Source organism: Lolium perenne, chromosome 5, assembly GCF_019359855.2.
Source record: "Lolium perenne isolate Kyuss_39 chromosome 5, Kyuss_2.0, whole genome shotgun sequence".
NCBI classification, from domain to species: Eukaryota; Viridiplantae; Streptophyta; class Magnoliopsida; order Poales; family Poaceae; genus Lolium; species Lolium perenne.
The window spans coordinates 263333126-263404769 of record NC_067248.2 but is presented as its reverse complement, the minus strand read 5'-3'; the positions used below and the strand labels follow the sequence as shown (position 1 = coordinate 263404769).

General features: G+C 46.5%; 4 protein-coding genes, 1 long non-coding RNA gene and 1 pseudogene across 6 annotated transcripts; 5 read left to right on the top strand and 1 right to left on the bottom strand.

Annotated features, from left to right (window-relative positions):
* The first annotated feature begins 7993 nt into the window (after window positions 1-7993).
* On the top strand, window positions 7994-9867 carry LOC127298410 (uncharacterized). Its single transcript, XM_051328270.2, has 4 exons — window positions 7994-8664; window positions 8792-8884; window positions 9338-9405; window positions 9487-9867. Exons 1-4 carry the CDS (start codon window positions 8029-8031, stop codon window positions 9608-9610), a joined length of 921 nt encoding a protein of 306 aa, XP_051184230.1. The 5' UTR covers window positions 7994-8028; the 3' UTR covers window positions 9611-9867.
* A 7462-nt stretch (window positions 9868-17329) lies between these two features.
* Window positions 17330-19162, top strand: LOC127302940 (benzyl alcohol O-benzoyltransferase). The gene is made up of 2 exons (XM_051333678.1): window positions 17330-17845; window positions 18017-19162. Exons 1-2 carry the CDS (start codon window positions 17408-17410, stop codon window positions 18965-18967), a joined length of 1389 nt encoding a protein of 462 aa, XP_051189638.1. The 5' UTR covers window positions 17330-17407; the 3' UTR covers window positions 18968-19162.
* A 6923-nt stretch (window positions 19163-26085) lies between these two features.
* LOC127302939 (uncharacterized) lies at window positions 26086-33029 on the top strand. 2 transcript variants are annotated; one of them, XR_007853190.2, is made up of 5 exons: window positions 26086-26415; window positions 26536-28147; window positions 28436-28570; window positions 28670-28803; window positions 32859-33029. It is a non-coding gene; the product is annotated as an uncharacterized lncRNA (long non-coding RNA). The 2 variants fall into 2 exon arrangements; XR_007853189.2 differs by having other exon boundaries at window positions 26086-28147.
* On the bottom strand, window positions 28805-31228 carry LOC127302938 (uncharacterized; annotated as a pseudogene).
* A 5167-nt stretch (window positions 33030-38196) lies between the features above and the next one.
* On the top strand, window positions 38197-41295 carry LOC127298409 (uncharacterized). Its single transcript, XM_051328269.2, has 2 exons — window positions 38197-38470; window positions 39917-41295. Exons 1-2 carry the CDS (start codon window positions 38254-38256, stop codon window positions 41080-41082), a joined length of 1383 nt encoding a protein of 460 aa, XP_051184229.2. The 5' UTR covers window positions 38197-38253; the 3' UTR covers window positions 41083-41295.
* On the top strand, window positions 39109-39846 carry LOC139831176 (uncharacterized; the record flags this gene model as incomplete). The annotated part of the gene is made up of 1 exon (XM_071820535.1): window positions 39109-39846. A coding segment is annotated over exon 1 (735 nt), but the record flags the coding sequence as incomplete, so codon positions are not given.
* Window positions 41296-71644: the final 30349 nt, after the last annotated feature.

Below are 71644 nucleotides of genomic sequence, written 5' to 3'. Positions count from 1 at the left end.
ATAAAAATATAGTTTCAAGAGAAGGAACCTGATAATTTGTCGATGAAGAAGGGGATGCCTTGGGCATCCCCAAGCTTAGACGCTTGAGTCTTCTTAATATATGCAGGGGTGAACCACCGGGGCATCCCCAAGCTTAGAGCTTTCACTCTTCTTGATCATAGTATATCATCCTCCTCTCTTGACCCTTGAAAACTTCCTCCACACCAAACTCGAAACAACTCATTAGAGGGTTAGTGCACAATAAAAATTAACATATTCAGAGGTGACACAATCATTCTTAACACTTCTGGACATTGCATAATGCTACTGGACATTAGTGGATCAAAGAAATTCATCCAACATAGCAAAAGAGGCAATGCGAAATAAAAGGCAGAATCTGTCAAAGCAGAACAGTTCGTATTGACGAATTTTAAAATGGCACCAGACTTGCTCAAATGAAAATGCTCAAATTGAATGAAAGTTGCGTACATATCTGAGGATCATGCACGTAAATTGGCTTAATTTTCTGAGCTACCTACAGGGAGGTGGACTCAGATTCGTGACAGCAAAGAAATCTGGAACTGTGCAGTAATCCAAATCTAGTACTTACTTTACTATCAAAGACTTTACTTGGCACAACAAAACACAAAACTAAGATAAGGAGAGGTTGCTTCAGTAGTAAACAACTTCCAAGACACAAATAAAAACAAATTACTGTAGCAAAATAACACATGGGTTATCTCCCAAGAAGTTCTTTTCTTTATAGCCATTAAGATGGGCTCAGCAGTTTTAATGATGCACTCGCAAGAAATAGTATTTGAAGCAAAAGAGAGCATCCAGAGGCAAATACAAAACACATTTAAGTCTAACATGCTTCCTATGCATAGGAATCTTGTAAATAAACAAGTTCATGAAGAGCAAAGTAACAAGCATAGGAAGATAAAACAAGTGTAGCTTGAAAAATTTCAGCACATAGAGAGGTATTTTAGTAACATGAAAATTTCTACAACCATATTTTCCTCTCTCATAATAATTTTCAGTAGCAACATGAGCAAACTCAACAATATAACTATCACATAAAGCATTCTTATCATGAGTCTCATGCATAAAATTATTACTCTCCACATAAGCATAATCAATTTTATTAGTTGTAGTGGGAGCAAATTCAACAAAGTAGCTATCATTATTATTCTCATCAAGTGTAGGAGGCATAGTATAATCACAACAAAATTTACTCTCCATAGTAGGCGGCACTAAAAGACCAGTATCATTATCATCATAAATAGGAGGCAAAGTATCATCAAAGAAAATTTTCTCCTCAATGCTTGGGGGACTAAAAATATCATGAAAACCAGCTTCCCCAAGCTTAGAACTTTCTATATTATTGTCAACAATGGTGTTCAAAGCGTTCATACTAATATTACTACCAGCATGCAAAGAAGATTTCATAGGTTTTTTAATTTTCGCATCAAACAATCCATGTTTTAAATCAGGAAATAGAACAAGAAGCTCATTGTTGTCCATTATGCCAAACTAGTGTAAACAAGAAACAAAAAGATGCAATTGCAGGATCTAAAGGAAATAGCTTCGAGCACACACACGACGGCGCCAGAAAAATACTTTACCTGGGACCGTAGTATGAGAGCCTTTTACCTTTCCTCCCCGGCAACGGCGCCAGAAAAGTGCTTGATGTCTACGTTCCCCCTCCTTTCCTGTAGACAGTGTTGGGCCTCCAAGAGCAGAGGTTTGTAGAACAGCAGCAAGTTTTCCCTTAAGTGGATACCCAAGGTTTATCGAACTCAGGGAGGAAGAGGTCAAAGATATCCCTCTCATGCAACCCTGCAACCACAAAGCAAGAAGTCTCTTGTGTCCCCAACACACCAAATAGGTGCACTAGTTCGGCGAAGAGATAGTGAAATACAGGTGGTATGAATATATATAAGCAAAGAGTAACGGTGCCGTAAAAATAGCTTGCGGGCGTGTAGTTGATGGTGGTGGTATTGCAGCAGTAGTAACACAGTAAAACAGTAAACAAGCAGTAGTAACGCAGCAGTATTTAGGAACAAGGCCTAGGGATTACACTTTCACTAGTGGACACTCTCAACATTGATCACATAACAGAACAGATAAATGCATACTCTACACTTTTGTTGGATGATGAACACATTGCGTAGGATTACACGAACCCTCAATGCCGGAGTTAACAAGCTCCACAATAATGCTCATGTTTAAGTAACCTTTAGTGTAAGATAGATCAACGCTACTAAACCAAGTACTAGCATAGCATGCACACTGTCACCTTCATGCATATGTAGGAGGAATAGATCACATCAATATTATCATAGCAATAGTTAACTTCGCAATCTACAAGAGATCATGATCACAGCATAAACCAAGTACTAACACGGTGCACACACTGTCACCTTTACACACGTGCAGGAGGAATAGAACTACTTTAATAACACATCACTAGAGTAGCACATAGATGAATTGTGATACAAAACTCAGATGAATCTCAATCATGTAAAGCAGCTCATGAGATCATTGTATTGAAGTACATAGTAGAGAGATTAACCACATAGCTACCGGTACAGCCCCGAGCCTCGATGGAGAACTACTCCCTCCTCATGGGAGCAGCAGCGGTGATGAAGATGGCGGTGGAGATGGCAGCGGTGTCGATGGAGAAGCCTTCCGGGCACTTCCCCGCTCCGGCAGGGTGCCGGAACAGAGATCCTGTCCCCCAGATCTTGGCTTCGCGATGGCGGCGGCTCTGGAAGGTTTTCGTGGGTTTCGTCAATCGGTGTAGGGTTTTCTGATCCAGGGGCTTTTTATAGGCGGAGAGGCGGCGCAGGAAGGTCGAAGGGGGGCCCACACCCTAGGGGGGCGCGCCCCCCCCCCTAGGCCGCGCCGGGGTGTGGTGTGGTGGCCCTGCCTTCCTTCTCTGGCGGTTCTCGTGTGTTCTGGATGCTTCCGGGTAAAATAGGAACCTGGGCGTTGATTTCGTCCGATTCCGAGAATATTTCGTTACTAGGATTTCTGAAACCAAAAACAGCAGAAAACAGGAACTGGCACTTCGGCATCTTGTTAATAGGTTAGTTCCAGAAAATGCACGAATATGACATAAAGTGTGCATAAAACATGTAGATAACATCAATAATGTGGCATGGAACATAAGAAATTATCGATACGTCGGAGACGTATCAGTAGTCATTGGCTGTATCTCTGGAGGAGCTCGTATGCAAGACATCGCATTGCAGCAGTGCACTTCTGAATTGAGGTGAAGCCCCACAAACCCGTGCAATCTTTCTTGGCCATGAAGTAGTTTTCGTACTCCCTGACGCCGTGGACAATCTTCAAGAACAACTCCTTGTTCATCCTAAACCGGCGCCGAAATTCCTTCGGCGAATGAGTCGCATCGTTGTTGAAGTACTCGGCGTCAAACAGCATTGCGCCGACTTCACGATGCCGGTTGATGTTCCTCCTCTTTCATGGCTTTGAGCGGCCGCGCCGAGGCACGGCGTAGAAAGGCTGGCGAACGCGCAACATGTTCGTCAGAATCAGCTGTTGTTGTTGCCGCCGAACAACCTGAGCGTCCTGCTCCTCCGTGAACAGCTGCACCATCATCTCGTCGTCGCTGCCCATCGCGGCAATTGAACGAACACCTTGCGGGCGGGGCGATACTATCGCGGTGGCGGCGAGCTCTGTTCTGGGCGAAACAGCGGTTGCCGATCGAGGGGGTGGTGGCCATGTCGATGGACGGCGGTTCCTAGACAGTCGGCGGTGTCTATTGCAAGCAGGGGCGCGGCGGTGACGACGACGGTGGCGATCTAGACGGGTGGGAGTCGGCTCGGGCGTGTGTAAGAGGTGGAAAATCGGTGTGTCTGGCTGCCAGGCGGAGCCCACGCTCGTTTTCAGACGTGTCGCGAGGTGCCGGCGCGCCCGATTTGCTCCCTTGGCGAAAGGGCCGGCACGGGGTTGCGGACGATTCTATTGGGCTCCAAAATTGGCCGGCGCCGTTTGGGGCGCACCGGTGCGAGCCCATTTTCGCTGCCGGCCCCAAAAATGCTATCGAGGCCGCTATCGGCGACGCCGGTGGAGATGCTCTAACATCACATTTTTCAAGGCAATATGAGTCTAGAACATAATAAATATTACTTTGCATGACAGTACACATATGTTACTCTCCACTATGAAGGTAGTAACATAGAGCATGTTACTACTCTATCTTACTTTCCTACTTTAACTAGTCTTATGAAAAATGATTGCAATTGTGGTTTTGTGCGCTAAAATAGGGGCATTTATAGCTAAAATGTCAGAAAACACCCAAAAATGTGAACAAATTATGCTACAAAAAATTTCCTCGTGAAAACGCATGATCTATTCACCAAGAATTAATTAAATCAAACAATACCAACATAAAATTGCCATTTTCATTTAGAAAGTGTTTTCACTCGAAACTCTACTTAATTTGAGTTGATTATTCGCAACAACTTATCCAGGTTTGGGTCACACGCTCACACCCACAAATGGTCCACACACAACGAGTTGGTCAGCTCGGTACACGAGTAGCTACTTGAAGCATGTAATACGTCTCCCCTGTGGGTTGGGTTACTTTTCTTTGCGAAACACAGTATAAAGACATAGACCATCACAAATATTTGGTGGTGTTGCGATCTCGGCTTTTCACCGTGATCTTTTTAACATGGTGCTGTAAAGCTAAAAATCACGTTTCAATTCTGAAAAATAAATGAATATGATTTTAAATATGAATTTTTTTTTCTGAAGTAAAATATGAAAAATTCTTAATTTAATGCGACGTTTTTTTTTGCGAGAAATCCACCGATCTATTAATAATCATCAACAGTAGTACAAATAATCCAAAAAGTAAATAAAATTACAAATTGGTATTCGGACCACCTAGCGACGACTACAAACACTAGCACGAGCCGAAGACGCGCCGCTGTCCTCGCCCCTCCATCGCTGGAGTCAGGCAAACAACCAAAAAGTTGCACCGTACGTACGTTCTCACGTGCATGACGCTTTCCCCTTCGACCAATCGCAACCTTGCTAGTTACATGTGTCCGTCTATATTACTCGACACTGAAATGTGCAGTTGACGATCACATCGATCTGGCCCTTGCTCCACACAATGGTGCCCTGAAACGTGGACTGGGAAAAAGGAGGCTGCATTTATTGGATATTTACTGTCTTAAAAATATATTCCAACGTGTTCAATCCAATTGCATAATTGATGTCCGTTAACATACATGCATGGTATGTGTCTTGAAAATGCACCAACATTCCTGGAATATAACGTGGAACCAATAGTCGAAGTCTGACATGTTCAACTTAAACATTTTTCCAGGTCATCAGCCAGTAAATTCCTGGAATATAACGCGGAACCAATAGTCGAAGTCTGACATGTTCAACTTAAACATTTTTCCAAGTCATCATCCAGTAAAACCCGGAGTGCGTATTTTGAAGAAAACTTGTGTTACGTTCAACTCAACAAGGAAATAACACCATCGAAGACTTTGGATCCGACTAAAAGTTATATCGATCATAGCCGGTTGATTTTGTGGCCAGATCCGTAATTTCCATATGTCTAATTTTCTCCAAGCCTTTGTTAAAGAAACTTAACAAATAAATCCTGGCCAAACTGGACTAAACTCGTAAGGTTTGAAGATTCGCCTAACCGACCAACCCCAATAAGTGAGAACAAGATTTCTCTGATGTCTAGGGCATCAAGCTTAAAGCAGTCGTAAGGCACTAAAAAAATATTAAAACTAATTACTGCATTTTCAACATTTAGGTCAATTGTTCCATTTTTTGGTAGTAGAATTAACAATAATTTTCCAATATATCTTTTCTCTCGAATATAAAATTTCTCTTTTTCTATGAAGCATACAAAAACATCTAAATATAGTGCTTTATAGTATTTTGGACTCTTCTCGACGGAAGTCCAGAAGGAATGTGATTGCAATCATATGATTTTCAGTTTCGGCATGTTTGGACTCTCATGTTCAAAGAGGCACCTTTTCCTTAAAATTGGAAAAAAGTAAGTAGAATTGTATTCAACAAAAAAGGGGTATATATATGGTTTTATCATCTATTATTTCTTTTTCTCAAGTTTACCAAAAGATTTTTGGTGGATCTTCCACTTGAAGAAACAGAACTAATTTTTTCGATAATGGCGCTTTGTTACTTTAACAAGCTATTACACCCGGGTTCTGCATAACTAAGATGCCCATAGATGTCCAAGTATCTCAAAAGTCTCAAAGTGAAAACGAAAAGGCGAATTACATATCAATCATGAGTAATTGCAAAACGCCTAGGATGAAAGAGATGGTCCAATCCGAAATTATGCTGCCACTCATGTAGGGAAAAATATCCCTCGCCGTATCCTCCAACCGTGTACAGACCTCCGTAAAGAGGTTGCGGTCCTCCACTCTCTGCAACGCAGACCACGAACGGAGAAATAGCGGTATATCTGTATATAACCTGCAACCGAGAATAATTCTTATCGTTAAAAACTTTGTCCTTTCTGCATAGCCATAGCGACCATTTAATGGCAAGCGCTCCCACCCTAAGAAGCATTCTAAACCTGTGATCAATACCATGAAACCAATTATCAAAGATATTGGCTACACTAGTCGGGGGATACAGATCTGAACCTATTTGGATGCATGACCATATAGATCTAGCAAAGCGGCACTGGAAGAACAAGTGTTTAATCGTCTCATTGTGATGACAAAAAACACACTGACTACTCTCAAGCCAATTACGTTTCACAAGGTTATCTTTGGTTAGGATTACTCCACGATGTAAATACCAGCCAAAATCTTGATTTTTAACGGTATTTCCATCTTCCAAATCTTCCTGTTCTTATCAACTGGTATATCAGGTTGGATAACTGCACTGTACAATGAACTTACTGTGAACTTTCCACAGGAGTGTAAGTTCCAACGAAATTCACCCACCTCGACAATTGAATGGATTCCAAAAAGAAGATAACCATTCCATGCATGAAGCCTTGGGCCATATAAATCTCGACTAAACTTCAGTGACGGAAGTGAGATCGCTATTATTAAAGCAATGGTGTCACATTTGCGACGAACAATGTTGTATAACGTAGGATATTGTTAAGAAAGAGGCCTATATTCTCTAACCAGGAATACTCTCAGAATCGTATCTGTGATCCGTCCTTAATGAGAAAGTACCATATTTGAAGAAAAACTTCTTCGTAGCCATTAGGCCACAACCTAGAAATGCGAGTCCTTAGATTTCCAAAGGATTTAGGATAATGCTTCCTCGCCAATGTAGTTTCTTTTAATCAGGGTCTACCACACATACAAAGAAACGGAACTAATGCATTAAAAAAGAAACAACCTTAATAGACATGTCCTTAGCTTCTTCGTTTCAGAGCATTTCTTGTTTAGAAAAGCACTTGCCCTTCATCTCTATGCTTCCCAGGGAATCGTGGGAATTTAATAGTATAAGAGATGAGCCGTACCAAACATGTAATAATGCAGGCGCTTTTTGGGGTGTGGTAATTTTGCCGCCTAAAGCACATGCTCGTGATGAACAATACAAACGCTAAAAATGTTTTAAAATTACACAATACTCTATTTATCTTAAAAACAAGCATGATTTTGTATTTCTTGTGTACGGAAGTTTCACTGAGAAAAGAAAATTAGGTGGCTAATTTTTTTTGGAGTACCACTTTTACCTTTTTATAACACAGAGGAAAAAAATTAATAGCCACAAAACTTGTGAAAAAAGGTCATGTGCATGTGCAAAATACTCTAATTAAGAATTGTTAGACATTGATAATAAAAACTTTTTACCCACATTACCAACATAAACTCTAAGAATTTTGTGTCAGGTCACTGACTAGGCGGGCCAACCCGGCCCATTCCCATCCTATTATATATTTCACGTATAAATTATTTCCTATCGTTGCCTACATATATAAAGTAAGCAGCCACCCGCCATAACCAAACCAACACAGAAACACATTACTGATTTAACAAACAAAAGCAAACTAGGATGGTGAACTTCGTACAAGTGCTAAGGGATCACTTTGTTGACCGTCTAGGCAAGAGCGCGGGCCTCCGGCAACACGCCATGACCGTCGACGAAGCAGGAACTATCATGAACTTCTGGGTGCCCAAGCACAGAAAGGCACCTGAGGAGGAGAAGAAGAAGCACGCCGTGGTGCTGGTGCACGGCTTCGCCGGCGACGGCATGATGACGTGGGGGTTCCAGGTCGGCGCCCTCGCCAAGCACGGCTACGACGTCTACGTCCCTGACCTGGTGCACTTCGGTGGCTCCACATCGCCGTCGCCCGACCGCTCCATTGCCTTCCAGGCTCGGTGCATCACGGCGGGGCTGGGGAAGCTCGGCGTGGGGGACCGGTGCACTGTCGTAGGGTTCAGCTACGGCGGGCTGGTGGCGTTCGAGATGGCGGCGGCATTTCCCGGTCTTGTCCACTCCGTCGTCGTTTCCGGCGCAGCCGTGTCCTACACGGCAGCCATGAACGACGCCCTGTTGGTTAGGTTCGGCGTCGCCTCCATCAGGGAGCTCATGCTACCAGAAACTCTCAGCGGTGTCACGCGGCTCCTCACAACAGCCTTCTACAAGAAACCGTGGCTTCCGTGTCGCCTTGCCAAGGATTTCCTCAAGGTAAGTAGTTGTGTGCTCATTTGATCCGCAAGAGGACATCGAAAATACATCCCTTCATTCAAACGAGACCAGAATGTTTTTAATCAAAATATTTTGCATCCATGTTAATTATGTGTGATGCGCGCAGGTGATGTGTAGCTACCGAGAGGAGAGAGCCGAGATGCTGGAAGATATGATAATCAGGGGCAAAGCAGCACTTCCAGCCCCTGTTTTTCAGCAGGTTACACAGATCCTTTGTAAATTGTACCAACAAATATTGAGAGAAGAGGAACAAACAAGAATCCCATATTTTTTTTCATTTTTTTGTACCCTATATAGCGCGCGTAGGATTTTCTTTTTATCAGAGTCACACATTGCATGTTGCGGAAAAATATTTCTGAAATAAATAAATTTCGAGATCCACCGAAATTCTCGGAATTTAGGAAAGGATTTCGGAATTTTTTTGTTCAACATTTGTCAAATTAAACAAAATTCATAAGTTTGAATTTAGTATGAACTTGAACCAAATATAGTCAGAAACTTTTGGTAAACTTTTCATTTCCGTACCCACCTATAATTGACCGAATGTTTGGAAATTTCGTTAACATCTTGTACCCTTGATTTTGTTTTGGAAGTTGCACTGCACCTACCTTTTATTTCTAGTCTCACGATTAATCAACTTGCATGCTTGCAGAACATACTTCTATTGTGGGCAGAGAATGACAACTTTTTTCCTATAGAGATTGGGAAGAGACTAAAAGAGTAAGAAAATGGCCGGTTACCTAGCTAGCTCTATGTTCTCTATATACAACTGATTGATGATAGAAAATCATATAAATGCAGGGAGCTTGGAGAGAAGGCGACGCTTCGAACCATTAGGAAAGCAGGGCATCTGACCAACCTGGAGAGGCCATGCGTTTACAACCGCTGCCTCAAAAAGTTCCTGGATCACGTTACCCTCTCCTAATTAATCATCTGGCAATGCATGCCTGAATCGATCGTCTCTACCTACGGTTTGCTGGTTGTTGCTTCTCGTCAATTAATTTGAAACGGTGAAAGTATTAGATTTGTTTTGCTAAGGAGAATGAACAAAGGGTATGTTTGGCTTGCCGCAACACTTCAGAAAATATCTTGTACACTACCTTTGGTATTCATGTATCTCGGTCGATGTTTGTTAAGAGAGCCTCTTATTTGGCGCATATAGCGGGAAAAGATGTACCACAGAGGATAAGATAAACAAAATGATCTATTCTATATCTCACATGTCTCAATATTTTTCCTGTATATGACGTCAAAGAATATAGTGGACGAGTGCAGATGATAATGGACCGAAGCCTATCAGACTATGAATACGCGCGAACATAGCTTTGTCATGGATATTTTATTGGAAGACGACTCCAAAGTATATATCCACAGAAGACACCGAAAGTCTCATTGGCTCCCGAACTCTCTATTTTCTATAAATTAAAATCATACTTTTCACGTTTTAATACATTATGAAAATAATTTTGGATGTAGTTAATGATATATGCTACAAGAAACTAAAATCGCAATACAATCTTTTTGTGTTGCTGGCTCACCAAAATGAAAATGTGATCAAAGTTAGTGATCTGAAATATGCATTGTTTACCACTAGTACATGCCAGACATTTTAGATCATATGGCATATACCACGGCTGTCCATAAAAGAACAGCGAAAGTTTGTCTAAATTTAGATGTATCTAGAATTCTTTTAGTGTATAAATATGTTTTAATTTGAATAAATCTCCAACATCATTTCATAAACAGAGGAAGTACGAGTTTTTATCCGTGTGCACTGCGAAAGATAGCTTAAACCCCATTGAAAAAACAATCTGAAGGTGCTCCACACCCAAGCAGGGTTAGGAGAACACGAACACATATTGCAACCCACGACCGTGTGAGACATGATAACTTTCATATAACCATATGTGCATCGTGTTTCATATATGCAACCATTTCTCCTCAACAAATTGTGTAGGACGTCCTCACCTGAAAGTTTTTTCCATACACGGGTAGAAAACAGGAATTTCATCCCGGTTGGTAAAGGTTTCAACTGGGATTAAAGGCTTCCCTTTTAGTCTCGGTTATGTTGCAAACCGGAACTAAAGGGGACTCCACATGGCTGTCCTCGAGGGCTCGGGCTGGAGGACCTTTAGTCTTGGTTTGTAACACCAACCGTGACTAAAGGCATCCACTAGAATTTTTTATTCTATTTTTTTATTTTTTCTCAATCTTTTTTTATAGAATTTTTAGTATTTGAGTTATTAACCAGTTTAGTCTCTAACTACACTTATCTCTAGTCAAATTACTTACTCGTGTTTAAACTTCCGATCGGTTACCCATTCTCAACTGCTCCAGCACTAGCACACTTAACGTCCAAGTTCCTTCCGTCCCGCTTCCAAGTATTTTGCCCGCATGTTATTGATATTAGTGTCATATCAAACCTTTTAACCTCTTGGTTATAATCTCACACTTCTTTATTGTTTCAATTCCAAATAATTACTTTAATAAAAAAAGTAATGAAGTAATAATAATTTTGAGTAAATATATAATAATAATAATTACTTTTTATATTTTTTTTGCGAAACCTAAAACCTGAAAATTTTCATATTTCCCTTTGGTAGTTTGAGAATCTAAAAATTGTCAAATCGGTAGATAGATTTTATATAGTAAACATTTTTTTCGAGTTCGTATGCAAAATATATTGCCATTTTACCGAAAATACATTTTTTTGTAAAATAAGTCAAAATTCATGCTTGTTATTTTTAATAATAACCAGATCAACTAACCTACCTATAACTTAAAGGATTTTTTATTTTGAATTTTTGAAAGACTTTCGCACCAGAGGCAACCTGCCGCAACTCCTTTATTCTCGGTTGGTGTCTCCAACCGGGACTAAAGGTTCCGTTTGAACCGGGACTAAAACCGTGCGAGCATTTTAGCCGTTCGAAACCGGGACTAATTGTCACATTAATCCGGGATCCAAATATGACCGGCACTAATGCTCCGGACAGCTCCAAACGAAAGACTCTTTTCTACTAGTGATATAGTTTGCAACGCTTTTCGTGACACTAACAGCTGGTTTATATATTGTTCGTCCGCCAAACCTCTGCCGCCCATCTCATTCATACCATGTCCCACTTCCCCTCGTCGTGCCGAGCGAGACATGCACTACTAGAGAATTGATTGTCGCTCAGGGGGGCTTAACTCCATGTTTTCAGAATGACTTGTCTGAAATGACTTTTCCACACCTACAGGTGGCTGCTTGTCGGCTATGACTTCTCTCTCTTAGACTACTCATAGTGGGAGTAACTTCACTAGTAACTAAGTGGCTAAGTCGGAAATTTGCTTATGTGGCAGTGAGTTAATGAGAAGAGAGGGGGATAGAGTAACATAGCTAGTTACTGTAACATCACACTTCTCAAGATATAATGAGTCTACAAGCTAATTAATGAAGACATATATGATACTACTTTGATGTTACTAACCACTATGAAGGTAGTAACATAGAGTAGTAACATGTGCATGTAACTACTCTATGTTACTTCCCACTATGACTAGTCTCATTCCAGTTTATGGGGTGTTACGTATTTCGAGAGTAAACTTAACCATTAATTTGTTCAGTAAAACATTAAATATATGTCACGAAAATTATACCATTGAATCCATATTCAAATGGTTATATTATTTAACAAGTTCTACAAGACAATTGATCAACAGATACTTAGAAGTAACAACTAACCAAGTATGTATTGTTTATTCGTTGATGATGGTTTTTTACTTGGGGGTCCACCTATTTTTGTGATCTATAAGGCTTCATTCAATGGTTGAGATGTTGCTTAGAATTTCATTTTATTCGTACTGCAGAATATGTATCAAAAATCGCTTACATTAGTAAATCACCCAATATATGCAATATCCAACACTGTTATAAAAATATAATGTGCAAAGTGTATACAAATGAGCATGGTGTAAATACTCTACTGGAAAATGTAGCTCTCCATAGTCCCATAAATGCATGAAATTAAAAACCAAATAACCGTGAGCACTACGTGTATAAAATGTTACATTGTGTGTAGAATGAACCAGTTAAGACTGTAATGCATTGAGAAGATTCATACACGTATCATGAGTTTGTCGGAACAATGGTTACTTTACATCCCCATTTATAGTACGTGTCATCCTTTGATGCAAGGTTTCCAAACTGGATGTCGTACAACCATATTACTGCAATTAACATTTTATGTTGAGCCATCTTTAATACTTCCTCCGGTTCAAAATAATTGCCACATACATTTTTGAACAATTACTTTTAACCAGAGGGACTATGTTCCTTATTTATCTCTTATTTATAAAATTGACATGCAACACATGGTGAGCCAACGGCTTGCGAGAGGTAGGTTAGCGGAGGATGAACTGTCGGACATGGCGAGAGAACAACCCATCGGAGGGGTCCGCCCTCCACCGCCAGAGGCGGTTGCTGGCCGGACGTAGCAGCACGGCCACACCAGGCTCTGTTCGGGCCCGGCCAGGACCAGATGGGGTACGTGAAGTTCCCGCCACCACAATGCTGCACCAGGGCCGCCCTGCCCGCCCACCAACCGCCGCCTCCACTAGAAGTTGTGCCGCAATGCCACCCTACCACCACCTTCGCTAGAAGCACCGCCATGTACTGCATCACCGTCACATGGCTCGAGCTCGCGCCGCCCACACACCGCCCACCAAGCCGACGCAGCAGCAACTGCCTTGGATGCGCAGCCACGCCAGCAGAGGGTCCACCACGCCACTCAGAGCCCCTGCCCTGCAGACCTAAGGAGAACCGCGCCAGCCAATGGAACCCAGATCTAGGTCGAGCCAAATCAGCCGCCGCCATCAGCCACTACCGTGCAGCCCTCCACGTCGTAGCTCAACGTCCATGGCATCTTCGTCGACGCTGCCAGCGCGCCCCACGCTAGCATGCCACCAACACTCGCCATGGCCAGCCCGTGCTATCCACCATCGAGCAAAGGGAGGGAGGTCCCCACCGGCGACTGGGCTTTGCACGTCAGCGCGCCCCAGCGGCGGCGAGGAGAGGAGAGGGAGGGGCGGCGGAGTTCGCCCGGTGGCTAAGGTTTTTCCCCTAGTCGCTCGCTGGAGCGACGTAGGATGGTGAGGGGTGTTTTTTCTTCGTTTTACTAACCACTCGCTGGCCTGGTTTAGATACATTTGATAGTTTAAGATTGTAATCTGGATCTATCTGGAGGTGGCAATTTGGCTCATAGGAGCAAATGCTCTCATTATATAAAATAATTATTTTTTTAAAAAAAAATGTTAAAAAATTCTGATATAAATTTGTTGGTGTACATCGTGACATTCTATGTTAGTGTACAAATTTTCGTGGAGAAACAACATTTTATATAGCGTGTACAAAAAAGACAAAAAAATATCCTGTACGTAGTCGTGTTATAGCATCAAAATTTGTCTTTTTTACAGGAGCCATAATTGTTTTTAGTTTTTTTTGAAAACTTGTGTACCAACATAAAATGTCTAGATGTACATGTAAAAGTTTAGTTTAGAATTTTTTGACACTTTGAAATGTTGATTCACATAATAGGAGCATATGCTCCTACGAGCCAAAGTGCATTTCCCGGATCTATCTCTACTAGGTTGCTTAGCTTCCAAGTCCCCTCTACTATATAAACAACCTAAAGGCACACGATGTATAATCATATTCCACAAGCTAGTCCAGTCACACACGGTTCTAAGAACCATGTGCTTTGTTTAGGCGTATCGTCCACCCTTACATAGTGACGGTTATCTTTATTGTATGCAGCAGCCCAGTGGCTGCCACGTTGAGAGCAGTGTGGTCAATTGACCACGCAGCTTTTTGCCAAATTCTCTATATGTTGGTATTAATCTTGCAAAAAATATTTAAAATTAGTATAAAGTATATGTATTTAACATCACAGATTTAAGTTCTGCCTCCACCACTACAGCAGCCTAATTTGAGCTGTGTGCAACAGCTCGATCTATACAAGTGCCATGAACCGGTAGTTGAAAAGTACCACTAAACCGACAACCGGGAAAACGTCTTGGCCAACCGCAAAGAACCACTGCTTCCTCTATTATTTCCAACAAGGTACAGTGACTACATGGTACCTACAGGATGTAAGCCGGGAGGAAATTCAACGCTAAAATGCTATTCTTATTTTGGTGGTTCCATGTCCTTGACAGTGTAGCTACCAGCTTTAGCGTGAAAAAGACATACACCAACAAACATGTGGCTTTCAACTAGTCCCATTTTTTCGTAGCCCGATATCCAAATCCAATGATGTGTGGTAACCTATAGGTAATTTGTAATTGATGAGTAATACTTTACCATGTGATTAACTTTCTAAATTTCATCATTGTCAGCTCAACCCAATCCTATGGTGCTATGTCCCTTGATTTTTTTTGGAGCGTGCACTTCAATAAACCATCAAGATAATAAAACTAAGACCCACCCTCTATAAAAACACGATGTAAAAAAAGACACAAAGAATGCAAATTACCAAACTACAAAATAAATGCATGGTACATTAGGACATTGAATAATCATTATCCGAGTCCCTCTACTCCCCCGACTCCTCCTCCCGCGTCGCCCCCGTGTGGCGACCGGGGGAGAAACCCTAGATCGTAGCGCCGCCGCCGCCTCCTCCTCTCCTCCCCCCTTCCTCGCCGCTGCCAAAGGGCACGGCCGGGCAAAGCCCGGTCGGTGCCGGCGCCGGCGGGGCTCTCTCGTCCTCTAGCTCGGATTGGTGGACGTGGGGAAGCTCGTCTGAGCCAGGGCGCGTCGTTCCCGTCGGGCGCCACGGCATGACGGTGCTCGGGCTGGTCCTGTAGCGGCGGTGTGACGGGCGACGAGGTGGTGGTGTCGTGCCTGGAGCAGTCAGCGGCGTCGGCTGGGGCGGGCGGCGAGGGCTTTGGGCGGCGCGGGCTGCGGTCGGCCATCTCTGCAGTGGTTGGTGGAGGCGGCGCCGTGGTGGTGGTGGCTATGCCTTCTCTCTGTGGAGGGAGGCGGGGGAGGTCTTGGCGGCGGGCTGGGCAGCTTGGAGGCCGGCGGCTTCATCGCTGCTGGGGCTCGCGGAGGGCTGGATCTAGGCCAGGCGGGCCCAGATCTGCCTGAGGCGGCGCACCGGTGATCTCCATGCAGCGCTGGCCAAGGACGGACGGCGATGGTGGCTTCGAGATGGCGACACAAGCTGGTGGGCGGCGCGTTGGGTGGTGGTGAGGTCCCTGCGTGTGGGTGCGACGGTTCGGGGCGGCCGTTCGACGACGAGGCAGGGGTGGCGGCTGCCACGAGCTTGCGGACCGGTTCTGGGCCAGGCGGGCCTGGATCTGGCGGTGATTTATGGGCCTGTTGGGCCCGAGCTTTGCGGGCCGCTGTGCTTCTATCATGTCCATCGATGTGCGGCTTCCGTGTCCTGCTACCTCCGCTCATGGACCTCTCAAGGCTTCTAAGCCATGGATCTTTGGGGGGTTTGCGGGTGTAGGGTTCGGGAGAAATCCTTGTCTGGTTTGTCCGGAATCGACGCGATGGCGCCTGCGGGGGTCGCCACTCCTTCTTGAAGGGCGTCGTGGATTCCCTATCCCCATTCCCCTCCAAGTACCGGGGGAAACCCTAGGTCCAGTTCGTTGGTCCGGGCAGCAGCGTCGTGTCTACGTCGCATCCCTTCTTGAAGGTGTTGCCTTGGCACTCGATGATCCAGTGTGCTTGTAGCGTGGTGGGACAACGACGGAGGGTGTTGCGGTTGAGGGGTGCCATTGTTTTGTCGATCTGCCGTTGGCCTCCTTTGTATCTTTTCCCTTTTTTGTTGGGCATGTTTTTGCTGTTGCCCCAGCAGTTTCTCGGTTTCGGATTGTTGTATGCTATGGTTGCTTTATTTATAAAGCGGGGTGAAAGCCTATTTCGAGGAGGAGTCCCTCTACTCAAAAACATTCGGATGTCGATAATGGTCCGCAATGGGATATATCCTCAGAAAGGGCACAACGTTTATACCTCTCAGCCAAGAGTTGCTAAATGGTGCACACAGAAAAAAAAAACCTGGAGGAAGCAATCAACGCAAATTTGACAAGTTTCAACCAAAACATGTGTTTCTCCGTTACAATCAACAGCATCGACACTACCTCTCAGCTTTAGCAAGAAAAAGGCATACACCAACAAACATAAAGCTTTCAACTAGCTAGTTGGATGGACCTCTCAACAAAATCTAACAAAAGGACAAATCCGTCCTCGAATTTCTGTATATACAGATCTAATGTTCAATTTGAACTCACGTTACTTTGTACAGAAGAAATGTGTCGTTTGTGGCATTTCAATTATTGCCACCATGTAACTAAATTTTGATTTCCAATATATATATAACCCCATCGATGGTGATTTAAAAAAAGGTCAGCATACGTGCTCCATTCCCATTTACCTTTGGATGCTTCTATATATGTGTTACAGTAGATGCCATCTTTTTTTGTGTATTTTAATCTAATTATGCCCTAATTTCCAATAAGACTTTTCTTGTAATTTTGAAGGTTAGTTAGCTTGTTATCAAATGGTTAGCATGACCATCATAATAATTGCTTTGGATTTGATACGTACCGTGCTAGCTATATAAAGCTACCAGAGTGACACAAGATCGAATCGTCAGGAACACTAGCTTCTCGTCCAGCACTACCGAGTTGCCGCGACACACACTGCACATACTCACATACATCGCACGACTGCATCGGCATGGCGGGCTCCACGATGGCGTTGAGATCGTTCTCGGTGCGGAGGCAGCCGGCGGAGCTTGTGGCGCCAGCGTCGCCGACGCCTCGTGAGCTGAAGCTGCTCTCGGACATCGACGACCAGGAGGCGCTGCGGTTCCACGTCCCCGTCATTCATTTCTTCCAGCAGGGCGGCGACCTCGCCGCGGTGGTGCTCCGGGACGCCATCGCCAGGGCGCTCGTGCACTACTACCCGTTGGCCGGCCGTCTGAGGGAGCTCGACGGCCGCAAGCTCGCCGTGGACTGCACCGGCGAGGGCGTGCTGTTCGTGGAAGCCGAAGCCGACGTCCGCCTTGAAAATTTCGGTGACCCCGTCCAGCCTCCCTTCCCAGGCCTCGACCAGCTCATGTATGACGTCCCCGGCTCCAGCGCCCTCTTGGACACCCCGCTCTTCCTCTTTCAGGTACACTGCTATACGTACTAAGTCTATAACTTTGTTATTTTCACGGAAAACCATCCAATCGATCTACTAGCTGCCAAGATTTGTGAAAATGAAAATATATAATGCTAGCTACTTGTGACTTACTGTGTGGACGTATATATGCATGCACCGCCATTAATGGTGGACGTGCAGGTGACACGGCTGGCATGTGGAGGCTCCGTGTTCGGGGTGCGGGTGCAGCACACCATGGCGGACGGGGCGGGGATGGTGCAGTTCCTGGCCGCCGTGGCAGATCTGGCTCGGGGAGCGGCGACGCCGACAGTGCGGCCGGTGTGGGCACGCGAGATCCTGATGGCGCCGCACGATGACCAATCGCCACTGACTCGCTTCGCGCACCACGAGTACGATGACGTGCCGGACACCGAGCTCGACGGCACCATCGTCTTGCCCCTCATCGACGACATGACGCACCGCTCCTTGTTCTTCGGTCCTAGGGAGCTCGCCGCCGTCCGCTCCCACCTGCCACCCTCCCTCCGTCACAGCACCACCACCTTCGAGATCCTCACCGGGTGCCTGTGGAAGTGCCGCACAAAGGCATTGGCCCCGGCCGCCGACGAGAAGATGCGGATGATCTGCATTGTAAACCTGCGCGGCCGTGGACTAGACAGCAACATCCCGCGTGGCTACTATGGTAACGCGCTCGCTTTCCCGGTGGCCATCTCCACGGCCGGTGAGCTCTGCGCGAACCCCGTCGGCTATGCCGTGGAGCTGGTGATGAAGGCCAAGAGGGCAGTGGACTTGGAATACATGCGCTCGGTGGCCCGGCTCATGGTGCATCGGGGACGGCCGCACTTCGCGGTGGCGAACGGGTACCTGGTGTCAGACGTGTCCAAGGTTGGGATCCGTGAACTTGACTATGGCTGGGGGAAGTCGGTGTACGCCGGGCCGGCCAAGGGCGGCGTCGGCGTCATCCCCGGTGTGGCCAGCTTCCTCATCGCCGTCAGGAACGCCATGGGTGAGGACGGCATTGCCGTGCCCGTGTGTCTGCCCAGGCCAGCCATGGAAGAGTTCATGGAGGAGATGAGCAAGCTGATGCAACCGGCCGTCGCCGACATTACTCCCAGGATCATATCCGCGATGTAATCACTTGCGCAGTTGCGCATCGTCAGGCTATGCCGGTCTGCGTCGATTACCCGATCGGGATGTTTACTTGTACTCGTTGCCAAACCTCTATATTTACTGGTTCCCTTGAAATTTTTATTTGTTCAAGAAAATATGTTCGTAAATACTACTCCAGAGATATTTTTTTCCGATAAATGGCAGTTACCTTACTTAAAATGTTTAACTATTACACCCGGCTTCTGCACATGTAAGATGAACACAGCTTCAAAACAATCCGAGAAAAATAAACGTTCATTAAAAAGAACCAACTTAACTCATCACATATAGCTAAGAGACGAATGACCAATTAATCATGAGATTATGCTGCCACTCATGTTGGAACTCTGGTCGTGTCCTTCAACTGTGTAGATACCTCCGTAAAGAGATCGCGATCCTCCATACATAGGAGCAACGATCATGAACACTGGTGCACCGGTAGATAACCTGCATGAGAGAGAATCGTTTGTCATTTCTACATAGCCAAAGCGACCAAATAACGGTGAGCGCTCCCATCCTAATAAGTATTTTAAACCTATGATCCACCATGTTAAGCCGATTGCCAAAAATATTGGCGATGCTACGTGGTGGGTATAAGGTAGATGATTAACCATATAAATTTTGCCAAATGGCGTTGAAATAATAAGTCTTTAATTATCTCATCTTGATGAAAAAAAATAAACACCTTTTACTCACTTGCCAGTTGCATTTAGCAAGGTTGTCCTTAGTAAGGATAACTCCTCGACGAAGATACCATGCAAACACGTTTGTTTTTTTATGGTATCTTCATCTTTTAAATAAGTTCATTATTAACTACCGGCTCAACAGGTTGAACTAAAGCTCTCTATACACGGAGTCCACCAAGAATTTACCATTTTCATTTGGATTCCAAGGGAACTCATCTGACCCTTCCGATAGATGAACAAAATCTTCCAAGATGCAAACCTAGGCCCAATAAGATCCCTTCGGAATGTCCCAGTTAGTGGAGAAGACTCCATCACCTTGGCCAAGGTATCCCCTTTGTGACGCACAATGTTGTATAAAGTTGGATATTATTCTCAGACAGTGGTGTTCCCAACCCACCTGTTCCCCTAGAACCTAATCTGAACCCATCTCTAATAGAGAAAGAACCAAATGGGAAGAACATCTTTTTCGCCAAAAGTCTAGACCAAAACTGTGAGTCCCCGGGTTTCCAATAGACCTAGGATATCGATTGTGAGCTAATATAATTCCTCTGCAGAATTGTTTGTCAGACCCCATCTTCAGTGAATACTTTAGCCATCCATTTACCGAGCAGAGCCATGTTGTTAACCTCGAGGTCATGAACACCAAGCCCTCCTTGGTCCTTAGGCTGACACACAGTACTCCACTTAGTGAGCAAGTATTTCTTCTTTTCACTATCTCCTTACCAAAAGAATGTTGACCGTAGATAATCCAAACGATGCAAGATACCTTTAGGTAACTGAAAAAATGATATCATGTACAGTACCATATTGGTTAGTAATGAATTTATGAGAACTAGTCTTTCACCTAAGGATAGTAATTTGCCTCTCCAGCGCCTGAAACATTTTTGTAGGCTCTCCTCGACATGTCTCCATTCAGCCAAAGTAAGCCTCTGAAAATGAATCGGTATGCCTAAGTAGCTAATTGGGAACTAGCCGAATCCACAACCAAAAATCTCTACATATAGGTTTGCCTCGTATTGGGCCTCACCGAAACAGAACAATTAACTCTTATGGAAATTTATCTGCATACCTGATAGTTGTTCGAATGCTGATAATATCAATTTCAGATTTCTTGCCTTTTCATTGTCATTTTCCATAAATAGAATTGTATCATTGGCGTATTGAAGAATAGACATCCCACCATCAACAAGGTGGACTACTACTCCTTCAATTTTACCATCAACCTTAGCGTACTCAATTAGTATAGCAAGTATATCCGCCACTATGTGGAATATCATGGGAGATAATGGATCATTTGCATCAAACTTTTTTTCATCTGAAAGTATCAACCAACGTCATCATTGACCTTGATAGCTACACTTCCTTCGAAAACAAAGTTATGAAGGAGCACGCCACTCATCAGAGAAACCTTTCACTATGAGAAGTTGTGGAATGAATGACCATTTAACTTTGTTAGAAGCCTTTTCAAAGTCGATCTTTAAAATAAAGCCAATCATCTTTTTACGATGTTACTCGCGAACTGTTTCATGCAAGGTAACAACTCCATCTAGAATATAACTTTCTTGCATGAAAGCGGTCTGAATAGAGCGAACCACATGATCGTTTATAGAATTAAGCCTACAAGTAGCAACTTACGTGAAAATTTTAAAACAAACGTTTAGAAGACATATTGGTCAATATTGTTGGATCCTTTCCACCTCATTAACATTTGGTAATAAAATGATCTCGCCGAAATTGGTTCGTCAAATCTCAAGCAAACCGTCATGAAGAGCACCAAAAAGATCCATCAAATTCGACGTAATTGTCTCCGAGAGTTCTGGTAGAACTCGGCAGGGAAACCATCCGGACCTAGCGCTTTGTTGTGCTCCATCTGGTAAACCACCTTCTTCACTTCCTCCTCAGAGTAGGGAGACATAATGAAGTCATTTTGTTTGACGGATACCTGGGACTCACATTCCTCTGGCTCTCCGAAGAATCCTTTATAACTGCTAGAAATATGCCCTAGAGATAATGATAATATAGTTGTTATCATATTTCCTTGTTCATGATAAATGTATATACTCCATGCTAGAATTGTATTAAGTGAAAACATTAATACTTGTGTGGTTTGTAAACAACACCGTGTCCCTAGTAAGCCTCTACTAGACTAGTTTCTTGGTTGATGATGGTTAAGGTTTCCTAACCATAGACATGTGTTGTCAATTAACAACCTGGTCCTGTCATTAGGAGAATGACATGATGGACAAGACCTACCTAAGCAAAGCAATACGAAACGTTTCAATGTTAATTGTCGTAGCTTTCCAAATGTTAAATATACCAATCCTTAGACCATGAGATTAAGCTACTCCCTAGTACCGGAAGAATACTTTGAGGGGATCAAACGTCACTTCGTAATTGGGTGATCATAAAAGTGTTTTTTGGTATCTCAGAAAGTACTTGTTGGGTGGTATGTATCAAGAGTGAGATTTGTCCATCCGTGTGATGGATAGATATACTCAGGGTCCGCTTAGGTAACGGACATTCTATATCACTTGCAAGCACGTGACTGAGCCATAAGTGTATGATGTGTTACATTATGAGTCCTAGGAACTAGAATACTGAACTAGGTATGGTGATACCGACGATCGAATCTCTGGCAAGTAAAATATCGCGAGACAAAGAGAATGGAATATGGGGATTGTTTGAATCCTTGACATTGTGGTTCAACCGATAAAGATCTTCGTTGAATGTGTGGGAATCATTATGAACATCTAGGTCCTGATATTGATTATTGATCGCAAAGGTGTCTCGATCATGTCTACATATTCTCAAACCCGTAAGATCACACACTTAACGCTTGATGACTCTACAGTAGAAACAACATATTCATGGTGGGGAAACCGAAGGTTTGCTCGGAGTCTCGGATGGGATCCATGACATCACCAGGAGCTTCGGAATGGTCTGGAGATAAGAAAAACATATATGAAAGTATTTTCAGCGTTACCAGAAAAGTTTAGGATTTTTCGGTATTGTACCGGAGGTTCTAGAACTTTCCAGAGGGTACGCCAATATATTGCTTGTTATCGGACCATCACTTGGCCGTAGGATTGGAAGTAGTGTGGCCGCTGGATTTTCGACCTGGCCCCACGTAGCTTTTTCCATGATTTGAGGAATCTTCCGTTCAAACTGAGGATCAGGCCCGCGCATTCCATTCTATTATTTCAGGAATAAAATTTGCATGTTTCCGTTTGCACAGCTCCAGTAATAATTCAAGACTCATCTATCCCTTAATTTTCATAAACAATCGGGAAAACTATGAGTTGTTTCCAACCAATAAAATACAGAAAGTTAATAATTCATTCTTTCCGGTCACGGAAACATATTTTAGTTCCGCGGAAGCATTGTTTTCTATCAGTGGAAGCCTTCTTTCTTTCGGGAAATATCCTTGCTAGTGCAACTTAATTTTGCTTCGTATATTTTATTTCTGCAGTTGGCCAGCTAGATTGTTGGAGACAAAATGAAACATGTATTCGTTTGTATCAACATTGCTTCCAAAAGAGAATATAATTTCCTTAAAAATTAAATATTGTTTGCTTCCAATGGATGAAACCATGATTGATTCTTACATGCTTCCAAAGAAAATAACATCTGCTTCGAATGACACCATGATTGGTTCTTACATGGGATGTAATTTGCTTCCAAATAAAATAGCTTTCGCTTATATTAATATCATAGCTTGTGTGTATATACACAACATAAGAATCGGTCAAATGGTTTTTGCATGTCTAGCACAGTGCCTTCGGTCCACCTCTCATGGCAATATCGCATGCCCATTGACGAGGAACATTAGTGTCATGTGGATGACCTTCAACAATGACCTCATGCCACAGTTGGTAACCTTTCCTGCCTCCTGTAATGCCTACACCTGCTAGTGGAGGGCTCCAAGGTACTTCCGATGGCGTGAATTCATTTGTCCCAGCAATGGTGCATCAAATAGGAGACACAACATAATATCGACCTCGATGGGCCCATTGTCAATGGCATTGTAGCTGACTAATATCACTCATTGGAAAAAAAAGGTAATCTGCAATGTGTTAGACTTGAATGATGAGCAACATATATGAGAAAAATGTAAAACTTTTTAGTAGTATTACATTTTTCTCATATATTACATGTATGATAAATGTTTTTAGTGCTACTACAATTATCAATAACAAATGGAAAAAGGTACAAAAGCATGTTTCTATTTATGTAAACTTTCAGGATGAAAACACATACATACTTTGGAAGCATCAATTTTATGCTATATGAATTTCATGTAGAAGTTTCGAAGCCTGAAACTAGTAGCATGAGGGAAATATACAAAATTAAAAATGGCACTGAAAATAATAGTATTAAAAATCAAAAAGGAAGGAGCTTGGTTATATGCAGCAAACTTTCTGGAGCAAAGAAAAATATATAATGCATTATGAAGCATGGATATTTTCAAGCAACGCGATTAGTGCCAAACATAAATCATCTTTATAAAAGCATAGAAATTTCATACGCTCTTTGCATGTGCAGTACATAGCAAGAGGTTAGTGCTATTTCAACAAAAATCATCTATAGGAAGCATAGAAAATTCATCATCATCGCTGTTTAATTCTTGGGCAGCATGGTCATCACGAAGCATGAATATCCCTCTCACACAAGGTAATAACAGTACATGTACAGGAAAAAAAATCTTGCTGCAATCGGTTATAACAGATCTATAAACAAACCTAACAGATGCAAGATATGATCACATATCGGTTGTATGCATGGGCTTCGAAATTTGATTTCACAAATCCAAATGGCAGAGGAAGACATGGCCGGATTTGATATTCAGAAGATTTAGAATTAGGCACGCATTGGGAACGAGGGGGAATAATTGAAGAACGCACCTTGACCAAAAGATGAACCCAAATTTGTGCAGCTGTCAGGTATTATTGGTTTGGATATATGTCACACTTCGATGGTATTATTAGGGTTTAGATTGGATGAGGACCAACTTGTAGGCCGGGTTTGACTACACCGTCAACGTTGTGCAGAAATGTAAGTAGATGCTGCTTTCATGGCTGCGCCTTCACTCGTGGCCGGCTCCATGCATGCCTCCATTATATGATTTCACTGTCACGGATGGCCTGTATCTTCTTTAATTTTGTCCAATCAAGCATTCCTTTTGCAGGTCCGGCCATTCCTCCGTTTCGGCAGACGAGAAGGGTCAAAACACATAGACTGACTATCACATCCCACAACCAGCGCATGGAGTGTCAATTCTAGGAGGACAACAGTAGGAGTCGATCAACGACCAGATACATGCACACCTTTGGAGTGAAACGAATGGCGGCCACCTATTCTTTGCGGTTGCAGATCACCATCAGAGATAACTGCACATATGTGCATCGGCTGAGGTGCAGGGTGGTGTGGTCACGAAATCGTATGTATGTGTGTTAAACCTCATCAAAAAGGAAACAGAGATGCGTGGGGAGATAGACTTGTTCAAGGAAAATTATGGTAGCTAGCTAACCACTGTGCTCGTCGCTTGCAATTTGCAAATGCACTGACCAGTTTGGTTGGCTGGGCTTATGTACAGTACGTGCTGCTTTTAGGATGTCCTACATTTAAATTACTTGCATTTTTACCTAATTTGTAGAAAAAATATAGTACCAATATTTAGAATAGCAGAACTGTTAAATTGAGACTATACGAGGGCTCCGGCTCTAAATACAAAATGATGCACATTTTAAATAAAATTAGTATTATTCTATTATAAATAAAAGACTAATCATATTTATGTATAGGCCTATAGTACATGTACTCGAAGTCGACGTCCCTATCGTCGGAGGAGCTGTCGTCGTCGCTCGCTGGGCGCGGCTCCAACCTACGAGGCGGCGGTGGTGGTTGCATCCGCAGAGGCTATGGCGGCGCACGCGGCGGGGACTGGCCGCAGCGGCTGCAACCTAGGCCGTCGTCGTCACGTCGTGCATGGTAGGCCTGCTCCTCATTCACCCACCAGGATCATGGGTGAGATGTGCGAGAGAGAAATCTGTAGAACTAGGGTCAGATGTAGCCCTTCCACAACTTCCCGCCTTCATATAGCGGCGATAATGGCGGGAAGCGGTGGAAAGGGCTAGAAAATGTAGAAAGGTGGCAAATCTTGCTATAAAGGCTGGCCCACGGTGATTTTCCGGCCGTCCGGCGCCTCGGCTAGCCTTCCTTTCTACTAGGTTCAAGTGAGCTTTGCCTTTTTTTTTGTTTGTTTTTAGCAAGTGAGTGAGCTTTGCCTAGTCAGGCTAGGATATCCATCCCCGGCCAACGTTCGTTCAGCCCACAACCCAATAAAGTTAGCCCGCTACGAGAGGCCTTGAGCCCACTAGAGCCCAATAGCCCACGTCCCTCAACCCATTCCATCCTTCCTCCGATGCGATGGCCATGTCAGTCGGTCCATCACCGGAGACCGGGACGTTCGTCGTTCCTCGTCGACGCTGCCGTGCACCGGCCGCGGAGGAGTGGCCGTCGTCAGGGACGACGACAAACCTACACAGAGGGGTGCCAGGCGCTGCCACGCCAGCCGGTGGGCGCGAGGCGGCGGTGCGGCGAGGAAATGCGTGGTTGGAGTCATGGAGTTGGAGATGGCCCTCGTCATCGTCCGGCCGCGTGCCGGGTCGCTTCGTTTGTCTGCGGCATTTCCGACGCCACCTCCACTCGTCCCGTCCAGTGGAAGCCTCGGCTGGGCTGCCTCGCCAGGTGAGCTCTCGCTCGCCTGCCCTGCCCACCAGGTGCTTGTGTTTATTCCCGCCCGCCTCCTAGCTTGAGCATTGAGCTAGTGACTACTCACGGACTCCTCAAAAAATAATGTTCCCATAGGATTGATGCACCGGCTGGTTGCCCATCATCTACCAGAATTACATGGTTGGTTCTTGGACATGTCAAAGGTTGGTGGAGGGAACACATAGTAGATGCTGTTAGTTATAGGATGTTCAACGATCACAGGGGCCAATGGACTATTCAGCATAAAGGATGCGACCACGACCTGGAAACATGCCGTTGACCAGAGTATCCTTCTATGGCACATCGCAGCAGACCTATGTTTTTACCAAAAGGGCATCCCATCAGTTAGTTATGAAATAGCCACAGGATGCAGATACATCTACTGTTCACCAATCTTGATATTCTATTGTCTGGCACTAGACGAAATCTGTTCCTAATCGCTAATCCCATACTAGAGAAAATTCTCAAGGATGAAAAACTATTGCTCAAGAAAATCATTCAGGGCAATAACCCATCACTCATGGAGATCTTCAAGTGCAATGAGCCATTCCTCCAGTACCTCAAGGGGAAAAAAACACCATCGCTACAGGAGATCGAAAGATGACTTACAGACAGAATAATCAGTAAGTTGCAGGTCACATAATACAGAGAAGCAGTTGAACACGCATAATCACCACTGTATGGAGATATGCCTAGAAGATTCCTGCAGTACCTCAAGTGCAATGAGCCATTCCTCCAGTACCTCAAAAAGGTTTTATTATCTAAGATGCCTGGAAGATTTGTAAAGCGTTGTTGGCTTTAGGTGATGAGAAGATGTCGGAGGTAATTTAAGGTTGGTGGGTGGAGATGCTCTGCTTTTCTGCCAGTAGGTGCCCAGGGTACCTACATGCCAAGAGCATGGGCTCTGCCATGGAATTACTCACTTATGTCTGGTGTTCCTGCTGTCACGCATGGGTATGGAGAACTTGCCTGAGAGGCTGCTGATGACAAAGCGTCCAAGCTGAGGGGGAAACACCAAGGTCGATCCAGCGCAGCCACTAGGGAAGAAGCATTGTTTAACCTAAGATGCTTACGAAAACCATTTGTACCCTGCATTTCGATATTAGTTGCTTTTTTTTTTTGCTTTCCTGTGGAGTACTTGTCTTAGTTGTTCATCGTGAGTACATGTTAAACATGGAAAAATGGAACAAGAGGGGGCGAGCAGGGTTTTTAATTTTTAGTTACAGAAGCTGTTTATCGGCTCTCTGATGTTCCTTCAGTTGAATTAAGAGCCACATAATGTATGTATAGATTTTGTATTACAGCCTTATCAGTCTACCTGATCCATGTCTGTAGGAGTTTTGATTTCGTGTGAGAAGTTCATTTGAATATTTCATTACCATGTTGATATATTGTATTCCAATGCAATGTCTGCATTAACCATCTAGTGTTTGATTCTTTCATTTTTTTAAATTACGGAGTACTACAGTTTGATGCTATCAGTATCTGTTGGTATGCTGTTAGAACTTACCAGGCTCCCTCTCATTTCTACATTGAGCGTTTCTGTGGCACGGATGGCCCATGTTAAATTCTATGATAAACGATCCACGCAGTCTTCAGCTACATATCAGTTCTTGGCGACAACCCACAGAGCGTATGCCACCTGTAAAATTCGCCGATCAGTTCCTTCAGTTGAGGAGGAAAAGAATCAACATGGACCATTTCTGAGGTATGATCTGATGTTATATTTATCAGGGTAGATTGATTTTACATTTATTATATATGCCATAAGTTGCCTTTTTTACATGTAAAGAACGCCACTGGACACTGGGTAAAACAGTAAGTAGACACCAGACAAGCATGCATGGTTAAATTAACATCAGAAGATTAGCATAAAAATTATAACACATAGAAAGACAAATACATAAATCCGTAAAAAATCATTTCCATTCTATGCTACTCTGTTGTTTGCTTCTGCTGCCGCTGAATTTCTATCGAGTAACTGGTTACCTTGCAGGGGTGCGAGCCATCTCCGCGTCAGCGCGAGGCAGGAATAAATTCCATGCGGTGGCGAAGGAGCGATGGATCACCTTGTCAGACAGCTGACTGTGTGGCACTATGTTGGCCGATAGTCGCTCCTCTGCGCCACCAGGTCAGCTTGTGTTTATTTGATCTGTTCAACTGAACGCGAGATTCCCCTAACACTTGCTTGGCTCCCACTTATTTGATTTGTGGCCGCTCTTTTGTGCAGCTTTAATGCGTGCCCCACTCCAGTTTGTTGGAAGCGAACCATGGATGAATCCTCACTGGTTGGTACCGGTGGTAGGCCACCCATCAAGTGCCCTCAGGCCTTAGGGAAAAGGATCAACATCGAGCATCTCGGAGGTATGAGTTGATGTTATATTTTTATTGCTATATACTGATTTTACATAAATTATACATGCCATAAGTTCCCTTTTTACATATAGCGAACTCCATCGGGTAAAACATTAAATACACACCAGGCAAGCATACACGATAAGATTAATATTACAAGATTAGCATAACAAACCATAATGCGTATTAAGATAGATACATGAGACAAGATGAGACTGCAGTTACGAAGGTTTAGGGCCTAGATTCAGCCCTTGTTCATCAACTCCAACGCCGACTCGACGAGGGTGTGGATGCTGACAGCGTGGTGGCCGAGCCCGACGCTGCCGGAGAAGACGTAGAAGCACTCAAGCATGGAGGTGGTTGCAGCCACGTGCCTCAGCTCGCCCTCAAGCCCAAGCTCCTCGAAGAGGGCCACATAACGCACATCTGACCGCATCATGGTGACGGCAAGCTCGATGGTGTACCGGCGGACCCGAGGCATGTCCATGGACGGGCAGCTATACTCCTGCAGGCCTGCAGCACCTGCACCAGCGTCCTTGCCAGCACCGCGTCTACCACACCTGCCATGGTGAGGCTTGCACGAAGCTCCCCTGGCTCCATGAACCTAATCATCTGCGCAGCAAGCCCGAGAAAGATGTTAAGCGTTTTCTCCTTCTCCACCATGATGGTCCTCAGCACCTTGGTGGCGCCGGCAGTGACCCCTTCCAGTGGGAGTTGCCACTCGTCGCCGGCGTAGGAGCATAGGTTGTGTAGGATCCTCGCGGCCCATATGATGACAACGGGGTCGTTCAGGGCACCGACGAGCCGTCCTACCCCTCCCCCGAGAGCCATTATGATCATGCCGCAGTTTTTCTTACTCTCCAAGGCCAACATCGCAAGCGCCTCGCCAGCCTCCACCCGGATGGTGTTTGCATGTCGACACTCCGTAATCTCCACCGGTTGCAAAAAAATGGTGACTAGCACACTCACCATGCCACCTGTACCGCCGATGAGTTCCCTCGCATCATCATCCATGGCCAGGCTCGTGAGTATCTCAATCGCCAGTTGGTGCAGCTCAAACTGGACCTTCTTTTCTTGCCGCTGCAGCACATCCCTGACATTGCTTACAGTGAAGACAATGTCAGTTAGCTCCCTCCGGAGAAGTTTCCCCGTGTTCCCTGTTGTGCTGGCCAACCTCTTCACCACGTGGAGAGACTGCTTCACAGCCTTGAGCCTCATGTCCCTCGGTGTTGTCGGTGCCAAACCATGGTCGAGGCTAGAGTAGGAGATGATCTTGTCAAGAAGTCCCCGCGTGTTGCCGATCTTGTCACAGTTGTTGTGGTCGTGCGCCAAATTGTTTAGGATGGAGAGGCCGAGTAGGTTGAGTTCGTCTTGGTCGGCATAAAGCAGCGATGCCACCGATTCAATTGCTCCCGGGATGCCGGTTATGCGGAGCGCAATGACCTTCCTTCCCGTGAGCATGGACACGACAACTGCCGCCGACCGCCGGCCTTCCTTCTCGCACAAGCCCTTCCAGCTGAGCATCTCGATGAGGCGCTCGATGGTAGGCGCGGAGACACCGATCTTTCGCAGCGTGGCGTCGGAAAAGCAGTCGGACTCAGCGAGTGCGACGAGGATGCTGACGCCGAAGCTTTGCTCGTAATGGGAGCCCGATGTGACGAGGTTGTCGCCATAGGAGACGAGGTCCATGTGAAGGCCGTCGAAGATGCTCCCATCAAGGCACCGCTAGTAGGAGTTGTAGAAGAAGAGGCGGATGCCGACCTCGCCGGCACTAGGCGCGAGGTTATAGTCGTTGGCCACACTTTCAAGGAGGCGGCAGTGACCCACCTTCCATTCCCACAGCGCCTTCTCGACAAGGAACAGGAGTGCCTCAGCGAGCGCGAGGCCATAGAATATGTTGAGCGCGGCGGTGCGGTTTGTTCGCGCTTCCTCGCTCCCGCCGTAGTGCTGGTGGAGGAGGCGTAGGAGGGAGAGGGACACACACGCTGACACAGAGAGCAGCTGCATCCATGAGAAGGTACGCACGGCTTGGGCGCAGGAGATGGCCTGGTGCTGCCACTCTAGCTCATGGCTGCGGCCCAGGATGCGGGTGCCTTCGATGAGGAGGAGGACCGTGATGCACCAGAAGTCGGTGTGGCCCAGCGTGATCGCGAAGCCGCCGAGGAGCACCACCGTGGCCCAGATGAAGGCCAGTGTGCCAAGACGGCTCGCCGCCTTCTCAAGCAACGCCAGCTGGAGAGCCAGCACGGTGAGGCGGCGCTCCGGCAATGCCGCGTTGTCATCACCGGCGTCGGCTTTTGGGTTCGGCGCGGCCTTCTGCGGCTCGAACAGCGTCGGCAGCTGGTTGGGGATACTCACGCGGACGCTCGGGACGGCGAAACTAGAGCGACGATCCATTCCAAACAGTCTGTTGTTTGGCTATGTGTGGGGTGTCTCTGTGTGTGCGCTTCTGAGCCGTGCATGCACTGGGTATTTATAAAGCGTCCACATGCTATATGCAAGGTAGGCGAGAGAATATATTGATTTGAGGCATTTTGGATGTATCGTTGATTTTTCAGTCTGTATAGGCATTATTAGATGGAGACTATTCTTCTTTTTTCTTGTTACAACAGAATGTTGCTATTTAGACAGCAAGCGTAGGTCGCACCTAAAGTTGGATTTTCCCTACACTGATCTAGATCTTTTTCTCTGAGAAGCCTGATCAAGATCTTCTCCTTATTTCATACTTTACTCGATTATGGCCGTTAAGCAGTTTTGCAGTCTCATTTATACCGTTTAGTTTACACTGTCTGAGTCCAGATGTCAGTGACTCACACAATCACACTACAGAAGTTTTATACTTTTAATGTAGTCTGGAATCGTGTTCTTAGAAAACAAATTAACCTTCAAAGGTATATTTTGAATTTATAGATTCTAGCTTTGACTAACAACGAACCAATGTATTAATGTTGGCTTGTTACAACGGAATGTTTTTCTTGTTACAAAGGTATATTTTCCTACACGCACCAAACCTGGCCCAGTTTAAACCGTGTAGATTTTGTTTTTGTAGTTGCTTCACCACAGACTTGAAGAAACGTCAAGGGGCAGTGACTTCGATTTTTTTAATGTAGCTTCTTGTTAGATCATTTTTGTTTTGTTCATGTGTAATTCGATTGTTGTTTAGTTAGTGAAGAAGGTCGATTGTTAATTTCTCGAACAAAAATACAACATGAGATATTTACGGACAAAACTTAAGCTCCGACGGGAGGAAAGATAGCATGAACTTAGTAGCTCTCTTACCGTCTGTGTGTCTTGGCCAGGACTTCCCATGGTTTTCTCCGGGTTTCTCTTCCAAAAGTAGCAGTACTTCATGGAGTGTGGCAAAGTGTTGGGTGCAATGGTTAGTTTCGTTACCCTATCGTGCTCTAACGGCCTCCGTGTTGCCAGAAAGTCATTTGTGCGAATACCATTCGAACAAATCCAGCCATGCATGTCATTGTCACGGTTGATCAGGATTGCTGCATCACTGATCTCTCCTCTCCAAGAAGAGGAAACGAGCTTTCGCTTAGGGGAAGCTTGGTCAATGTCTCCTAGGTTCTCCTGCTGCAATTGATAGTCTCGTCTCGTTCCGTCGTTGATGGTTACACCGTCACGAAGAAGGCAGTATATGTACCGTTGATACTTTTTCTTGCAAGCATGACAGTTTGTTTTTACATTATAGGACGGTGAAGACTCTTGTTTGTCTTGTTACAACAAAATGTTGCTATTAAGACAACAGGTGTAGGTTGCACCTAAAGTTGGATTTTCCTACAGGGAGCTGAGTAGCTGACATGGCTCAGTTCACTGATATTGTCGTTCTTTCATACAGTACTTCATTATGACCATCGAGCCGTCTTATAGTCTAATTTCTGCAGTTTAGTTCACACTGTCCAAATCTAGATGTCGTTGGCTCACACTGCAGAGGTTTAGGTTTACTGAAATAGTATAGACCGTATTGATAGAAAAGAAATTAACCTTCAAAGGTATGTTTCGAGTATTTAGATCTTAACTTTGACCAACAACTAACCTATGTGAGTGTCTGGCAGGTTGGCAGCAAGGAAGAATGTTTGGCCGTTGCCAGCTGGAGAATTTTCTTCTTCTTTTTCTTGTTACGCAACAGAATGTTGCAGTCGGCGTGGCGCCTAAAGTTTCCTTCAGGGAGCAGACACGGTTCGGCCCACTGAAAGCATGTGCTGGTTCTGTCCTCTGTAGTTACTTGTGTTCTGTTTCTTCTTCGGTACAGCGTAAATTTGTCAGATTGTTTCTAGAAGCAATACGATATATAAGAGAGTTGCGGGCCAAACTTGAAGTTGAAGTGGACGAAGGTGCCCCCCTCTTATTTGTGTGTGTCCTTGCTCGTAGTCCTTGCCGATATTCTCGTCCTTGCCCCTCTTCCAAAAGCAGCAATATGCAACGGCAAAGTCCTGTGCAATGATTGATTTGCTTAGTTAGTTAGGCTGCCATGAATATATGCTCTAACGAACTCCGTGTTGACATAAAATCACGTGTGAATGCCATTCAAATAAACCAATGACTGTTGTACGTGTCGTCGTCGTGGTTGATCAAACCAAGGTTGCCGCGTGCATCGCCGGTCTCTCCTACCAAATTTTAGTTTCGCCTCGTTGGCCGCCTCTGTTCCGTTGATGGTATGAAGGTGGACATGTTGCTTTCAGAAAAACAACGATGGACATGTTGACGTGCAGAAGGGAGTCTGTGTTGCTTAGTTAAGATATATCCAGGTTTTCCTGATCAGCGAGAACCATGGTGTACAGAGGTTGTAAGAAGAATATGTTCGATGAAGCTCTGCTCATTCATTAGCCCACGATCACCGGCCCATTAGTCCACGGTCACCAGCCCATTCGTTCGGTAGACCATGATCACCGGCCCATTCGTCGCTCCTCTGCTCCTAAGCAGAGGCGCCGGAGCCGGACGTTCCTCGTCAGCCGTCCGGTGCGGCGGAGTGGTGGTGTGGTGGCGGCCCGCGGTCGACGAGGAACGACCGCCGCCGCCGCCGTGCAAAATTGCACGGACATGAAGCGTTCGTACCAGCTTGCTGGAGCGCGAGAAACTCCAGGAGGCGGCGGCGAGGAGGAGGTGACAATGACATCGTCAACGTCCAGCCGGGCTTCGACGATGCGGCGGATCACATCGCCGGCCCCTTGAAATGTGTACCTCACATGCATGGTCGACGCCGGGCCTCTCATCCGCTGCGTCGACCACCGGAAGCGCAGCGCCACCAGGTCAGTAGTTCTTCACCGCCTGCCTGTCCGCTAGGTGCTTGCGTTTATTCCAATCCGTCCCACTGCGTCCTAGGCTCCTATTGACCACTGACACTAGTGCGAGCTACCCTGTTTCGTGGCATCGTGGTTGGGGTACACCTGTCTGTCTGTGCATCCGGGAGGAAATAAACATGTACAGTAGTACTAGTGAAATTTCAGAGGGAGGGAACGACGAACGAGAGACTCTTCTAAATATTTTGAGGCGAGCTCCAGGAGAAAAACAAAACTTTCCGGTAAGTTCGAAGATCAGGCCGTAGTTTGCATAGATTTAAGTAACAACCATTAGTTATTTATATGCGATCGTGTATCAAGAGAAGCCAAGAAAAATATTGGGCTGAGTCCAGCTAAATGTGATTAAACGTGCTGCTTTTCGCTGTAGGAGAATTAGAGATGTTTCCACCCTTGCATACATTTAACTGATTATTATATGATTCGCATAAGAATTTAAGGAATCCGGCTGCTGTTTTTGGCTGGGCCAAGCAGAATCTGACCAAGTCCTGCCCAGCGCACGATACTGTCAGTCAGTATACACATGTAGACAAGATAAACAGCTAGGGAGTTCGATGCAAATCAAGTTAAGGTGTGAGGAACCATTTGGCCAAGTAAAGCAAAATATTATAAGATTCAGCTAGCCCATCGACGTAAGCAACTGATGTAAGAAATTCACTAGGCAGACATGTGACACGCCATAGTCACCGCTAACAATCTGCATAAATAGGATGAATGGGCAGAGTTCGAAATGAATCGGCCTCTCAGCTCTGCGTGTGTGTGCGCGACCTGAGTAAAGCAGGAGCTGGAGAGTAGGCCAGGTCCAAAGATGGGCCTCTCAAGTGCCGTGCTATGATGGGAGGACTGGCAGCTGCGCATCCTCGCGCTGGGCAGCCTCTTTGTTCAGTGGCTCCTCTTCCTCTCTGCCCCTCAACGTAAGCATGCAATTCCTTCATGGTGCAGATCCATAATATGGCTCTCATACCTAGGCAGCGATGCTCTGGCTCCCTTGCCACCCTCTTTAACCGCCAGAGCAAGCGTGATTACAACTCTGCACAAAGCGATAGCACCCTGGAGGTGGTGTGGGCGCCTGTTCTCCTTATGCACCTGGGTGGACAGGATTGCATAACTGCCTACAACATTGAAGACAATGAACTGTGGAAACGGCATGTCCTCACCGCTGTGTCCCAGATCACTGTTGCCATCTATGTGTTATGTAAATCATGGTCAGGTGGAGAGAAGAGGTTATTGCAGGCTGCGATCTTGCTCTTCACCCCTGGGATCCTTAAATGCTTAGAAAAGTCATGGGCTGTGCAAAAAGCAAGGGCTTTAGTCCAGGCCAGTCACCATCCTCGTGCCCAAGGAGAAGGTGATGCAGTGGACCTTTATGTCAATCATCGTCATCAAGTTCAAGGACAAGACATTGAGCACAACGGTGTTCCTGTAGCCCAAGGAGAAGGCAATGAAGTAAGCCGAATCCAAGGAAGAACTAATAATAGAAGATTGGAACTTGAGGATCGTAAGCTGTTTGTGGACCTTGCATCATCGTATCCTGACCGGCTAGGTATCCTAAAAAAATTCTGCGTTCTTGAAGAGAAAGAAGCATATTATTATTTGAAAGGACGATTATTCAGCACGTTTGATCTTCTTTACACAAAGAAAAAGATGGCAAGCTTGTTACACTTATTATTCTTACAAGGTGAAGATTTTCTACGCTTGACAACTTTTGGAAGCTATTCCTTTTTATGTACGAGCAGCAGCTCTGTACCTTCCGTTCGCAGCCATTGGCCTCTTCCACAAAAGTCACAAAGAAGCTTATAATGTCAATGATGTGAAGGTTACATATGCCTTGATTTGTTGTACTGCTGTACTAGAGTTATTTTCCGTGCGGAGAAAGCCTTTTCAGCTGAGTCGGTCTGGCCTCGTTTCCCAATATAGCCTCATTGCATTCATTGCCCGCAATAAAAAGCACACCAAGAAGTTGCGCATTGTGAGTTTCTTCAAATGCAAGGACTTACTTGACCAGAATTGGTGCATGAAGTCAGTTATAAAGCCATGTGCCTCATCCTTCAGGATAACAGTGTTGGTTCGTGGACATGTGCAAAATTGGTGGAAGGAACACATAGTAGATGTTGCCAGCTAGAGGAGGTTCAATGATTACAGGGGCCAATGGACTATACAACGTACTGGATGTGACCCAGACCTGGGGTGGAGCTTAAACAGACCGTTGGACGAGAGTGTCCTTCTTTGGCACTTCGCAACTGATTTATGCTTTTACCAAATGGGTGGTCCATTAATTACTCATGAAAATGCCTCAGGATGCAGAGAAATTTCCAACTACATGGTATATCTATTGTTCACCAATCCTGAGATGCTATTGTCCGGCACTAGACGATATCTGTTCATGACTGCTAATGCGGAGCTGGAGAAAATCCTCGAGGACAACGAGCCATTGCTCGAGATGATCCACAATGGGGAAAAACATCACTTGAGGAGATTGAAAAAAGACTTATGGAAAGAATAATCGCCAAGCTGCACAGAGAAGAAGTTTCAGGACGTGGAGAATCGCCGCCTGATGTAACTGCACAGCAAGGTTCTATCATTCACAATGCCTGGAAGGTTTCTAAGGCATTGTTGGCCTTAGGTGATGAGAATAAGATGTGGGAGGTAATCGAAGGTGTGTGGGTGGAGATGCTCTGCTTCTCTGCTAGTAGGTGCCGAGGGTACCTACACGCCAAAAGTTTGGGCGTGGGCCCACAGCTACTCACCTATTTCTGGTTTCTGTTGTCACGCATGGGGATGGAGACTTTGCCAGAGAGGCTGCAAAGGACAGAGCTTTCAAGTGGTGGAGGAAACAGCAGTGCACCTCCGTCAACTTCCTATGTCAGCACCGCCACTGTGGACGAGATTGTTTGACAAATGATTCTGATATATGAAGTCGATTTCTCCCCTGCATTTTGACATTAGTTGTTTCTTCTTTGCTTATCCATAGAAGGTCTGTCTTGGTTCTTGGGTGTGAGGTCTGTATGCTTCTTTGTTACAGTGTTTGTATGTTTGAACAATATCAGAACATAAAGGAGCTCTGCAATCAATGTCTCTTACGTTCTTGTTACAATGTATAAGAATGGATTTGAACATTTGTTTATGCTGTTAGTTTATTCGTACTGTTTTTCTTCTGCAATATTCATGATCGTCGAGCAAGCTTAGTGTGTCAAAATTTTAGGTCCCTCGTCCTGCAAATGCAAGACAGTACAATGATCAGGAGCAGGCATCATCCAACGCAATAACTGTTTCGCTCTGTTGAGGGGTATTCTGCATCTTTTGGACAGAGTGATCTGTTCCTTGCTCTAGCAGCATGTTGTTAGCTACGATAGTTTGCATGGTTGGATCATTGCTTACTTTAACTGCCTCTTTTAGAGGATGTTGGAGGAAGTTGTGATTCTTCTGGTTCTGAAGGCCTACTATTTCCCTGCTGTTGTAGGTATTGACAAGCACCGTGTGTATGTACTTCCGGTGAACATGAGGCAGATGTTTCCTGACCGACATTCAGATAGAGGATTTTCTGATTGCATTTTTTTGTGTACAGTCGGATAGCTCTCGGATGCAGCACCAAATTTGAACACGTCTGTGTAGGCTGCCATGTTGGCAAGGCTGGAGAAACTACAACTATGTAATGTAACTTTGTGGTGATACCAGATAGTATCTGCTGCTCGATTTCTTCATTGTTTCATCTAGATCTGCTACTGTGTGCAGAGCTGAATAATTACTAATGTACTGAGGCTGCAAGTGTGTGTATTACAACTAACCAAATTACCTTCATTTCTGTAAAGACGATGTGCACGTGTCTGTGGCACGGCCGTCCCATGTTATATCCAGGATCAGCATCACATAACATAGCAGTCATCCCGCACCAGCTCATTCTGTTGCAAATGTGCTTACTCTGGTCGGCAGACAGGCGTGCCGCACCAGCCCACCAACTTAGCCAAACACAGGCCTGTCCAGCCCATTTAGCCGGCCCGGCAACAACTACAGAGGCGGAGTAGCCCATTACCAATCAAAGCCCTTCCTCAGTTCCTCTGCACAGAAGCAGAGCCCTGCGGCCGAGCGCAAGCCGTCGTTCGTCCTCCGCCGTGCGTGCGGGCGGTGGCTTGGCGTGGCAACGAGCGACATTTGAATGCAGGGGCGTGTGGTCGGCATCGGCGCGCCAGCCGGGTTGCGTGGAACTCCAGGCGGCGGCGGCGGCAAGGGCGACCGGCGACGCGCGGAGCGGAGACGGCCTCGTCAACGTCCAGCCGGGCCGGAACACCACGTCTTACTGGTGAGCTGCGTCCATGGCAACGGCACCTGCGTGTCCAGACGCCCTCTCCTCCGTCCGCAGGAAGCGCCACCAGGTCAGCTTTCACCTGCCCGCCATGTGCTTGCGTTTATTCCCATGCGCTCCACTGCGTCCTAGCTAGAGGAGCGGTGCTCCGTCCGTCGTGCGCGGGACAACTCGGTGCATCTCTGATCTCTCTGGAATCATAAAATAAGTGGAAGTCCACAATAATATTAGTCTTCATCAGGCTACATACCCAGTTAAGCCCGCATCTCGTCGCTTCAGGCCAGTTGGAGCCGGAATGACCCTTAATTACGAACATATATTATAGCAACTTGAAACGAGTTGAGCCTTGCATTTAGGCAAGTCGTGCAAAATATTATCAAGTCCAGCCCGACGCACCTACAGCCAGCTTGTATACAGATGTAACAACATAATCAACTATCCAATTGATTAGATGGACAACTTAAGACAGAATCATTCTGCCAAGTCAAGTAAAAAAATATGTGTTCACGTATTTAAGCCATCCTAGTTGATATAAGAAATTCTGAAGGCATGTGAAACAATGAATTAGTCACAGCTACCCATGTGCATACATATGTCTACATAGGGTGAATAGGTGATCTCGAAACGAACCAGACTATCACCTTTCGTGTCCGTAATTCAGCGAGAGCAAGTTTGTGTCAGAGGAGGCCTGAGAGCGAGAACTAGATCGAGATGGGTCTCTCAAGTGCTATGCAATGGTGGGAGGAGTGGCAACTGCGCATCCTCGTACTGGGCAGTTGCTTCATCCAGTATGCCCTCTACTTCTCTAAATTTGTGCGCAGAGCTCCTATCCTACGCAGGTTGAGAGTGCTGGTGTGGATCGCATACATAGGTGCCGATGCCGTGGCGATCTACGCTCTCGCAACCCTCTTCAACCGTCGCAAGCAATCTTTTGATGGGGAAAGCAGCACCCTGGAGGTCCTATGGGCGCCTTTCCTCCTCATCCACCTCGGCGGCCAGCCATGGATAAGTGCCTACAGCCTCGAGGACAATGAGCTATGGAAACGTCATACCATAACCCTGGTGTCTCAGGTCACGGTTGCCTTGTACGTCTTTTGCAAGTGGTGGTCCGGTGAGAAGATGCTGCTGGCGGCAGCGATCTTGCTCTTCCTTCTTGGCATCCTCAAATTTGCCCAGAAGCCATGGGCCCTCAGGACCTCAAGCTTTAACAGCTTGCAGGGCTCCACCACTGTGCTGCCAAAAGCACAAATAGAAGGGCACATACCCCCGCTTGAAGAGTATGTACAGGCAGCACAAAAGTGTGTACTGGAAACAAAGGTACAATATATGTGTCACTATCGAACCATCATCGATTGTATGTTTTTCGACGAGTCTGCTCCACACTTTTGCCGTGTTTCCTATCTACCCTCTTTCCTGATGCTGGACCATAAGCGTGCATACAATGTGCTACAGAATTACATTGCATGTACATTTAATATCATGTACACCAGACTACAATCAGTTTTCAATCCTGTAGGCACTGGCTTAATGTTCTTGCTTCCATTCCTGGCTTTAGCTTCTATGGTGATCTTTGCCACGAGCCACAAGGATCATCACATTGAGAAGGATATCATGGTGACATACATCCTGTTCGGTTGCACCATCATGCTAGAGTTCTTACTTCCCGGCATGATACTAAGCAAGGAGATTCCGTGTGTTCACAGTTTCATTGACAAGTATACTGACGGATGGCAAGACATGGTTTCCCAGTACAACATCATGTCCTTCTGTGTAAGGAAGAAGAAGCCCACATTCCTGATGAAACTTGCTACCTTCAACTTTCTAAAGGAGTTTATTAACAAGCATTGGTATATTCAACATGTACCCATAGCTTTCCAGATTATATCGGTGGTTCGCCAACACGTGGAAGATGGTTGGAAGAAGTACATACGCGATGCCGCAAGTTACAGGGGATTTAGCAAACTCCGAGGCCAGTGGGCTCTAAGGAGGCACCAAGAGCTAGGATGGAGCTTGAAAATGCGATATGATGAGAGCGTCCTCATCTGGCATGTTGCCACAGAACTCTGCTTTTATCATCCCAACACATCCCCTCAAGGTCAACAAGGAGAAGTCACTCAACACAGCAGGGAGATATCCAACTATATGTTCTATCTGCTTCTCATCTGTCCTGAGATGTTAATGCCCGGCACTAGATCTGATCTCATCACCTTGGCCAGCGACACAATATTGGAAAACAAGACGGGGTTGCTCGACATGACAGAAGAAATTTGTGTGCAGGAGATTCTTAGCATGCCGATGCTGCCCACTGCACCTGATTTGGTTTCCAGTGCATCTAAGCTCGCCAAAGCACTAATGGAACTGAGCAACGAGAAGGAGAGGTGGACTGTAATCCAAGGTGTCTGGGTGGAGATGCTCTGCTATTCTGCCAGCAGATGTAGGGGCTACCTGCATGCTAAGAGCCTGGGTGAAGGTGGGGAGTGTCTTACCACTATCTGTCTCCTATGGTCATTAATGGGGATGGAGACCTTGGCGGATAGGCACCAGAGGCCAGAGTCTCCACGAGAGGAAGAAGGGGAAGGAGAAGAACAACGTGGACAAAACGAAGAACCATGCACTTCTGGTGCCCAAGGCAGAGCTAGAGCTAGAGCCAGTCCATCTGAAGACGACTACAGCCCCGTCTAAGAGATGTCACGTGTGCAAATAACTGATCTGAAGTTTGGTTCGTTTACCCATATCATGTTACCTCCTTTGCATCATTTATTGACTGCTATCCTAGATTGGAGTGGTGTGTTTTAACCATTTGTTGCTTCCTTTGGTGTGTCTTTTTCTTTTTGTTCTGATATGAGCGTGCTATTGTGCTCATTATTCCATTGTCAATTGAAAGCATACAATGATTATCCATACATGTAATGTTATTTTGAACCATTGGTGGTTTTTGCTGCGTGGTTCTGGAAATGGCTCAAACAGACACACTCTAGACTGTGCGTTCTGGGAGAAGTTGAGATTTCCCACATCAGTACATAACTGCTGTATGTTTCAGTATCCCCTGGTGGTTTTCTGCTGCTGAATTCATCCAGTAGCTGCTGCAGGGTGCATCTTGATCTGGGAGAGAAACATCCCGAGAAATGATGTAGTGGCAATTTTTTTATGAGCAAAAAATTATACATCGAAGGAACTCTAGAGAAATATTACGGATAGCCAAAGCAAGTTGTCTTGCATCCGATCTATGTAAACGAGCAATGGCTACTCCTTGAAACAAATGTGCCTACGGATGAGCTTGAAACAAACGAAACTGAGTACGGTCTTAGGCCAAGCGAAGTAAAATATGACAGTCCAGCCCATTACCTGCAAGATTTCTGCAGAATTTCAGACTTTCGGCGTTGAGAGAATGTGGGAGGCGGTTGGGTCGAAATGCTCTGCTTCTGGGCTGGTAGATGCAAAGGGGTACTTGCACGGCAATGGTTTGCGCACCAGGGTTGAATACATCACCTATGCCTGGCTCCTTCTGTTACACATGGGCATGTCGACCTTGGCTGCCGGAGAAGATGCAGAGGACAGAGCTATTGGGGAGACCGCGGAGAAAGAAACAGGTGCACCACTTGGTTGACTTGCCAGGCCAGCACCACCACTAGGGAAGACATTGTTTGGAAAATGATGCTTACATGTGGAATCGTTTTCTTAGCTGCATTTCGATCTTAGACGTTGGAAAGAAAAAGGAAAAAAAGGATCAAGAGCAGTTATCTGACATCGACCATATCTGAAAAATGATTCGAGTTCACGTATACATTGCTTAGAATATTCAAGACACTGATAGAGTATCTTGTTTAGAATGTCTGAAAAGTGATTTCGGATCATGTTGAGCGCTCCTGTTGTGTAAAGTGTAAACAAGGCACGGAACCCAAACGCGCAAACTCTCCAGATTCTGTCAGCAAGTGCGTGTTCCTCACTCGGCTTGGCAAACAGGCCTCCCGCGCCAGCGCACACTAGGCCTATATGGACGATCGACTCGACCCTTGAGGCCTTGGCCAGAGTGGCCCAAAGTCAATCAATTTCCGTCCCGCCACCATCCTTATTACACTGAAAAATAAAAGGATAGTGCTAGGAATTCTCCCGACGATTTGATTTCCCAGCCCTTGGTCCTCTTGCTGACACACGTCTCTTTTGCTAGGGGATAGCAAAAAAAAAATGTGGGTTTTGAGAGGCTTTATTCTTTGAAGTGCCTAAAGTCAATAAAAGTGAAAGAAGTTTGAGACATGAGTGAACAGATGAAAGAGAGAGTTGAAAGCGCTGACTGACTAGTTAATGGGGATTTGACCTTCAGTGTAACAAAAAGCGGTTCGACTGTAAAAATAGAAAGACCAAGATCCATTGAACATGGACCTCGCATGAGACTTCGCCGAAGACCTTGTAGCAAAAATTTATACTACTGTAGCAAAACCAAACTTATCGGAGACAACGACGAAGATCTCGCCAGAGGCTCCACAGCAAGAGTTTTGTACTAAAGTAGAAACACAACAAATAGTTGTAGCCAAAAATATATACTATTGAAGCACATTTGTAGCAAAAGTAGGACCTCATGGGAGACATTACCGGAAATCTCGTAGCAAAAAAAGTACAATTGTAGCACCCCGCTCACTGTTGACATCACTACATACCAATCTATGCAGCTGCAGCCGCCAGCTCGCCTTGCAAAGGTGGGGCATGGCGGAGGGCGCCACAGGGAAGACACAAAGAAACCAGAGTTGGCCTGAGGTGAGCGGGTACGGGCTCATGTTGAGGATGTCTGCAAGCCAGGCGGAGCTCGACCAGTGGAAGTCGGCGGAGGCCCCTAGGGGAAACAAGGTGGCGCTATGGAGGTTGACCGCGGCCGGCGAAGTAGAGCTAGAGCGGGGAGCTCCCAAAGTGGTGGAATCAGAGGTCGCCTGGAGGGATTGTATCGTTTTATTTTGGCACAGTAGGTGGATCAAGGCCAACATCATCACCAAGAAGAGTAAGGAGGACCTGGAGATCCTACTCGTCCACACCAGCGGCATGGACGGCGATGTCAAAGCGTGCTGCGCAGAGCAGCGCACCACGATCCTAGCCGAGAGTTGAGCTCCACCCGCGCCCCAGCCCAGCACCGCGACTCCTGCGATGGCTACTACTCCACCGGCCACAAATGCTTCCCTGTCGACTGCCACAGGCCATCGCCGACTGCTAAACCGCCGACGCCGACCATCATCCCTGATTCCCGGTGGAGGAAATCGCTCTTTGATTCCCGTGGCTATGTAATGACAGCCGGCATGTGTGCCCCATTTTTTTTTGGTTCGCCAGACATTGATATAATGTGATTTGCGACGATATGTTCCTCGAGACTTGCGATTTACGACGATATATATGTTTGTCGAAACATTGATCGTTTTGTGAGCACTAAAACTATTTAATCAACGATTCATTTCTATGTTTTTTAGTTTGAAATTTGAATGTACGTGTTTGAAGGTTGCAGCTGGGCACAGGTGTCCCCTATTTAGACGTTACCCACCTGCACCCCAGGCGACGGACGGCCCGTATGGGAGAAGTCTACGAGCATCTCAAGCCGCATCCCCAAAGTAGCCTTCAAAGGGATTTGGGGCACACTGGAAAAAAAAATTGTTTTCAGCCACGCGCCCCAAAGCCTCCTTCCGTCCGGCGCTACCCAATACGGTGTCCGGCGTCCCGAGCCCGTCCCCGCTCTACAGGGGACGCTCCGGGCACGCTGGACACAACGAAAAGCGAAGCGAGGAGACGCGGGCCCGACGCATCAGCGGCACATTCAAGTTAAACCTAACCGTCGCCTACCTCGCTCCATCTTGCCCCTCAAGTCAGCGGTGATGATCCACTGAAGCTCTCCTCCGGGCTGGTCGTTCACCTCGATTTCGTGGAACTCGGGGTGAGGGCGTCCAAGAAAGTCCGAGAGGGCGTTGAGGTCATGCTCAAAGATCAAGCTCCCGCCATTCCCAAGCTGGTAGAACTTGGTGTTGATGGGTTCATTCGGCTCCATCTGAAAGTGAAATGGATGAGTAAGTTAGAGAAGTGAACAAGTGTGTCAAAATTTTATGTAGATTCATAAGAAAAAGCATGACTCATCAATTTGAAGAGATCTCAAAGACAAGAGTGTGAATAATTTTTCATAAATATTCCTTTCATTTGGTGTTGAAACTAAGTTTTTCTGAACGTCCATTCTAACTAGGGTCTTCTAAGGTCAAACAATGGCTCTGATACCAACTTGTCAACACCCGGATTTTTAAGTCCAGATGCCTATTATGTCATTCATCGCAATCCCAGGAATATTATTGTTGCGAGACATAACAATCGATATCATAAGTCAGCATTCATTACAAACCATACTTTTCTTACAAATTCAGATCACATGATCCATATTACACAAATAGTTGATCTATTGATCAACAAACACAGTTCATAGCGGAAGCGTAATAAAAGGGGACTATCTAGTCCACAGGCCAACGCTTGACGTCGGAAGACTCCTAGTTGTCGTAGGCGTCCTGCTGGTCGTCACCTTTGTAGTTCTGCTCCTCTTCATAGTCTGGCCATTTGAATAGCCAGGGACACAGCCGTGAGTACTTTAAGTACTCGCAAACTAATACTAGTGTAAGTACTATCAATTCTAGTAAGGAGGTGTTAAGCTCTAGTTATTTTGCATAAAGCCAATTTTAGTTCACAAGTATTTGATAAAAGACTCTTCATGTGCTAACTAGCTCAAGTGGGAACATTAGTGTCATTCCCACAACTCAGTTGTGATTCAGTTCAATTCACCATTCACTTCATCAACATTTTCACGAAATATCTGACACCGGAAACTGTATGGCCTTTCCAACCGTCCGTAACCGTGGACACGGCATTCGAATAGGTTTACACTCTGCAGAGGTTGCACACTTGTGCCACAACATTTGATTTCATCCGTCGAGGATAGCCCTGAATCATCGTAACTCAGTACGCGGATCATCAACCATAACCTTTCACTTACATACCCTAGTATAGGTACCTCTCCCCATGAGCTTGGCCTCCTAGTGAAGACCAACTGTCAACCTGGGAACTGCACAGGGCTTGGGCCGTACATTCACCTCATTTCACATCATTTCACATTCTACGGAGGCAGCCTCGGCATAACCCCTATGATGCTTGTTCAGAGGGAACCCATACTAAGATGTATAAACTTCCAGTTAAGCCCTACCCATAATCAGGTATTGTGGGGGTACTCAAAAATTGGAAAGGTATCGCATCCAAACCAATATCGGTTTTAGTCAAAATTCACCATATCATTCAAGTCATATTCACCTTCAAAGATCTTTCAATAGAATGATCTCATCATTCCAAAGTTTTCAAATTCATTTCAAATCACAAGTTCCCATCTAGATTAGTCAATTTTAGTTGTTAGCACTAGCACTAATCATGAGGGGTGCTATCTTGCTTGGCCATCTTTGAGGCTAACTTTGCTACTCTAGTAACACTCTAAACTTAGACCAAAGTTAACTATAAAAGTAACTTCTTTATAAACCAAATAAAAACTTGTAAGGTAAAAACTTGGGATGGGATCATTGTAACTAAGGTAAGATTAATGGTGCCTTGCCCCAATAGGGCTTTGCACTTGCAAGAATATTAGCTTGCCTTGAGTGGAGTAGTGATCAAAGTTCTCTTCTTCCTCTTCTTGGTAGAAGCCTTCCTCCTCTTGGTATTCTCCGGTACTAGCGTCTAAAAACGAATACGAGATACAATCACCCAACAAGGTTTAAGAGCTACACTAAGCACACCATGGCTTCACACAAACTATTCTATTATCATGACACACATAACATATTAGTTGCATTTGGTTTTCTTTCTTTAAGAAAAATAATTTCCTCTCATTACATATGTAGATGATAGTTTCCATTTAGTTCTTTGAGGAAATAATTTCCTCTCATTGAATCTTATTAAGGTTTAATTTCCTCCAACAATCATGCATGAATCCATGTTGACCAAAGTCAACCATTCATCATCATTGTTTGGGAAAATAATTTAAATGAGGTAAAATACCTCATACCATTTAACAATACCCCTTATTATTTAATATCACCAAGTAATTCCATGTGAGAGTAATTAGACCAGGGTCACAACTTCATATGAAAGTACTGAAATTTTGAAAACAGGGCCAGTATTGAAATTTGAATTAAACTGGAATTTCAAATTTGAACTAAAAGGGTCGGCGGGAAACTAACTGGGCCGAATTTCGTTTAAACAGGCAATCCAGCCCACCACGCGTCCACGCATGCGTGGGCTGCCTGACGGGTGGGGCCTGCCTGTCAGCGGGTGTTAATCACCGAAACGGTACGTTTCTATTTGGACCGCACGATTAGAATGTGATCCGACGGACCACGTCCATCGTCGTCGATGACGAGATGGGTTCACTGGCGCGGCGGTGCTAGGGGGTCGGAGAGCTCACCGTGGCTCCAGCAAGGGTGGGCAGTATGCTCGACGAAGTGGTAGATGACGGCGAACTCCCTGGTACCGGCGGCTTGTCCTGGGGCGGCTCCAGTCGACGGCGAGCTTCCGCGGCGGCGCACGGCAGTGAGGCTGCGATTGGCGAGCTACGGCGGCTAATCGAGGCAGTGAAGTGGTTGAGGAGGTCGAGGGAGAAGAGGGGAGTGTGATGGTGTGCAGAGATCGTCGCGAGGGGGTCTCCTTTTATAGGCGCGGAGGTGGCCGTGGGTGCTGCGGCGAAGTCGACAATGGCGCGGCTTCTCCGGCGAGCTATTGGGCTAGGCGAGGGCGGCGTACTCCTCAGCGTATCCAGGCGATCCTATGGGCGGTGCTAGCTAGCTTAGGCGGTGCCTAATTCAGTCGGGATGTGATGCTGTCCAGGACTGGCGCGTGGTTGACGAGGGAGGAAATCTCTGTTTGTAGCTTTTCGTTCCCCGGCAACGGCGTCAGAAAATAGCTTGATGTCTACGCACACTCCTTTTCCTGTAGACAGTGTTGGGCCTCCAAGAGCAGAGGTTTGTAGAACAGCAGCAAGTTTTCCCTTAAGTGGATCACCCAAGGTTTATCGAACTCAGGGAGGAAGAGGTCAAAGATATCCCTCTCAAGCAACCCTGCGATCACAATGCAAGAAGTCTCTTGTGTCCCCAACACACCTAATACACTTGTCAGATGTATAGGTGCACTAGTTCGGCGAAGAGATAGTGAAATACAGGTGGTATGAATGTATATGAGCAGTAGTAACGGCACCAGAAAATAGCTTGCTGCTACAACTGGCGTGTGGTTGATGGTGGTAATATTGCAGGAGAAGTCTGGATGCAAAGAGAACGATAAACAAGCGATGATTGCAGTATTTGGGAACAAGGCCTAGGGATCATACTTTCACTAGTGGACACTCTCAACATTGATCACATAACAAAACCACTCTACACTCTATTGTTGGATGATGAACACCACTAATTGTGTAGGGCTACAAGAGCACCTCAATGCCGGAGTTAACAAGCTCCACAACATTCAATATTCATATTTAATTAACCTTAGAGTGCATGATAGATCAACACAAATATACGAAGTACTAACATAGCATGCACACTGTCACCATCACACTATGAAAGGAGGAATAGATCACATCAATACCATCATAGTAATAGTTAACTTCATAATCTACGAGAGATTACAATCATAAACTACGCCAAGTACTACATGATGCACACACAGTCACCATTACATCATGAAGGAGGAATAGAGTACTTTAATAACATCACTAGAGTAGCACTTAGATGAATAGTGATACAAAACTCATATGAATCTCAATCATGTAAGGCAGCTCATGAGATCATTGTATTGAAGTACATAGGAGAGAGATTAACCACATAGCTACCGGTACAGCCCCTTAGCCTCGATGGATAACTACTCCCTCCTCATGGGAGACAGCAGCGGTGATGAAGATGGCGGTGATGTCGATGGAGATGCCTTCCGGGGGCACTTCCCCGTCCCGGCGGCGTGCCGGAACAGAGACTCCTGTCCCCCAGATCTTGGCTTCGCGATGGCGGCGGCTCTGGAAGGTTTCTCGTACCGTGGCTTATTCCCCTCGATGTTTTAGGTCAGGGAGGCTTATATAGGCGAAGAGTCGGAGTCGGAGGGGGTCTGGAGGCTCCACACAACAGGGGGGCGCGGCCCCCCTCTTGGCCGCGCCGCCACCATGTGTGGTGGCCCTGGGCCTCCCCTCTGGTCCCTCTTCGGTGTTCTGGAAGCTTCGTGGAATTATAAGATCGTGGGCCTTGATTTCGTCCAATTCCGAGAATATTTCCTTACTAGGATTTCTTAAACCAAAAACATCAGAAAACAGGAACTAGCACTTCGGCATCTCGTCAATAGGTTAGTTCTGGAAAACGTATAAAATCATCATAAAGTGTGAACAAAACATGTAGGTATTGTCATAAAACAAGCATGGAACATCAGAAATTATAGATACGTTGGAGACGTATCAGCATCCCCAAGCTTAGTTCCTACTCGTCCCGAGTAGGTAAACGATAACAAGGATAATTTCTGAAGTGACATGCTACCAACATAATCTTGATCATACTATTGTAAAGCATATGAGATGAATGAAGTGATTCAAAGCAATGGTAAAGATAATGACTAAACAACTGAATCATATAGCAAAGACTTTTCATGAATAGTATTTTCGAGACAAGTATCAATAAGTCTTGCATAAGAGTTAACTCATAAAGCAATAGATTCAAAGTAAAGGCATTGGAGCAACACAAAGGAAGATTAAGTTTCAGCGGTTGATTTCAACTTGTAACATGTATATCTCATGGATAGTTGTCAATGCAAAGTAATATAATAAGTGCAATAGGTAAACATGTAAGAATCAATGCACAGTTAACACAAGTGTTTGCTTCTAAGATAGAAGGAAATAGGTGAACTGACTCAACATAAAGGTAGAAGAATGGCCCTTCGCAGAGGGAAGCATTGATTGCTATATTTGTGCTAGAGCTTTTATTTTGAAAACATAAAGAGAGCATAAAATTAAAGTTTTGAGAGGTGTTTTTTGTTGTCAACGAATGGTAGTGGGCACTCTAACCCCCTTGCCAGACAGACTTTCAAAGAGCGGCTGATACGCGTACAGCACGCGTCCGTTGGGAACCCCAAGAGGAAGGTGTGATGCGTACAGCAGCAAGTTTTCCCTCAGTAAGAAACCAAGGTTTATCGAACCAGTAGGAGCCAAGAAGCACGTTGAAGGTTGATGGCGGCGGAGTGTAGTGCGGCGCAACACCAGGGATTCCGGCGCCAACGTGGAACCAGCACAACACAACCAAAGTACTTTGTCCCAACGTAACAGTGAGGTTGTCGATCTCACCGGCTTGCTGTAACAAAGGATTAGATGTATAGTGTGGATGATGATTGTTTGCAGAGAACAGTAGAACGAGTATTGCAGTTGATTGTATTCGATGTAAAAGAATGGACCGGGGTCCACAGTTCACTAGAGGTGTCTCTCCCATAAGAATAAGCATGTTGGGTGAACAAATTACAGTTGGGCAATTGACAAATAAAGAGGGCATGACCATGCACATACATGTTATGATGAGTATTGTGAGATTTAATTGGGCATTATGATAAAGTACATAGACCGCTATCCAGCATGCATCTATGCCTAAAAACTCCACCTTCAGGTTATCATCCGAACCCCCTCCAGTATTAAGTTGCAAACAACAGACAATTGGATTAAGTATGGTGCGTAATGTAATCAACAAATATATCCTTAGACATAGCATTGATATTTTATCCCTAGTGGCAACAGCACATCCACAATCTTAGAGGTTTCTCATTACTCCCTGCATTTAATGGAGACATGAACCCACTATCGAGCATAAATACTCCCTCTTGGAGTTACAAGCAAAAACTTGGCCAGAGCCTCTACTAGCAACGGAGAGCATGCAAGATCATAAACAACACATAGATAATAGATTGATAATCAACATAGCATAGTATTTCATATTCATCAGATCCCAACAAACACAACATGTAGCATTACAGATAGATGATCTTGATCATGTTAGGCAGCTCACAAGATCCAACAATGATAGCACAATTAGGAGAAGACGACCATCTAGCTACTGCTATGGACCCATAGTCCAGGGGTGAACTACTCACACATCACTCCGGAGGCGACCATGGCGGTGAAGAGTCCTCCGGGAGATGATTCCCCTCTCCGGCAGGGTGCCGGAGGCGATCTCCTGAATCCCCCGAGATGGGATTGGCGGCGGCGGTGTCTCTGGAAGGTTTTCCGTATCGTGGCTCTCGGTACTGGAGTTATTATCGACGAAGGCTTAAGTAGGCGGAAGGGTAGGTCAGGGGGCGCCACGAGGGGCCCACACCATAGGCCGGCGCGGCCAGGGCCTGGGCCGCGCCGCCTTGGTGTGGCGTCGCCTCGTCGCCCCACTTCGTATCTCCCCCGGTGTTCTGGAAGCTTCGTGGAAAAATAAGATCCTGGGCGTTGATTTCGTCCAATTCCGAGAATATTTCCTTACTAGGATTTCTGAAACCAAAAACAGCAGAAAACAGCAACTGGCTCTTCGGCATCTTGTTTATAGGTTAGTGCCGGAAAATGCATAAATATGACATAAAGTATGTATAAAACATGTAGGTATCATCAATAAAGTGGCATGGAACATAAAAAATTATCGATACGTTGGAGACGTATCAGCGGCTCCCATGAAATTTTTTATTTTTGGGTGGCACTCCTTCCAACCTTGCTTTCACAAACCATGGCTAACCGAATCCTCGGGTGCCTGCCAACAATCTCATACCATGAAGGAGTGCCTTTTATTTTAGTTTTTATTTAGATGACACTCCTCCCCACCTTTGCTTTCTCAAGCCATGGCTAACCGAATCCTCGGGTGCCGTCCAACAATCACATACCATGGAGGAGTGTCTATTTGTAAAATTATGAGAGTTAATTAATTTGGGGCTGGGAACCCCATTGCCAGCTGTTTTTGCAAAATTATTGGATAAGCGGATGAAGCCACTAGTCCATTGGTGAAAGTTGCCCAACAAGATTGAAAGATAAACACCACATACTTCCTCATGAGCTATAAAACATTGACACAAATAAAAGGTAATAACTTTTGAATTGTTTAAAGATAGCACTCAAGCAATTTACTTTGGAATGGCAGAAAATACCATGTAGTAGGTAGGTATGGTGGACACAAATGGCTTAGTTATTGGCTCAAGGATTTTGGATGCACGAGAAGTATTCCCTCTCAATGCAAGGCTTAGGCTAGCAAGGTTGTTTGAAGCAAACACAAGTATGAACTAGTACAGCAAAACTCACATAAGAACATATTGCAAGCATTATAAGACTCTACACTGTCTTCCTTGTTGTTCGACCCTTACTAGAAAATATTTAGACCTTAGAGAGACCAATCATGCAAACCAAATTTTAGCAAGCTCTATGTATTTCTTCACTAATAGGTGCAAAGTATATGATTCAAGAGCTTAAACATGAGCACAACAATTGCCAAGTATCAAATTATTCAAGACCATATACCAATTACCACATGTAGCATTTTCTGTTTCCAACCATATAACAATGAACGAAGCAGTTTCAACCTTCACCATGAACATTAAAAGCTAAGAACACATGTGTTCATATGAACCAGTGGAGCGTGTCTCTCTCCCACACAAGCATGAATTTATTCAAACAAAACAAAAATAAAAACAAACAGACGCTCCAAGTAAAGCACATAAGATGTGATGGAATAAAAATATAGTTTCAAGAGAAGGAACCTGATAATTTGTCGATGAAGAAGGGGATGCCTTGGGCATCCCCAAGCTTAGATGCTTGAGTCTTCTTGAAATATGCAGGGATGAACCACCGGGGCATCCCCAAGCTTAGACTTTTCACTCTTCTTGATCATATTGTATCATCCTCCTCTCTTGACCCTTGAAAACTTCCTCCACACCAAACTCAAAACAACTCATTAGAGGGTTAGTGCATAATCAAAATTCACATGTTCAGTGGTGACACAGTCATTCTTAACACTTCTGGACATTGCCCAAAGCTACTGGAAGTTAATGGAACAAAGAAATCCGTCCAACATAGCAAAAGAAGCAATGCGAAAGAAAAGGCAGAATCTGTCAAAACAGAACAGTCCGTAAAGACGAATTTTTAAGAGGCACCAGACTTGCTCAAATGAAAATTCTCAAATTGAATGAAAGTTGCGTACATATCTGAGGATCACGCACGTAAATTTGCAGATTTTTCTGAGTTACCTACAGAGAATCCTGCCCAAATTCGTGACAGACAGAAATCTGTTTCTGCGCAGTAATCCAAATCTAGTATCAACCTTACTATCAAAGACTTTACTTGGCACAACAATGCAATAAAATAAAGATAAGGAGAGGTTGCTACAGTAGTAACAACTTCCAAGACTCAAATATAAAATAAAAGTGCAGAAGTAAAATAAACACATGGGTTATCTCCCAAGAAGTGCTTTCTTTATAGCCATTAAGATGGGCTCAGTGATTTTAATGATGCACTCGCAAGAAACAAAAGTTGAAACAAAAGAGAGCATCAAGAAGCAAATTTGAAACACATTTAAGTCTAACCCATTTCCTATGAAAAGGAATCTTGTAAATAAACAAGTCATTTAAGCATAATGCAACAAGCATAGGAAAACTAGACAAGCTCAACTTCAAGATTTTTAGCATATAGAGAGGTGTTTTAGTAACATGAAAATTTCTACAACCATATTTTCCTCTCTCATAAAGATTTTCAGTAGTATCATGAGCAAACTCAACAATATAACTATCACATAAAGCATTCTTATCATGAGTCTCATGCATAAAATTATTACTCTCCACATAAGCATAATCAATTTTATTAGTAATAGTGGGAGCAAATTCAACAAAGTAGCTATCATTATTATTCTCATCAAGTGTAGGAGGCATAGTATAATCATAACAAAATTACTCTCCATAGTAGGTGGCACCAAAAGACCACTATCATTATAATCATCATAAATAGGAGGCAAAGTATCATCAAATAAAATTTTCTCCTCAATGCTTGGGGGACTAAAAATATCATGCTCATCAAAACCAGCTTCCCCAAGCTTAGAATTTTCCATATCATTAGCAACAATGGTGTTCAAAGCGTTCATACTAATATCATTGCTACTAGCATGCAAATAAGATTCCATAGGTTTTTTAATTTTCGCAGCAAACAATCCATGTCTTAACTCAGGAAATAAATTAAAAAGCTCACAGTTGTTTTCCATTATGCCTTACTAGTGTAAAACAAGAAACAAAAAGATGCAATTGCAGGATCTAAAGGAAATAGCTTCGAGCACTTACAACAGCGCCGGAAGATAGCTTAGTTGCCGAGATCCGGAGTGTGAGTGCCTTTTACCTTTCCTCCCCGGCAAAGGCGCCAGAAAATACTTGATGCTGTCCAGGACTGGCGCGTGGTTGACGAGGGAGGAAATCTCTGTTTGTAGCTTTTCGTTCCCCGACAACGGCGCAAATGCCTTCCGGGGGCACTTCCCCATCCCTGCAGCGTGCCGGAACAGAGACTCCTGTCCCCCAGATCTTGGCTTCGCGATGGCGGCGGCTCTGGAAGGTTTCTCGTACCGTGGCTTATTCCCCTCGATGTTTTAGGTTAGGGAGGCTTATATAGGTGAAGAGTTGGAGTCGGAGGGGGTCTGGAGGCTCCACACAACAGGGGGGCGCGGCCCCCCTCTTGGCCGCGCCGCCACCATGTGTGGTGGCCCTGGGCCTCCCCTCTGGTCCCTCTTCGGTGTTCTGGAAGCTTCGTGGAATTATAAGATCGTGGGCCTTGATTTCGTCCAATTCCAAGAATATTTCCTTACTAGGATTTCTGAAACCAAAAACAGCAGAAAACAGGAACTGGCACTTCGGCATCTCGTCAATAGGTTAGTTCCGGAAAACGCATAAAATCATTATAAAGTGTGAATAAAACATGTAGGTATTGTCATAAAACAAGCATGGAACATCAGAAATTATAGATACGTTGGAGACGTATCAGGATTTTGCGAGGTCTGGCGCGCCCGAGGCGGGGTTTGGTCGTCTTCTCCGGCAACGGCGGGCACGGGTCGGTGTCGTGAAAATACCTCTAAAGACAAAAGTCTTTGCATGGTATTTTCATCGGGGGTTATACATACTAAAGACATTCTTGCTAAATGCAACCGGCAAGGAAGTAAACCATGTGTTTTTCAACTAAACACTTATTATTCTAGTGCCGGTTTGCGAAATCTATATGATCAATCGTCCAAATGAGTTTTACCTCTTTACGAAGGTGTGTATACAGTTGGAAGACACGGCGAATGATTTTATTACCCTACATGGGTGGCAACATAATCTTAGGATTGCTCCTCCAAACCTCTAGTGATTCAAGTTGCGTCCTGATATTTTCTTTGTTTATACTTGGTTTGGTTCGTTTGAATTGCGGTTGCGTGCATCTTAACTATGCAGAAGACATCTTAACTATGCAGAAGACGATTGTAATACTTAACCTTTTAAGTAATGAAATCGACATTTATCGAAAAAGTAGGTAGTTCCAGGAACCACATGTATTTTATTATGCAAACACGATGTCTGTAATGGCTCTTTTTTATGAGCATCTCTATCAGATATGTGTAATGGCTAGTTTTTCTGAGCATCTCTATCAGGCACGCCATATTTCGGTATTGTAAATGTCACTGCGCCCGCGCTGTAAAGTTATACCGCGATGCACACTGTTTTCCTTCACCGGACGCGCTAAATTGCAGCGCGAGCGTGGGCGCAGAAAAATCTCCTCCATCGGGCGCTTCAAAATACAGCACGCAACGCGGTGCAAAACAACATTCGCACATAACTATGCATTCAACAAGATCAAATACTCAAATAAAATCATCAACCAAATGATCTACCCTAGTTTAAATATCATGACGTAGTTCAACAAACACACACAAAACATAATAGTTCAAATGAACATAAGGTGCAACAAACAATTTGCATATCACAAATGTAAGATAGAATCATCACACTTCCGCATTTTCAAAATCATCATCATCATCATCATTCGACACCTTGGCTTGAAGGAGGAAGAGAAGGATCCATAGAGGTCATGAATCCTCCCAGTGGTGCTCCCATGGCTCCATTGACACCACTCATCGGTGCTCCCATGGTCCCTCCGAAGACTCCTCCAGAGCTTGGTCCTCCCATGCCTCCCCCAAACATGCCGATTGTGGGTGTGTTCATGTTGGTTGCCATCATTGTTTTTGGCCAACACTTCATCGTGAGCAAGGTTGATGTACTCTTTTTGCTTTTCATCCAAGTTGGAAGTGTTCATGAAGAAGAGCTTCCTCTCTTCCCCCACTAGGCGTTGGTGCTCCTCATTGACGAGCTTCTTCTCCTCCAATGCCAACTTCCTCTCCTCGTTGGCGGCAAGTCTCTCCTCCAAAGCGGCTCTGTGAGCCTCCATAGCCTTTTTCTCCAAGTTTCTTGCCACCTTCCTATTTTCATTTGCTTGCAACCTTGCATTTGAAATCCTAACTTGTCCTCCGCTATGGTGTAATTTTATGATCGACTGGTAGGGCGCGGTTCAGTCAACCCCTCTCCTTCCTCATCGACATCCTCATATTCCTCCTCTTCAACAATTTCGTCATTCACGAATGAAGATCCAACATTCATTGCGTCCATGAAAGTTGCGTCATTCCGGAAAGGTCGGCAGATGGCGGTGTTGGAGATATGCCCAAGAGGCAATAATAAATTGGTTATTATAATATCTTTATGTTTATGATAAATGTTTGCATACCATGCTATAATTGTATTAACCGAAACATTGATACATGTGTGTTATGTAAACAACAAGAAGTCCCTAGTAAGCCTCTTGTATAACTAGCTTGTTGATTAATAGATGATCATGGTTTCGTGATCATGAACATTGGATGTTATAAATAACAAGGTTATGTCATTAGTTGAATGATATAATGGACACACACCCAAATAAGAGTAGCATAAGATCAAGTCATTAAGTTCATTTGCTATAAGCTTTCGATACATAGTTGCCTAAGTCCTTCGACCATGAGATCATGTAAATCACTTACATCGGAAGGGTACTTTGATTACATCAAACGCCATTGCGTAAATGGGTGGTTATAAAGATGGGATTAAGTATTCGGAAAGTGTGAGTTGAGGCATATGGATCAATAGTGGGATTTGTCCATCCTGATGACGGATAGATACACTCTGGGCCCTCTCGGTGGCACGTCGTCTGATTAGCTTGCAAGCATGTGATTAAGATCACAAGAGATGACATACCACGGTACGAGTAAAGAGTACTTGTCGGTAACGAGGTTGAACAAGGTATGGAGATACCGATGATCGAACCTTGGACAAGTAAAGTATCGCGTGACAAAGGGAATCGGTATCGTATGTAAATGGTTCAATCGATCACTAAGTTATGGTTGAATATGTGGGAGCCATTATGGATCTCCAGATCCCACTATTGGTTATTGCTCGGAGATGAGTCTCGACCATGTCTACATAGTTCGCGAACCGTAGGGTGACGCGCTTAAGGTTCGATGTCGCATAAGTAGATTCGGAATATGAGATGGAGACCAAAGTTTGTTATTAGGAGTCTCGGATCGGATCCAGGACATCACGAGGAGGTCTGGAATGGTCCGGAGAATAAGATTCATATATGGGAAGTCATTTTCAGGGTTACCGAAAAATTTCAGGATTTTTTGGTATTGTACCGGAGGTTCTAGAAGGTTCCGAAGGGTACCATAGTGGGGCCCACCTATCCCGGACGACCAACATGGACCGGAGGGGTCGCATAGGCCCACATGGGCCATGCACACCCGCCCCCCAAGGCCCATGTGGCTGTACCAAGTGGATAAGATCAAATCCCTTGAAAATAGGGACTTAACTTGGGGGGAAGTTCCCTCCCTTGTTTTGGCCGACCCTTGGGCTTGGAGGAGGGGCCAAGGAAGCCCCCCTCCCCCACGCCTATATAAGAGGGAGGGGAGGGCTGGGGCGCAGCACATCATCCCCCCAAGCCCTAGCCGCCCCTCTCTCCCTCCTCCTTCTTCCTGCGCAGGCTTGGCGAAGCCCTGCAGGAATTTCTCCTCCACCTCCACCACCACGCCATCGTGCTGCTGGGATTCCGAAGGGATCTACCACACCTCCGCTGCCCGCTGGAACGGGGAGAGGAAGGGCTTCATCGACACCGTACGCGCGATCGAGTACGGAAGTGCTGCCGGATTGCAGCACCGGGGACGATCGTCTACACCAACAACGAGATTAATCTCGTAGGCTTTGGAATCTTCGAGGGTTAGTCTCATCTCCATCTCGTTGCTTCAATCTTGTAGATTAGATCTTGTCTTTTCCATAGATTAGATCTTGGATTTATTCGTCTATGCGGTAGGAAATTTTTTTGTTTTCCATGCAACGAACCCATCACTGGTATCAGAGCCAGGTCTATGCATAGATCTGTTGCATGAGTAGAACACAATGGTTTTGTGGGAGGTGATTCTCTTGTTCCTTTAGTTTGTGTACTTTGCTTCTTGCGGGATGGTGGGATGAAGCGGCCCGGGCTAACTTTACATGACCGCGTCTCATGAGACTTGCTCCACGCTTGACATGCAACTTGTATTGCATAAGTGGCTTTGCGGGTGTCTGTCTCTCCCACCATAGTGAAGATTGTAATTTGCACTTCTATTGTCAACACTAGTATCACCGTTGTGGTTCATGTTCGTAGGTAGATTGGATCTTACTCGAAAACCCTAAACCACGTAAAATATGCAAACCAAATTAGAGGCGTCTAACTTGTTTTTGCAGGGTTTGGTGATGTGATATGGCCATGTTGTGATGATGATTATATTTGATGTATGAGATGTTCATTATTGTATTATGGCAACCGGCAGGAGCCTAATGGTTGTCTTTAATTTTTGTTAAAGACCTGCGTGTCTATTCACCATGTAATTGTTGGAGATATGCCCAAGAGGCAATAATAAAATGGTTATTATAATATATCTTTGAGTTTATGATAATGTTTACATACCATGCTATAATTGTATTAACCGAAACATTGATACATGTGTGTTATGTGAACAACAAAGAGTCCCTAGTAAAGCCTCTTGTATAAACTAGCTTGTTGATTAATAGATGATCATGGTTTTGTGATCATGAACATTGGATGTTATTAATAACAAGGTTATGTCATTATATGAATGATGTAATGGACACACCCAATTAAGCGTAGCATAAGATCACGTCATTAAGTTATTTGCTATAAGCTTTCGATACATAGTTACCTAAGTCCTTTCGACCATGAGATCATGTAAATCACTTATACCGGAAAGGTACTTTGATTACATCAAACGCCACTGCGTAAATGGGTGGTTATAAAGGTGGGATTAAGTGTCCGGAAAGTATGAGTTGAGGCATATGGATCAACAGTGGGATTTGTCCATCCCGATGACGGATAGATATACTCTGGGCCCTCTCGGTGGAATGTCGTCTGATAGCTTGCAAGCATATGAATGGTTCATAAGAGACCACATACCACGGTACGAGTAAAGACTACTTGTCAGGAGACGAGGTTGAACAAGGTATAGAGTGATACCGATGATCAAACCTCGGACAAGTAAAATATCGCGTGACAAAGGGAATCGGTATCGTATGTGAATGGTTCATTCGATCACTGACATAGGCATCCCAAATGGGCCTGCCGAAGATAGTACCCGGGGTTTACTGAAGGCCCACTACCCGAAGAATAAGAAGATTCGGAAGCCCAAGATATTATTAAGGAAAGCTAGAGTTGTAATAGGAAGTGTTATTTGTAATCTGGCGGGATGAGTTAGAAACCTTCCCGGACTCTGTAACTTGTACAACACGAATCCCTCGGCTCCGCCTCCTATATAAGGGGGAGTCGAGGGACGAAGAAAGCATTGAATCATTGTCTCTCAAACCCTAGTTTTCATAATCGTCGAGTACTTTTCGGCTGAAACCTTCGAGATCTACTTGCCCTCTACTTCCAACTAAACCCTAGCCTATAACCCGTAGGCACTGACAAGTTAATACCTTGTCAATTGGCGCCGTCTGTGGGGACTAGAGGCGTCAAGGATACGATTTCGATGGCACGTTCAATATCGTCGACTTCATCAACCGCAAGCAACGCAATGGATCGAGGTAAACAGATCGCAACTGGTCTTGTCGATTTTGTTCCTCACCCGCCCTCCCGTTTGGATGCATATGCGTATCTGGAGGGACCTATGGAGATGACGTTCGGAAGATTTCACTTTCGCGTCGAGAAAGAGGGATCGTATCGTGTCGAAATTCCGATTTCGTCGGGATCGTCGGCGGTCGATTCCGATTTTTCAAGCTTTACATCATCAGCCGAATCAGGAGAGGAAGAAACTTCGTCGTCACGCTTCATCAGCACCAGGGCGAGAGAAAAACTTGCCAAGATCTTCAGCGACATGTCGTTTGAGTCATCTGCAGACTCCTATATAAGCGATGATTCAAGCAGTGTCGACAGCTACGACTTCATCGACAAATCTACTACAGTGGGCAAGGTCTTCACCAATCTTCATGATGGTGTCACCAAACCCAACATAGATCTGAATACAAAGTATCATCAGATTTATGTCATCGGAGAGCCAAGTCATGATCAGGAAGAAACATCTGAGGCTTTCGATGATTTGGGAAATCCATACGTCGATCCCTTTGTGTCGTTGCCTAATCGACGGTACCTCGGAGGAGGGATCCTCACGAGGGGGAGAAGAAGTAGGGGCCATAGGGCGGAGTGCACACGGGACGGTGGTACGCGATTTACCCAGCTTCGGAACACCTGCACGATGACAGGGCCTACTGCTGCTTGTCTGGAATTATCTGGGCGCTTTCGCGTTGTTACAATGAGTTGTCATCGTGCCTCTAGGGCTCCCGGGATCCGGCTTATATAGGCGCACGGATCTAGGGTTTACATGGAGAGTCCTAGCCGGAATACAAGTTGCCTAACTACGGTACAATGTCTTGCCGTGTACGTCAAGGATCCGCCTTCCTTCTAGACCGTGCTGGATCCGGATACTTCATGGGCCTCCACGGATCCGGCCTCCTTCGTAGGTCGGTTGAGATCCAGCTTCCTGTTCCTGGGCTGGACTTCATCCTTCATGATCTACAGCAACTGGGCCGCCCGATGGGCCACATGCCTCACCACCAACTATGGGCCACCCGGGCTTGCCGGATCTAGGCCATGCCGTTGATATACCCATAAAGTATACCCACAACAGTAGCCCCCGAAGTTCTCCGAGATTCATCATTCCTCCGACTTCATTCAGCTCGGATCCGAAGAGAATCTTGAAGAGCTTCAAAACTTTTACTTGATTCCGGGTTTATTCACTCGGAAATCCTTCATCCTCAGATCACGTATAACAACGGAGACTCCGCTTTTCCCGCGCACAACCTCCTTATTTCCCGCACTAAATTTTTGCAGATGCAAATCTCTAGCCGGAATTTTCGGGAGTGCATGGTTAAGTTACCTCCACGTCGTTTTACCGCACTTGACCTAAAACACGTGTCGTCCATCCAACGGTGTGACCGTTCCGTTTCCACCGTCGGATCCGAATCCCGAATCTCCGCGAGGGGCCTATAAATACCCCGCGGCTCGGTAATTTTTCATTCTTTCACCTCTCCTCACCACTTCATCTTCCTCCTCGCGCCGCGCCGCCCGACAGATCTTGACTCCGGCGAACCTTGCCACGGTGAACTCCGCGCGCCGCCAATCCAAGCCTCTCCTTGCGCCAAGACCGCTTCGGTTGAACGGGAAACCCTCCCCGCCGCCGATTCGTGGTCACGCGGGGTGATTTCCTGCAAGTCCGGCGACCTTGACCTCACCGGAGCTCCGTCGAGCCACCGCGCCATTAACGGTACGTGCGCCGGCCTTGTAGAAGACAAACGTAGTGTAGATCCGGGTACTCAAATAATTTGCATGGGCGCAACCGGAAGCATGCCACTTGATTCATCGCACTGTACTGGTAGCTCTCCGAGTAGCCCGGATCCCAATCCACTAGAACCAATATGTCCGGATCCCATAGCATACCTGCCACCATATGTTTCCGGCATTAGGTTAGCTCAACCGTTTTCCGCATCTTCCAGCACCGCTCCAGGCCGGATCCCCTCCCTCAAAGAACTTCAAGAAGAACTCGAGGGACAAGCTAGGATGGCAGCCAAAGTACAGGAGGCGGAAAACAAGCGGACGTCCAAGGCTCGGATCCGTGAAGGAGAGCGGGGTCAGTGGTGGCCCTGCGCAACTACTGATGTGGAGCTTAGAGAGCTCCAGAACGAGGGTATGATCTCCACTCACTGGAGCTTCACACGTGATTCCGACGTCCCCAAGCCCGAAGCCGGAGAAATCGTCATGACTAAGGCTTGGGTGGAACGTGGACTATCACTCCCTTGTTCGGAGTTTTTCCTCTCCATCCTCAACACATACGGGCTCCAGCCCCACAACATCTGCCCAAACTCATACCTCCTCCTCTCCAACTTCGTAACTCTTTGCGAAGGACACCTTGGGATCCGACCGGATGTAAAGTTATGGCAGTTCTTCTTCCGGGTGAAGAAAGAAACGAAAGATAAAGCAATGGTGAACTGTGGGAGTATGACATTCATGCTCCGGCCTAGCCGCATGTATCCTCCCCACGATTCGCACAAATCCGTCCGGTACTGGAACGCCGGATGGTTCTATGAGAAGAACGCCTCAGTTCCGGACGTCCACGATGGCTTGCCCAAGTTCATCAACGAGCCTCCGGAAGAGCTCGCAAGCTGGAGCTTTGTTCCCTCTCTCGCCCAAACTCCTATCTTGGAGAAGGCAGCGCGGAGAATCTCCTGGCTAGTCCACGACGGGCTAACCGGAGCTCAGCTTACCCTTGGCTGGTTCAGCCGGAGGATCCAGCCCCTGCGCTACAACGCACGCTTGATGTGCGCCTACACTGGGGCGGATGATCTCCTCCGAGTCACTCGCCACGATCTTCCGGCCGACTCCCTCAAGAGAAGGTTCAAGACGTTGGTGAAGATTCCTAGGGGCCAACAGGTCCCGGAACTGATCAAGGATATTTACACAAACGACCAGTGTCCTCCGGTAAGCTCTGCTATTTTCGTTGCTTCAAACTTCACAAGTTTTTGGATGTTAACTTTGACTTTTATTCATATTCCTCCCAGCTCAACACTATGGCGGAGGAAAACTTCCGCACCATTCTTCGTGTCCCTGTCAGCGGCGACGCGGTGGAGGAGGTTCCGGAAGACGAAGAGGAGGAAGAGGAACAGGCACCCCGCAAGGCAGCCCCTCAACCTTCGAAGCGTCCCCGCGCCAAAGCTTCCGGCTCAGAAGCCGGAGCTAGCGGCGAGGCCTCCGCCAAGAAGCCCAAGACCGTAAAGCCACCTCCGCTAGACTCGAGGAAAGCGGAACGTGCACGCCTGAAGATGCTTTCAACAGTTGGCAAACGCTCGCGCCCCATCATCCCCGGCGCCCCGTAAGTTTCCGAATATGGTGCACCTCTATTTTGGCGAAATCATTTCTTATTTGATCCCTTTCACTTGTTTGCAGGAATCCGAGTACCACTGCCACGCGGACCATCAGCCAAGAGCCTATTACTAAAAACATGAAAAAGTCTCCGGCAGTTGGTCCCACTACTCCAGCTCCGCCAAGTACCTCCCACCCTACTCCTCGGCCGTCTCCCCCTCAGGCTGATCCATCTCCCCCTCCTGCCGCAAACACTCCACCGGAAATAATTCCGGTTAGCAGCGAGAAAGTGGGCGGAGAAGATCTTAAGGCCAAAGGCCCTGCCCAAGAAGACACAGAAGAACAAGGCCAAGGAGAGGCTGAAGTCACTTCTTCTGAGAAGGCCGGAAACGGTGCTGGTGACATCGTCGTTTTTCCGAAAAACTTTGGAGATCCGGCTGACACCACTTCCACCCCCAAGGCATATGCTACCAAGTTTTTCAACAAGTTAACCGAGGCGGAGAAATGGGAGCTTGAACAAGACTTGTTCAACGCCATGCTGAATAACGCCTGGGGGAAGCCTGACGCCGCGACATCGGAAATCCAGGACTTTAAGAAGGATGTCGGCCAGTTCTTCGACAAACTCATCTGCAAGCAAAAGGTACTCCCCAGTAGCCCCCAAGCATGTAGGCGGAAACTCAAATAATAGTTAGCGCTTAGATGCTTAGAGAAAGATTACTTCCGGGAAAGTTTGTAAATTGGATCAGTAGCCCCCAAGCATTATGGCGGAAAGTTTCCGGCAATAATGCTTTGAAGGAAACCACTGTTACAAGCCGAATTTTTACTCCTGCCCTGTCTATGTTTTACAGGAACAACAGGCGCTGCATTATGAGCTGCACAAGAACATTGCCCTTCAGCGCCGCGTTACTCTGAATCAGGCGGAGAATATCCGGACTCTGAAGGATGTGAATGCGGAACTGAAAAAACAACTGGCGGACGCCCAAGGTTGGTTTCCGTCTTTTTCGTCATTAGTTCATATTCCGACTTTGAACTTGCTTTTGACTTATGTTATTATAGGCGCATCCTCTTCCCTTGCTACAGCCTCATCGGAACTTGAGAACCTGCGCTCCTCGTACCAAGAACTGGAAACGAAACTAAAGGAGGCGGAACTGAAGAGGGAGCAGGCCGAAAAACAGCTGGCGGAGAAAAACTCCGAGCACATCAGGGAAAAGGGCGAACATATATTGAAAAGAAATGCTGACAGCGAGACCATCAAGAGGCAGCAGAAAGAGCTCAATGGACTCCGGAAATATATGGAAACCGCGGAGCATCACTGGGACTTGCTCAACGAGAACATCTTGGGTACTATGCTGAAACCTTGTCCAGATGTTTGCTCCGACCTTTTTCTTTTGTGCTCAAATTGCATGCTGATATCCTGATTATCTTATGCAGAACCGCTTGGGTATCTGGAAAAGCATCGGAATTTGTTCCCACGAGACGACCTTCTTCAACTTGCAGGTGATGATTGCAAAGATCTCATCTCCGCCTCCCGCAAGATATGCTACAACTTATCCATCAAGAGGAGTCGCACTTGCAACGTTCGCAAACTTGTTGGAAAGGTGGACGTTCTTCCGGAGCTGGTGACGGATCTACAAGCATCATCAGCCCGAGGCGCAGCTGCAATGACCTTAGCTATGTGCTTAGCACATAACCCGGAGCTTGATCTTGAGCGAGTAACCACGGGCGTTCCTCCAGATGCGGATGTTAACGCGCTCCTGGATGCAGTGAGCGGCTACGACACCCGTATCACGCGCAGGATCCGGCATGAAGAATTCTACGACAAGGTCGTTCTTCCTGCGGACGAGCCCTTGGAAGCTGAACTTCAAAAGGAGCGCGACGCGGAGGCGCGACCTGCGGAATCCGGAACCCAATTTACCTGGACCAGCTCCAAGGACGCTCCCCAAGAGGAACCCAAGACCAGCGCTGCAGCTTCTGAAGAAGAGGAAGAAAGTGATGAAGACGTGTCATCTCCGGCCGAAGACGCCAAGGAAAAAGATCCAGAGGGCAAGACTTCTCCGGCTAAGGGGGAATGAAAACTTTTATTCCTGCGGGAAAAACAATGCATCATTTTGGCCCCAGCGAGGGTTTGTAATATAACTTTAATTCTTAAGTATCTAGGGACGAAACAATTATGCCGCTTGGATAGCATGTCTGCCGCTGTGTTATCGTCTCTCCTGACGTACTTGACTTCGTATCCGAGGAAGCACTTGGCGATCTCGTCAACTTCGTCTCTGTAAGCCGCCATGACGGAGTTTCTGGCGTTCCAGGTTCCGGCTACTTGTTGTGCCACCAGGTCGGAATCTCCACAGCATATAATGTGCTTGATCCCGATTTCCTTAGCGATGCGCAGACCGTGTAGTAGAGCCTCGTATTCCGCCATGTTGTTTGTAGCTTCGAAGTGGATCTGCAGAACATACTGCAGTTCTTCTCCGGTAGGGGACTTCAGGGTGACTCCGGCTCCTAAGCCTTGATGCTGCTTGGATCCATCGAAGTGCATGACCCATGTTTCTGGTTCCGGCTCCAGACTTGCATCCGGAGCTTCTGTCCAATCTGCAATGAAATCTGCCAAGACTTGGGATTTAACCGCAGTCCTAGGCTTGTAAGCGATGTCGAAGGCGGATAATTCGATGCCCCATTTAGCCGTACGTCCTGTTGCGTCAGCGTTGTTGAGAATTGTTGACAGCGGAGCCTTGCTCACAACTGTTACTGGGTGCTCTTGGAAGTAATGTCTCAACTTCCGGCTGCCTAGGAACACTCCATAAGCTAGCTTCTGAAAGTGAGGATATCTTTGCTTTGACTCCGTCAGTACCTCGCTAATATAATAGACAGGTCTTTGGACGTCATATTCATGACCTTCTTCCTTTCGCTCCACCACGATGACGAGGCTGATGACTTTGTTGGTAGCTGCCAGATAAAGGAGCATTGGCTCGACTGCTGGGCTGCCAAGATAGGTGGGGAGGTGAGTATTTCCTTCAACCCCCGAAGAGCTGCGTCGGGCTGCGTCATCCCGCATTTAATTTGTCTGTTTTCTTCAGCAGCTTGTACAGAGGTAACGCCTTCTCGCCAAGACGGCTAACAAACCTACTGATTGCTGCGACGCAACCAGTTAGTCGTTGCACATCTTTGAGACAAGTTGGCCGTTTGATACACAGGATTGCCTTGATCTTTTCCGGGTTAACCTCAATGCCTCTGTGAGAGACTATGAAGCCAAGGAGTTTTCCGGCTGGCACGCCAAAGACGCACTTCAGCGGATTCAACATCATCTTGTACCTGCGGAGGTTGTCGAAGGTTTCTGTGAGGTCGCTGATCAGGTCGGATCCTTTCCGGGTCATGACCGCGATGTCGTCGACGTAAGCGTGCACGTTCTGGCCGATTTGGTCCTTCAGGCACCGCTGCATTGTTCGTTGGTAGGTGGCACCTGCGTTTTTCAAACCAAAAGGCATGGTAACATAGCAGTAAGTACCAAACGGGGTAATGAATGAAGTTGCCTTTTGGTCGGATTCCTTCATCCGGATCTGATGATACCCGGAATACGCATCAAGAAAACACAAGAGTTCCGCCCCCGCCGTCGAATCAATGACTTGGTCAATGCGCGGCAAGGGGAACGGATCCTTCGGGCAATGCTTGTTCAAGCCGGAGTAATCGATGCACATTCTTAGTATTTCAGTGTTCTTTTTGGGTACAAGGACGGGATTTGCGACCCAATCGGTGTGGATAACTTCTATTACAAAACCTGCCTCTAGTAACTTAGCTAGTTCCATTCCTATGGCGCGGCGCTTCTTATCTCCAAAGCGTCGCATAGCTTGCTTCACCGGTTTAGCCCCCGGATTTATGTTGAGGTAGTGCTCGGCGAGTTCCCTAGGTACTCCGGACATGTCAGAAGGTTGCCATGCGAAGATATCCATGTTAGCGCGGAGGAACTCGACGAGCGCGTCTTCCTATTTGGGGTCCATGTTGGCTCCGACTGAAACCTGCTTGGAAGGGTCGCCTTTGATGAGGTCGTGCTTCTTGGTTTCTATCGCGGCCTTGAAGGAGGTTTTCTGCTCGGAGATCTGCTTCTTGGTGGTCTGCATCTCAGTCGGATCCACCACGGCTCTGTAGCCTTTCAGCTCCTCTCCAGATATCACAGACTCTGCGAAGGCGGCTTCGCCTAACTCGCACTCATGAGCCTTTTTGTAGTCTCCGGATACGGTAATCATACCCTTAGGACCCGGAATCTTGAGCTTGTTGTAGATGTAGCACGCTCTTGCGTGGAACTTGTGGTAGGTGGGCCTGCCGAAGATGACGTGGTAGGAGCTCTTAAAGGGCACAACTTCAAACGTGATCTTCTCTTCGCGGAAATTGTGAACATCGCCAAAAGCCACGGGAAGTGTGATGCTGCCGAGGGAATTCGCCTTCTTACCCGGAACCACGCCATGAAACTCAGTGTTGCTGTGTTTAAGCTGTTCCTTGGTGAGGTTCATCCGCTCTAGAGTCTCCAGGTACATGATGTTCAGGCTGGCTCCGCCATCCATGAGGCACTTGGAGAAGTCATACCCATCTATACGGGGACTTACAACCAAGGCGTAGCATTCTTTTGGCACAATGGCAGGGTGATCCTCCCTATCAAATGTGCACGGGATTTCCGACCACCTGACATACTGCGGCACAGCCGGAACTGTGGCGTTCAGGATCCGGGTAGCTGACTTGGCAGCGCGGACTGTTGGGGTTCTGAGGAAAGTGTGGTAAGCCCCCACGCTCTTTTTCTCGAATGGGTTGGATTTACCTGCGGATCCTGCCTTGGGATCCGGCGAGTTATCATCCTCATCCATCGCCTCGGAACTATCTTCCTCTTTGTCCTTGTTCTTGCCCTTGCCTCCCTTGCCGCGTGGGCGGTGCTTCCGGGCTCGCTTGTATCCTGCCTCCGGGTCGTTCTTTAGATCATTGACCCACTTGCAGTTGCGGTTGGTGTGAGTGGACTTCCCTGTAACCGGATCCAGGTGGGCCAGGCAGGGCATGTCCCTGTACTCCTCGTAGGTTTGCGGGGCGCGGGATCCGCCAGCTGTGACCTCAGTGGTATGCTGCTGACCCCTGCCGGCTCCGCCTCCACGTCCGCGTCCTCTTCCGCCTCCTGAACCTCCGCGTTGAAACGCCATGGCGACCATCTCGGATCCGCCACTCTTCTGGTCATCGGGGTTCTTGCGCTTATGGCTGCTGCTGTTGCCGTTTCACGGTTCTTCTTTTGTTGATGTAGGGGGATTGCTGTAGCTGCGAGATCACCGCCTGCGTCATCATCGGCGGCAGTATGATCACTGGCAATGGAGATCATTTCATCCAGAGTCAGCTTATTTGAGTTAGCCAAACGAGTGAGCGTATGCCTCAGCAATCCTCCCCTCTGCAGTCCACCAATGAAAGCGTACATGGCGGTGGTGTGGTCGACGTTTTCGCACTCGTTCCTGCATGCCAACCATCGTGTGAGGTAGTTTCTTGAGGTTTCTCCCTTCTTCTGGATGCAGGCTTGCAGGTCGCTTGCCGTGGCAGGTCTTTTGTAGGTGCCTCTGAAGTGTTTCTCGAAAGCGGTCTTCAGGTCGAACCAGCAAAAGATGGAGTTCTTCTCGAGGTCACTGAGCCAGATCTGGGCTGGACCTACAAGGTACAACTGGAGCATGCGGCAGGCGATGTTAGGGGTTCCTCCGGCAAAGGTTACTGCATTATAGTAATCCTCGATCCAGGTATCCGGCCTTTCGGTGCCATCATAATGCTTCAGGTTTCCGGGTAGCTTGAGGTTCATCCTTGGCTTTGGTTCCTCTCGAATCATCCTGCCAAAGCACTTCGGACCAATGTAGTCGGTTCTGTATTCGTTAAGGCGATCCCGCGCGTCGCGCGGGCCGTGGCGAGGAGATTGTGAGCGAGAGCGAGATCTCCGGCCATCGCCTCCGCCTCCACCTCCGCCGCCATCGCTAGGTGGTGGTGAGGGAGACCTGCGAGGTGGTCGGTCCGATTTCTTGCTTCCGCCGTCCGATTCTCCTCGGCCTTCCCGTTGCTGGCTCCGGCTTCTGTGGCTGCCTTCGCCTTGGCGCTGGCTGCCCTGGTCGTTCCGGCTCCTGCGAGGTTCCGGGTCGCGGCTCCGGCGAGGCTCTAGGACGCGCTCTTCATTCCGACTCCTCCTGGGCTCGGGCTCACGAACGTTGTTCTGGTTCCGGCGAGGTTCCGGCGAGCGCTCCCTGTTTCTGTTTCTTGGCAGCACGTTGTCGCGGATAACAATCCCACCATGCCCTGGGGGCCTGGTGTTTCCGGCTGGACTACGGCGGCGAGGGGGTCGCGGGTAACCATTAGGTGGAGGAGAGGGGTTGCGATATTTGTCTCGTCCAGAGTACATTGCATCCTTTCCCTTTCTTGGATCTGACGAAGGCGTATTTGACGGAACGGGGATCGGATTTGGGTGTTCCCTGGTTTTTCTTCTGCGCTCCGAGGATCCGGTGTGTGATTCATCATCGGGATGCCGATCGGCGCGAGCGACCTTCTGCGCGGTGGATACACAGTTATCCGGATTGGATTCTAACCTGCGCGAAGTATCCGCCTTGCTTTGCTGCTGCATTGCTGAAGCGACAAGTTTGCGGAGGTAGTTGATATCAACCTCTTCGTCCTTCTTCTTCAACAGCTCCGCAGCTTTTAGCATGTTGTCCTTTGGGGTTTCCAGCGGCTGTTGCTCTGCGGGCGTGGCGAAGTTGATTCTGCGAGGCGGAATTGCTTCTCTAACAATTCGATCGGCCTCCGCCTGCGCATAGGTCATCTTTACTTCCCACTCTTGCGCCATGCTCTTGACGTGCTCGAGTGTGGCGGCAATTTCGCGATCCTGTCTGTCGAATTGGTCCGCCAAACCTGCAGCTTCTGCCCTTTCATCCCTTAATGCGGCTTCGGCATCTGCGAGCTTCTTGGCTGTGGCCAGCATTTCCTTTCTAGTGGCCTCTAGGGCCTCCGGATCTGCGGCGTCGCCCGGGGTTATAGGTTTGTTAAGAACTGCTCGTGCAAGCATCTCTTCGGCTGACAGGAGTTCCTCCGAGGAAGAATCCCTGCGGGGTCGCTCCCGTGACATTGGAGATCCTTGGCGGGATGGCTGAGGGTCAGATTGGTCGGTTGCCTCTTCTGATCCAGGTTGCCCCAGCGCTGCTACGGTTGCGAGAACCTGCTTAGGCTAGGCGGAGTCGACTTCAGGTTGATCACCGAAACCGTACTCCCCTAGCTTGCGGTTAAACTCGTCAGTATCCATGGAGGGGTTATCTCCGGAAATTGGGCTCAGGTTGCCCAAAATCGACTCTTCAACCGGAGTTTCGCTTTCTCCGACAGGTTTAGCCTGATCCGGATCCGCGTCGCTTTCCGGTGCCTCTACCTGCTCAGGACCAGCTCCGTCTTCTTGAGGGGCGGTTCCGGCGGAATGGGCCAAGAAGTGTACAAAGTGGCACCGCTGCTTTTCTAACACCTGGGAGACCCAGGCGGATCTGCATTGGTCTTCCACCGTTGTTTCCTGCTCAGGGGCGGATTGGGTGGGCTTTGAAAATTCCAGATCCGAGGCGGAATCTTCCTTGGGAAGCTCCTGCATCTCAGATCGGATCTTCGCGACAGCGTCCAGCTCTGCGGCGGTCGCGTCTGCGTTACTTACCAGTGGGTTTCCGTCGGAATCGACGGTTTCCCCGATGAAGATGTGTAGGACGATGGAGAGCTTGACGGGGTTTGTCCTAGCCGGAATCCAACACTCATCCGGAGGGACGATCGGCAGATTTCCGGCGTAGAGGACGCGCCCCACAGCGATGGTGTCGTCGTAGCTTCCCATGGCGGAACCCTCCCGGTTCCGGCCTCCAGACGCCACAGGCCCCACGGTGGGCGCCAACTGTCGTTGCCTAATCGACGGTACCTCGGAGGAGGGATCCTCACGAGGGGGAGAAGAAGTAGGGGCCATAGGGCGGAGTGCACACGGGACGGTGGTACGCGATTTACCCAGCTTCGGAACACCTGCACGATGACAGGGCCTACTGCTGCTTGTCTGGAATTATCTAGGCGCTTTCGCGTTGTTACAATGAGTTGTCATCGTGCCTCTAGGGCTCCCGGGATCCGGCTTATATAGGCGCACGGATCTAGGGTTTACATGGAGAGTCCTAGCCGGAATACAAGTTGCCTAACTACGGTACAATGTCTTGCCGTGTACGTCAAGGATCCGCCTTCCTTCTAGACCGTGCTGGATCCGGATACTTCATGGGCCTCCACGGATCCGGCCTCCTTCGTAGGTCGGTTGAGATCCGGCTTCCTGTTCCTGGGCTGGACTTCATCCTTCATGATCTACAGCAACTGGGCCGCCCGATGGGCCACATGCCTCACCACCAACTATGGGCCACCCGGGCTTGCCGGATCTAGGCCATGCCGTTGATATACCCATAAAGTATACCCACAACACTTTGATTTGCGATGAGGCCTAGGCAATAAATATATCGGGCTACAGCCGCGAGACAGAGTACGACTTCCGCAAGCAGCATGGGACAGAGCCGCAAGAGCTATGGATGGCTCAGAACCGATGGCTACCACAGCCACTCCGGAAGAATTACAAGCATATCAATATAGGCTTGCACGGGCTGCAAGAGAATTGGAAAAACAGGCAGCTGAGCTAAACAGAAGAAAGGAGGCAGCCTCTGCATCAAGTAGGCGAAGGGCAGA

Bases quoted from the DNA above. Each gene is read 5' to 3' on its own strand.
- LOC127298410 (XM_051328270.2), top strand. From the start codon at position 8,029: ATGGTGAACTTCGTACAAGTGCTAAGGGATCACTTTGTTGACCGTCTA. The intron at 8,665-8,791 runs GTAAGTAGTTGT...TGATGCGCGCAG, and splicing joins TTGCCAAGGATTTCCTCAAG to GTGATGTGTAGCTACCGAGA. The intron at 8,885-9,337 runs GTTACACAGATC...GCATGCTTGCAG, and splicing joins CAGCCCCTGTTTTTCAGCAG to AACATACTTCTATTGTGGGC.
- LOC127302940 (XM_051333678.1), top strand. From the start codon at position 17,408: ATGGCGGGCTCCACGATGGCGTTGAGATCGTTCTCGGTGCGGAGGCAG. The intron at 17,846-18,016 runs GTACACTGCTAT...GTGGACGTGCAG, and splicing joins CCCCGCTCTTCCTCTTTCAG to GTGACACGGCTGGCATGTGG.
- LOC127298409 (XM_051328269.2), top strand. From the start codon at position 38,254: ATGCAGGGGCGTGTGGTCGGCATCGGCGCGCCAGCCGGGTTGCGTGGA. The intron at 38,471-39,916 runs GTCAGCTTTCAC...TCAATCCTGTAG, and splicing joins TCCGCAGGAAGCGCCACCAG to GCACTGGCTTAATGTTCTTG.